This window comes from Bos taurus, chromosome 18 (genome assembly GCF_002263795.3).
Source record: "Bos taurus isolate L1 Dominette 01449 registration number 42190680 breed Hereford chromosome 18, ARS-UCD2.0, whole genome shotgun sequence".
Taxonomy (NCBI): Eukaryota; Metazoa; Chordata; class Mammalia; order Artiodactyla; family Bovidae; genus Bos; species Bos taurus.
Window position 1 is genome coordinate 51,797,434 of NC_037345.1, and position 60,948 is coordinate 51,858,381.

The following is a 60,948-nucleotide window of genomic DNA, read 5'->3' on the forward strand; positions in this document are numbered from 1 at the left end:
AGGTTCCTCTGTCCATGGAATTCTCCCAACAATGCTAGAATGGGTTGCCATTCCATTCTCCAGGGGATCTTCCAGACCTAGGGACAGAACCCAGGTCTCCCCCACTGCAGGCACATCCTTTCCCATCTGAGACAATGGAACAGTAGTCAGCTGTAAAAAGCAATGAAAGACTGATTCAAGTTTCAATGTGGAGGAACCCTGAAAACCCGATGCTAAGTGAAAGGAGCCAGACACAAAAGGCGGCATATTGCATGATCTTGAGTGAAGTCGCTCAGTCGTGTCCGACTCTTTGTGACCCCATGGACTGTAGCCTACCAGGCTTCTCCATCCGTGGGATTTTCCAGGCAAGGGTACTGGAGTGGGTTGCTATTTCCTTCTCCAGGGGATCTTCCCGACCCAGGAATCGAACCCGGGTCTCCTGCATTGCAGGCAGACGCTTTACCCTCTGAACCACCAGGGAAGCTCCTGTATGATCTTATTATATGAAATGTCCAGGACAGACAAATTCATAGAGAAGACAAAAAGGTACATCAGTGGTCCATACACACACTAGTATACAAAGTAGACAATCAAAAGGAACTGCTGTACAGCACAGGGAACTTGTTAGGGTCCACAAGGGCTCAGAGCGTCTTACTTACAAATGTCCCATCCTGGTGACCTGACAAACAAGGGAGGAAGTCACAGTGGCCACATTGTCCAGGTAGCATCCTGTTTTTTCCTTAAGGCGATATCCTGTTTTTCCCTGCTGGTGCCAGTTTCTCAAGACCACCTGACTACCTGACCATGAGACCCCTCCGACTACAGGATCACAAGACTCCAGTTGCAGGTAAAGATAAACTAAGACACGCCCCCACTTCAGGGCACAATTTCCCAACAATAGGATGTAAGAAATGTTGGCTGTAAAGGGAGAGCACTGGTTTCTCTCTAAAGCCAGTCGTTTCTCTCTTCCTATAATAAATCTTTCTCTTCCTGAATGCCCAGCTCACTCTCTTTTTCTCTGTGCTCACCTTACAAAGTATACTCAATATTTTGTACTCACCTGTTTGGGAAGAGAATCTGAAAAAGAATACATATAAACACATATAAGGTATACATAAACGAATCACTGCTGTACATTTGAAATGAACACAACACTGTTGAATCAACTCTACTCCAACATAAAATAAAAATTAAAGGGACCTCCCTGGCGGTCCAGCAGTTAAAACTCTGAGCTTCCACCGGGGTGGGCACAGGTTCGATCCCTGGTCGGGCAACTAAGATCCTACATGTCTTGCAGCGCAGCCAAAAAATTAAAACAATATAAAAAGGTTCCACATCCATGAAAGGCAATGATATGAATCATTTGAAAGAATAAGGTAGACCCTGATGCCATAACAATAGACCTCTAAGATAAGGTTACTTGGGAAAAAGCAAGGGAGAGGACCATGTACGTACAACGTACTTTCCAAAGTGGGGTAGGGGTGAATATATATGTTTCCCTGTGGACAGAGTGACTTGAGGAACCAGCTGAGAAGCTGCTCACGGTGATCGCCACTGTGAAGACCTGGGTCTCGGGGAAGGCAGGGGAAGGGCAGGAGGGGACTGAAGCAGATGGCCTGTGATGAGGACTTCCTGTTCAGTGTACGCCCTCCCTTTTGTGCCTTTCTGAGTTAAGCACTATATTCGCATAGCACCCATTTGAAAAGTAAATCTAATAAAACCACAGTACTTATCTCCGACAATGGACTCCTATGCAGAAATGAGAATGAACCCTCTGGAGCCACACCCAGCGAGGAAGAAGAACGAACAGAATGAACCTAATGCACAATGCTGGCAAAGAGCAGACCAGCCGGGGGCGAAAGTACTAGATGCCCACTAGAAACTGTGTGACTCTATTTACCTACAGGCAAAGGTAATCGGAGCTGTTAGAAATTGGGGTTGTGGTTCCCCTTGTGGGGGGCAGTGACAGGAAGGAGCCCAAGGAGACGTGGGTGGGGGAGGCGTGTTCCGTTCCTTGATCTGGTGCAGAGGACGTGGGCTGCGCGTGTGTTGATTCACTGGACTGTGCCTGCTGTACACACGTGTCATGTCAGAAGCAGGCAAGAAATTTCAAACACCACGATGGGAAAAAGGGTGATGAGAAAACACTGAAATACAGAAATGGAACATGTTCACTTGCTACTGAACAATTCCTCTAAGAATGTACCTCCAGCAGGAGACTAGAGCCACCCCTCTGGCCCAGGAGCAGTTAGCCAACAGGCTGGAACTGCCAGCCAGGGAGAAGGTGATGGGTTGGCGATAGAGACTCTTTTGGTCACTGCAAACCAAAAACCTGTGTGGGGCTTTCACGAGCTGAAACCCAAATGGTAATACACAGATGCTGCGAGATATTATTTGAGGCAAAAAATACAGAGTAGAAGGAAACCTATAGATCAGTCTATGTGTCCTGAATTTACCACTTATCACTTACTTGAAAAGAACCAAGACTAGATTCAATGAGTGTGGAGTCACCCTGTGTGCTGCTGCTGCTAAGTCGCTTCAGTCCTCTGGCTCCCTCACTCCCCACATTCTGTCTCTTCTTGCTCCCACTGCAGCTACAGTGCACAATTAAATGGGAAGTTCCTGGTCATAAAAGAGCCCAGCAGGATCATCCAGCAATACACATGTGAATCCCCCTCTTTACACAAACACTTTCGTGGTGACAGCGCACTATTGCAAACATTATGTCACCAGATTTTCACGATAACCCTGGGCTCAGATCACATTATTCCCAATGGACAGATGAGAAGACAGGTTCTGCAAGATGAATCCATTTGCCTGAGGTCACAGAGTGAGTAAGAGGGAGAGATGCGGACTTGAATCCAGGTATGAGAGATTAACTTGTCAGCCACCTGGATCTCTCTTGGTTTAAAATTCTGGCTCTAGGCAAATTGTATAGCCTCTCTGGGTCTAGTTTCTTCATCATGTAAGGGGATAATGAATAGAATTGAGGCTATGGGATTTTTATGAGAATTCAATGAATTAACCCATAGGAGGTGCTTAGAATGGTGACTGGCAGGTTTTTTTGTTAGTTGCAGTTTCCCACCTGGGCATTGAACCTGGGCCCTTGGAGAATAGAGTCCTAACCACTGGACAACGAGGGTATTCCCAGACAGTTGTAATGCTGAATAAATTATCTCTCATTATTCTTACTGGACCATGTTAGGGAACTATAGATATTTAAACACCTAAGGTCATTCAGTAAATCTTGTGGGCTTGTGTATTATTCCTGGTAGGAGAATTCTCAGCTTCTTCCTAATTCTCAAAATGGTCTATGAACCAAAACGTTTTCAGAACCACCAGGTAAGCAGACAATAATATACTTAGCCCAATTCCGTAAGCCTTGCATCCAGCGTCCCTCCCCAAACACCCAAACATTCAGAAGGGAGGAATGTGACCAAAATTGAGAAAGACAGGCCTTGTTTGGTAGTCCAGTGGTTCAGAATCCATGTTGCCAATTAGGGGGCTGGACGGTGGGGGGCAGTGGGTGCAGGAGGGAAGAGGGGCCCAGGATCACTTCCCGGACAAGGAATGAAGGTCCCAACACATCATGTGGTATGACAAAAAATTGTAAATAACTTTTTTTTTTTTAGACAGAGACTTCCCAGGTGGTCCAGTGGTTAAGACTCCATGCTCCCAATGAAAGGGGCCCCGGGATCCAATCCCTGGCTAGAGAACCAGGTCCCACCTGCCACAATTTAAGAGTCAACACAGCCAAATATAAATAAATATAAAAAGGAAAGAAAGTCAACATAGGAACACAACGAAGCAAGAAAAAGGTGGCTAGAGCACCCACACTGGGTTCAGCTCTCAGCACCGCCATGTATGAGGGGTGATAACAGCTCTACCACCACCCGACTCCCTGGAGAGCCAGATCATGCAGGGTGACACCCAGGCAGCCCCTGGGAACACGCTAGCTCGCTTCTCCCACCAGTTCCTTATGCCTGATGGGAAGAGCCTGTTGGGAAGTCTGTCACCATCCTGGGTCAAGCTCCCCTTTTCCCTTTGCTCCCTCCAACTTCACCAAGCTCGTACCAAAGCACTCTGCATTCCACAATGGTCACTAAGACTGGCCACTTCACTTTGGCCCTTCCCAGGCCTCAGTTTCCCCATCTTTAAAATGAGCTTGATTGGCTTAGATGATAAGGACCTTCCAGTACTAAGCCCAGGGACTTCAGAAAGCAGGATGCGTGCCAATGATTTACTCTGTTCCAACTGAGGATACTAAGGCCCTGAAAGGAGCAGCAACCTACACAGGCCACACACCGATTCATCCCTGGCCTAGCCTTGCATCACCTTTCTCCTCTGCTAAGGGTACAGAAGAAGGCTGAGCGCTGAAGAATTGATGCTTTTGAACTGTGGTGTTGGAGAAGACTCTTGAGAGTCCCTTGGACTGCAAGGAGATCCAACCAGTCCATTCTGAAGGAGATCAGCCCTGGGATTTCTTTGGAAGGAATGATGCTAAAGCTGAAACTCCAGTACTTTGGCCACCTCATGCGAAGAGTTGACTCATTGGAAAAGACTCTGATGCCGGGAGGGATTGGGGGCCGGAGGAGAAGGGGACGACAGAGGATGAGATGGCTGGATGGCATCACTGACTCGATGGACGTGAGTCTGGGTGAACTCCGGGAGTTGGTGATGGACAGGGAGGCCTGGCGTGCTGCGATTCATGGGGTCGCAAAGAGTCGGACACGACTGAGCGACTGAACTGAAGTGAACTGAAGGGTACAGGGACCACACTGCTCACTGAGTATGCTGAGGCCCGAAAGGGAAAACTGCCTCAGCTCACGTCCAGTTAACTCCAGAGCAGAGTCTGGACCCTGGACTTTCAGACTTCTATTAAGGAATGGGGGCAGGGAGACTGCTCTGGGCAGGTCCAGTGATTAAGACTCGGAGCTTCCACTGCTTGGGGTACGGGTGCCTACCTGGTCGGAGAACTAGCACCCTGCATGCCACATAGCAGGGAGGCCAAAAAAAAAAGATTGGGGGGGGGTGCGCAGAATCACCTGGAGCACCATAGAGACGGTCTTCTCGCCCGCCCTGGCTGCCCGCCATTTACAGTAAGTGCCTGCCTTCAGGTTTTCTACACAGAAGTCTGGAAAAAAGAGTGGGAAAGGGAATGTTAGGGTTCAGAGATGAGAGCTAGGTCCCCAGCTCTCAGATTAATCTGAGGGTGCTCTCAAACCCTCTGATATTCCCCAGGTTTAAGTTTCCCTATTAATCCCCACACACTCTGGGGTTTGAGGAAGAATGGATACTTGTATATATGTATACAATAGCTACGTTCCTTCGCTATTCATCAGAAATTACCACAGCATTGTTAATTGACTGTACCCAAACACAAAATGTTTTTAGTGTTAAAATAATAATTGGAGAAGGAAATGGCACCCCATTCCAGTATTCTTGCCTGGAAAATCCCATGAACAGAGGAGCCTGGTGGGCCCCAATCCATGGGGTCACAGAGAGTGGGACATGACTGAGTGACTGAACTGAACTGAGGGCCTACCGCAACAGGATCCCCTCTACCTATGGCTGGCTACCCTCCCCACAGCCACCCCCACCCCCCCACACACACATAAAATTACACCCCCAAAAATACACACACACACACGAAAAAATATACATACACACGTGAAAAAATACACACACCGACACAAAATCTCTGATCTCAAGATCATGTGCCTGAGGTAAAGGATCTCAATAAAACACAAAGTATGTTTCCAAACCAGACACACACCCAACCTTGAGTGCTTCCAACCGTGCCTCAGCTTTCCAATGCGGTTTCTGGGCATCTGGTACCGTGCCCATCCTGGCCCAAGGACAAGCACCCCTCTGTTCAGTCTCTGAGAGACCCAGAAATGCATCTTGGGGTGGGGTTGGAGCTGCAGACAGACCAAACACAGAAAAGGGGGTATTGAGCCAAGCATGCCACGGCAGAACAAGCCTGGACTTGCTGGGCGCTCCCCAGTAGGGCCTCAATCACACTGGGCACCTCCTTGGGAAGAGAGACAAGGGAGAGGGAATCTGAGTCCTAGCACTGTTATATCCTGCAGGAAACAAAATGACCTGATTTTGATCTTGGGCTTCAGGTAAGGAAAAAAAGGAGGGGCACAGGGGGATGAAGGGGGTGAGACCAGATGGAGAGAGGGTTGGAAGCCCAGACTCCTGGGGTCCCCATGGAGAAGGGGGCTGAGCACAAGATGCCCATGTTCCTTTTGGATTCTTGTTCCACCTCCCCCACTCAGAGCTACAGAGACCTACCCTCAGATCTTACATCATCTTTCTTAGCCAAGGAGTAAGGTAGATCCAGACCCGCCCCTTCTCACCTTCTTATAAGATGAGCTCAGGACCTGGGACTGCATCTTCACTCAACCAACCATCATGAAGCCTTACACAAAACCTGAGACTTTCCTGCTAGCCCCCATGCTGCTCTGCACCCTCCCGGGTCTGGGTAAGTGACTAGGGGTCTGGACTCCTGGAATCCTGAAATGAAGACTATGGGAGAGCATTTAGCCAGGTCCTTGAAGGTGAGGGGGAAAGAGGAGGTGTCCTGGGAATTCAGATTCATGGAAAAGGCAGAGGGTAAAAGAGAGAAAGCCTGGGTCCCCAAGGGAGGAAGAGTTCAAAAACATGTGGGTTTAAATCTCTGAGAAAGGAAGGGTTTGGATGGGCTCTGCTCCCCTCCCCTCCGACAGTGTCTCAAAATAAAATACCTGAATTCTAGGAATTCAGATAAGAGTATGATTAGAAAAAAGAAAAGTGAGGTGAGGGGGAGAGATTTCCTTTCTCCCAGGACTCTAAGGAGTTCAGGTCCCCAGTGTCTTCTTTCCTTAGATGCAATTCAGGCAACTCCACTTTCCCCAGGACCCAGTTCCCCTGTGTCTGGGCCCCAGTTGCCTCCTCTCTCAGGACCAAGGAGCCAGGCCCTTGTCCTCCTAGTCCTCGATCTTCCTTCTTGACCTGGGTTGCAGATCCCAGCCTCAGGTACCCCTGCCTGAGTGACTATGCTGTCTACCAGACTTAAATGTACCCGACAAGGAAAAGGGTCCCACTTCTGAGAATCAGCTGGACCTGGAGGTTCACAGAAGTCCATGAAGGACTTCCTCAGTGGTCCAGTGGTTGAGAATCTGCCTGCCAACGCAGGTGACATGGGTTCGATCCCTGGTCCAGGAATATTCCACATGCCTTGGGCAAACTAAGCCCTCGTGCCACAGCTACTGAGCCCATGCTCTAGAGCCTGTGCTCTGCAACAGGAGGAGCCACCACAAATGAGAAGCCCAAGCACCGCAATGAGAGAGTAGCCCCCACTCTCCACAACTGGAGAAACACCCACAAGAAGCAAGGACAACCCAAAATAGCCTAAAATAGAAAAAAGAAAATTAAAGGATTAAAAACAAACAAAACACGCATGGAAACCTTCAGCAGGACTCCTTACTATCCTTCCAGCTTTCTCAGAGGGCTCTAGTGTCCAAATTCCCCAACCCTGTAAGTAGGTAAACTTGCTCCTTGGTGGAGTTGCTGTCCACCCCTGGAAGCAGCCTTGCTGGCAGCAATATAGCGTATCTGATGGAACTTCAGATAGTTCCCTGTTCAGCGGCTCATGTCCCTCTTGTGAATAACCAGGGAGACACCTTTCCCTCTCCTTCAGACCCCCCGCCCCATCCCCTTCTGGACTCAGAAGTCATGGCCCAGAGACCACACCACTTGGACTAGAGCCTCTCTCTCCATACCTCAGGGTACCCACTAGGCTGTGAGGTGTGTATCAGGGATGGAGCCATATGCATTGGAGAAACGAAGACATGCGCCCAGGACGAGGACACCTGCATCGTCATCACGACTGAGACTAACGATAGTAAGAGGGTAGGGAATAGCGTCAGATCCTGGGGAGGTGGGGGTGCTTTCAGGGTAGCAGATACTACCATGCTCTGGGAGAAACCTTTGAGTGAAGAAGGGGCGAGAAAGAGGAAAGGAGGAAAGAGAATCCAGTGGGAATGACAGAAACCTCTGTTGCCAAGGATTTCTGAAAATGAGACTCCAAAGACATGATGGGGGAGGGGCAGATATAGAGAATTTCTTAGGCAAGAAGGGATTAGGAAAGGACACAGGGGAAGAGTGAAATCCCTGGTCGGGGGCGGGAATCTAATATGCAAAAGGTGTAGGGGTGGGTGTAAAGAAGACGGGTGAGTTGCAAAGAATGTGATTAGGTTGACTCTGTAATCAGGTATAGCCCACCAGGCTCCTCTGTCCGTGGGATTTTCCAGGCAAGAATACTGGAGTGGCTTGCCATTTCCTCCTCCAGGGGATCTTTCCAACCCAAGGATTGAACCAGTATTTTGTGTCTCCTACATTGGCAGTGGGGGTTTTTACCACCGCACCACCTGGGAAGCCCAAGTATTGAAACAGAGAGAGAGAGAGAGAGAGAGAGAGATAAGGACAGATAATCCAAGGACTCAGTCCATGAGTTTTCAAAGAGACAGACAGGACTGAGCATCCACCCACCCAAGCTCTTGGGGTACAGAGCAGAAACCCTAGGGCTGGAGGAGACCAACTTTGGTGGAAGGGGGAAGGCCAGGGAAACTGGAAGAGACCACTTCAGGCAAGACCTGAGAGTAGCCAAGGAGGGCAGCAAGAGATCATAGGCAGGAAGTCTGGGCCCTGGGAAATCTTAGACGAAGAAGGAGACGGGTGTTACAGGGTGGTGGCTGAGGGCTGCATCCTAGGATATGGTGGAAGGAATTCCAGGGGGTAGGGAAGGGCTGAAGGCTGGAAGAGACCATTTCACACAGGTCTGGGGGTAGTCATAGGTGGCCTACCTAGAAAAGACCTCTCCAGGTGTGACCTTTAGAGAATGGCAGTGAGGTGGCTGTGGAGCAGAAGGGACTACTCAGGAGACACCAACACAGCCGGGGGAGGAGGGAGGAAGGGTTGGGTTCAATATTCAACCCTCCAGGCCTTGCCCAAGACAGATCAGGGTATATGACTTTGGGGAGATGGAAGAGGCCTCTCTAGACAGCAGTGGGCTGGGGAAGCTGTAAGGTGATGGAAATACCCCGGGACCAGGGTCCAGACCAGGGCTCCTGAGTCCTCTGTCCACCCTCATGATGCAGAGGGCTCCGTGGACGTGACCAGCTACAAGGGGTGCTTGAAATCCAGCGAGTGTGACCCGGGATTCCTCTCCATCACTGTGGCTCCGGAGAACACATGGGGTCCAACACGCGCTGCTGCCAGAGCGATGGCTGCAACCACAATCCCCTGCCCGGTAAGCCCCAGCTGAGCCCCACGGCTGGAGTCCCTCCCTGCCCACCCCTCCGCCCACCAGAGCCAGCTGTGAGCACCTGTCACTGACCTGCGCTGTCACCGGGGCAAGCGTCTTCCTTGCGCTGAGCCTTGGGTTCTTCTCCTGTAAACTGCAGTGTCCAGGGACTTCCCAGGTGGTCCAGTGACTAAGACTCCATGCTCCTATGCAGGGGTTGGATCCCTGGTCAGGGAACTCAATTCCACAGGGCGCAACTAAGATCCAGTCAAATAAATATTATTTTCTAAAAACGCAGTGCCGGTTAGTGACTGGTGTCCCCGTGCTGGTTGTGAAGTTGGAAAGGACTTAATGTCCCTGTGCACCTTATCCTCCACCCTCCTCCCCAGCATTCAGGAGAAATCTGACAGAGAATGGCCTTCGGTGTCCTTCCTGCTCCACCTTCCTCAAGGAAACATGCATCCCAACTGAGGAAACGTTCTGTTTGGGTGAAGAAACCCGCTGTGTCACCATGACTGGCCTCATGCACCCTGGTGAGGGGCACCTGGATTTCAGGAGGAGGGCACAGGGTTCCCAGAGGGTCCCAGAACTGGAGCCTCATTATTCCAGATTCTTAGGGAGAAAGTGGCTCCAGAGAAATGGAGGAAGGTGGCTGGGGCATGACCCCTGGATTGGGAGCGGGGAGGCATTGGAGATCCTGATTCTAGTCTGAAATCCCCTCCAGCAGGTGTCAAATTTGCTTCCCAGGGATGTGCTATGGAGAACACCTGCCACATCAAGCCTGGGACCCTGGTGCCCTCAGGCTCTCATTTGCTGACCATCAAGAAGATCAGCTGTCTTCCAAGCCCCCAGGCTTCTGGCAAAGCTGAGTGAAGAACTGAGGCCCATGTGGTGTTTGGTCTCCATTCCTTCTCAGCTATAGCTTCCCACGTGTCTATAAATTAAACGAATCAACAGAACAAGGCTGTCTTTGTGCTGTGATGCATTTCAGGGAGATGGGATGCAAAAAGCAGGGGTCTCAACCCTGTCGAACCCCCTCTTTGGAATGAGGAGAGGGAAGATGCTACCTTTTGTTAAGGGATTACTTCCTGCTGGGTCCCTGTGCTAAGTGTTTTCCACGAGAGAGCTCATTTCATAATCACAACTCTGTGAGGGTGAAAGTATTGTCCCCATTTTACAGAGGAACAAACTGAGGCACGGATTGTGGTGTCACTTGCCTTTGGTCAAACAGTTGGGAGCGTCAGACTCCAGAGTGCATGATCACCTCTCCCGGTTAACCTCTTTTTGCCTCAGTTTCATGTTTGTAAGTGGTGGATATTAATATTTATAACCTCACAGAGCTATTTGAACTGTCAAATGAAAAAAAACTAAAAAAGGACTTAGTGCAGTGCCTAGCACCTTAAAGGGGGCTCTCCTGGTTGCTCAGATGGGAAAGAATCTGCCTAATAATGCAGAAGAGGCAGGTTCGATCCCTGGGTTGGGATGATCCCTGGAGGAGGGCATGGCAGCCCCAGCATTCTTGCCTGGAGAATCCCATGGACAGAGGAGCCTGGCAGGCTGCAGTCCACGGGGTCACAAAGAGTTGAACACAACTGAGTGACTGAGTGAGGCACTAGCACCTTTAAGACAGTGTTGGTTCTGGAGACAATGTGTCTGGCCAAATAGCTACTATCCTAATAGCTGCCACTTACTTACTTAATAGCTGAGTAGGCATTAGTTGCTAAGGTAACAAAGAATTATGCTAAGGTAACAAAGAAGTCCCCAAACTCAGTGGTTTAAAACAACAATGTTGTGTTATTGACAAAGGTCTATATAGTCAAAACTATGGTTTTTCTGGTAGCCGGGTATGGATGTGAGAGTTGGACCACAAAGAGTGGTGAGCGCCAAGGAACTGATCCTTTTGGAGTGTGCTATTGGAAGAAGCATAAGCTGGAATCAGGATTGCCGGGAGAAATATCACTAACCTCAGATATGCAGATGACACCACCCTTACGGCAGAAAGTGAAGAGGAACTCAAAAGCCTCTTGATGAAAGTGAAAGTGGAGAGTGAAAAAGTTGGCTTAAAGCTCAACATTCAGAAAATGAAGATCATGGCATCTGGTCCCATCACTTCATGGGAAATAGATGGGGAAACAGTGGAAACAGTGTCAGACTTTATTTTTCTGGGCTCCAAAATCACTACAGATGGTGACTGCAGCCATGAAATTAAAAGATGCTTACTCCATGGAAGGAAAGTTATGACCAACCTAGATAGCATATGCAAAAGCAGAGACATTACTTTGCCAACAAAGGTTCGTCTAGTCAATGCTATGGTTTTTCCTGTGGTCATGTATGGATGTGAGAGTTGGACTGTGAAGAAGGCTGAGCGCCGAAGAATTGATGCTTTTGAACTGTGGTGTTGGAGAAGACTCTTGAGAGTCCCTTGGACTGCAAGGAGATCCAACCAGTCCATTCTGAAGGAGATCAGCCCTGGGATTTCTTTGGAAGGAATGATGCTAAAGCTGAAACTCCAGTACTTTGGCCACCTCATGCGAAGAGTTGACTCATTGGAAAAGACTCTGATGCTGGGAGGGATTGGGGGCCGGAGGAGAAGGGGACGACAGAGGATGAGATGGCTGGATGGCATCACTGACTCGATGGACGTGAGTCTGGGTGAACTCTGGGAGTTGGTGATGGACAGGGAGGCCTGGCGTGCTGTGATTCATGGGGTCTCAAAGAGTCGGACATGACTGAGCGACTGATCTGATCTGATTGGAAAAATCTCTTCAGAGTCCCTTGACTGCAAGGAGATCAGACCGGTCAATCCTAAAGGTAATCAACCCTGAATATTCATTGGAAGGACTCATGCTGAAGTCTCAATACACTGGTCACCTGATGTGAAGAACTGACTCACTAGAAAAGACTCTGATGCAGGGAAAGATTGAAGGCATGAGGAGAAAGGGACAACAGGGGATGAGATGGTTTGATGGCATCAGTGACTCAATGGACATGAGTTGAGCAAGCTCCTGGAGATGGTGAAGGACAGGGATGCCTGGAGTGCTGCAGTCCACGATGATGCAAAGAGTTGGACACAACTGAGCGACTGAACAAGAACATTAGTCAATTAACGCTATGATAATGTTGTATAACAAACCATCCCCAAACTGAGACTTGTAACAAAATGCATTCTGCTTCCTCTGGTTTGTAGGTATCTGGGGCGGCTCTGTTTCAGGTTCTGAACTGGTGGGTTTCGCTCCAGTTTGGGAGAGGGACTCTAGTTCTCCTCCATGGGGTTTCAGTCTTCTGGGATCTGTGGCTCCCTGGCTAATATCTTTCTCATGGCAGATGACAGGGACAGAAAACCCAAGTGCACCAAAGGTCCCTGAGGAGGTTGGGGATGCTAACATTCCATGGAGTAAAGTAAATCATATGGTTTAAAGCCAACCTCAGTAGAGTAGGGAAGGATGCTCCTCCTTCCATGGCCCTAGTGAACCCCAGGGGGAGAGGCGGAAGAAGAGCAGTCTGGCCCCCTTTGGCCCCACCCCCACCCCTGCCAGACAAGTTTCGTAACCAACATGATCTCTTAGGGTCATGAACTGAAAATGATCCACTTTATCTTCACAACTACTCCTTGTGATAGGCACTATTATTCTCAACCCTGTTTTCAGAAAAACCTGAGGTTCTGAGAAGGAACATCACATTGGACATCACCATGCAGCTAAAAGGTGGCAGAGGTTAAGATTTTAATCACTGGGTCCTGTTGAGAGGGAGAAAGAGACCACATCTCAGAGAGGGGACACACCTGTATCAGTTATCCATCCTTTGCTATATAACAAGCCCCTCCAAACCTCACTTAGAGTAATTGCCTATATAAACATATTTATATAGTTTTATTTACTTGGTTGTATTGGGTCTTAGTTGCAGCTCACAAGGCCTCCATCGACTCTTGCAGGATCTTCATTGCAGAGCATGGACTCTGTAGCTGCAGCTCACAGGCTCAGTTGCTCTGCGCCATGTGGGATCTTAGTTCCCCAACTAGGGATTGAACTTGAATTCCCTGCATTGCAAGGCAGATTCTTTTTCTTTTTTTTTAAAGAAAACTTATTTATTTGGTTTACGTAAATTTAATTACTTTTTAAAGAAAATTTGTTTGGCTGTACCAGGTCTTCGTTCTGGCGTGTGGAGTCTTTAGTGATGGTATTTGAAACCTTTAGCTGTAGCATGTGAACTCTTAGTTGTGGTATGTAGGATCTAGTTCCTTGACCAGGGATCAAATCTGGGCCCCCTGCATGGGCAGCGCAGAGTCATGCAAGATCCCTTTTGTGGCACATGGACACTCTAGTTGTAGCTCCCAGGATCAGATGAACAGTGGCATCTGGGAACTTAAGTTACCCCCCAGGGATTGAACTTCAATCCTCTGCATTGCAAGGCAGATTCATAACCACTGGACCACCAGAGAAGCCTCTAGAATAATTGTCTTGTATTTACCTCATTCCATGGGTTGGCAATTTGGTCTAGGATCAGCTGGAGGATGGTTCAGCTGCCGGTCAGCTAGGCAGCTCTCTTTCAGAGGGCCAACACTAATTGGGGTGTCCTGGCTGACTCAGCCACATGTTATCTAATTGCCGTGCAGGTTAGCCTGCACTTCCCCATGTGGTCATGGTGGCAGGGGTCCCCAGGGCAGCAAGAGAGATCATCCCAATCCATGAGCACTTGCCAAGCTTCTGCTTGCATCACATTTGCTGTGAGTCCAGTAGTCAAGCAGATCCAAAGACCAGGTCTAAAGTCAGAAGGGTCTATCCAAGGCCATGGCTGCAGAAATGCTGAACAGACTGGGGGCATTAATGGGCCATGCTAGTTCTAGAGTTAAGAGGTTTACTATCACAGCCCCCAAGGTTAAACAATTATTAGGCCACCCCATCTCCTCCAGAGTGGTAAAACTCAAAGTCACTGGACTGCAGCCCAGGGAATTCTATCCTGCACACATCCCCACCATCCCTCCTCTCCAGGGACCCAGGAGGCCTCACCGTTGGACCCCTTCTCCATCAGACACAGGGGTCTAGGCTTCCAGTTGATAGTTAGAATCCCAAGCATCTTCCCCCTCCTCTCAAACCAGCAATGAACAGACACACAATGGAATTTCTACTTTTTTATTCACTCCTCCAAAAAGCACCACACACAGGTCAACCCACCCTTGAGTCTCCCGGCTTCATGGTTCCTCATCTCAATGACACAAGTCTATCATTATCCAGACAAGTAGGAAATTCATCTAAGTTGATGAGGCTCTGTTCCTCCTCTGCTTCTGGCAATGGCAACACCAAGATTCATCAAAGGTTTCCTAGAATTTCTGCCTTCAAGGGCCTTCCAGCCTGCAGATGCCATGTAGGCTCACCCTGAAGGCAGCCAGTTGTCCCTCCACAAGTGAGTCTTCAGTCTTTTCTGTTTGGATGCGCCCAGAGACCGATGCCTCGCTGGCAGCTTACTGCTTCCAGAGCCTAAAGTTCAATCCCTTTAGAAGTCATGATTTAAAAGGCAACCACTCCCAAAAGACAGTCGTTGACCCCCAAGGGTGCCAAAATACAACTACTTAAACACAATCAGCACACTCTACGAGGGACAGTGACACAAGAAAACAAAACTGGGTCTTGCTTTCTCAATCTTAGGCAGGAGTCCCCTTGGCGGGAGGGCAGAGAAGCATAGGGTAGAGATGTCAGACAGGTCCAAGTCAGAGATGGTGTCAGAGAGGTGGCACCCTGAGCAAAGGCACGGGGATGAGACTAATGTTTGAGGGCTTCCAGGAGGGGCTGCAAGCCTATTACTGTACACAAGAGAGAACAGGGTACAAACGTGTCTGCGTGGAATGCTCAGGACAACCCTGCGGGTAGATTCCACTTGCTGACTCACTTGCAAAAGGCCACCCTTATAGTCAAAGGGCTGTCTGGCCCTCGGGCAATGCAGACAGAATTCCTGGTGATACTAAGGTTGTTTTTTTTCTCCAGTGCTGTGTCTACTCACCATGTTTGTGGTGAACCAGGGGAAAAGTTTACCTGCAACTTACTTCTCATTAATTTAGAAAATGCTTCTCATCTTCATTATTGGAAAACTATTCAACATCACTGGGACAGCGTGGGTATAGGAAACGACTTCTTCAAATGTAAGTTTCATGAAATCTAAATAGAGGTCGAGTATTTCTGATGAAAATTCATCATGTGAATTGAGATGTGCTACAGAAATACACCCGAGATTTCAAAGACGTAGCATAAAAAAGTTCTTTCCTATATTGATTAATGTTGAAATATTTTGGATATATTGATGTGAGACGTTAGAATTGGTGTCATCTGTATCTGTTCCCTTTTCCTTTTTCAATGTGGCTACTAGAATACTTGAAGCTACTTGTGTGGCTCATGAGCTTCCCAGGTGGCTTAGGGGCCAAGAACCTACCTGCCAATGCATGAGATGCAGGTTCAATTCCTGGGTCCGGAAGATCCCCTGGAGAAGGAAACGGAGACCCACTCCAATATTCTTGTCTGGAAAATTCCACGGACAGAAGGGCCTGGTTGGCCGCAGTCCCTGGGGTTGCAGAGTCAGACACAACTGAGTGACGAAACATGTGGCTGATGTTCTGTTTCTACTGGACTAGCTGTTCTGTGTGTTCCTGTTTCTGCCCATGGCATGCAGGCTTGATGCAGAGGCTTGAACCACAGTTGAAGTGGGGAGACAGTGTTGTGCTGGGTATCATAGAGATGGATGAGGAACATTTTCCTAAGGCCGAAAGAGCTTTGAGGACAGTGCCTGGAGCCATTCAGTATAGTGCGAAGTGCTTCCCCCTATCTGGGCTACCTCAACTTCGATGGGACAAATTGTGCCAGTGGTGGGAATTCTAGTGAGACCTGGGGGTACCACCCCTTAGCTACCTGCCCCTCAGACTGGTTACGCTTATCTTCAGCTGTCAAAGGAAATAGGGTCTCGAAAGTGTTTATGCTCATTCTCCAGCCCTTTCATTTCACGGGTGGGAACACAAGGCACTGGCTCCGGTCACCCAGAATGACATGGCAAAGCCGTGCTGGCTGCCCGGGCCCCCTGACCTCCGACAGGTGTCTCCTCTCCTAGGAGATGCTTGTTCCTCCTCCATCTCCCACCTTTTCCCTGCCTCGGGGCAAGAGGCTGACGACCTAAATCCCAGCCCTAGTTCTGCCACTGATTAATGAATTAAATATTTACTAAGCACCTTCTGTATGTCAGGCACTATTTGAGGGGCTGAGGGTACCGCACAGGGATAACAGCCAATACACAGGTAAATAAATAATTTTCTAAAATCATAATTGCTGCAAGGAAAAGGAAAAAAAAAAAACTCAGTGGAGATGAAAATAAGGGTTGGGTGTGAGCTACTTCGGTTATAATGGTCAGGAAAGGTCCCTCTTGAGGGGACATTTGTGCTGAGATCTGATTGGCAAGTAGATCTGGGAGCAGAGCATTCTGGGCAGAAATAACGGAAACTATAAAGGTCCTGAGGCATGACCCCAGCTGACCCACTCAAGCATCAGAAGGAAGATGAGGATGAGAGGGGGCAGGAAATGAAAAGAGGCAGGGAGGAATCTTGCCGTGTGCTGTTGGGCCTAGAGCCTGCCCTCTCTGTGCTTTGCTTTCCCCATCTAACGTAACAGAGATTCTGCTGGATGGCCTCTCAGCTGCGCTCCATCCCCCAACCACCACCCCGCCCCGTTCTCTCTCTTTTTGGCATTAAAGAGTTTTGTGACTTGTCGCTTCTCCTCTACTGGTAGCTGGCAGCCTAGAACATCCCAGGCACTGTGGTTTCTGCCTTTGCCTCCCTGAGACACATTCCCATGGGCTGGAACACCTGCCCGGCTGTTCTGTGGGCCCCTGGCTCACTGAGGCCTTCTCTGTGTCTCTCTTGGGGACACCTGAGGTAGCCACACGGAAGTGTTTGGATTAGTCCAGCAGTACGGCTGTGTTTCCCAAAAGGCGGGTATACAAAATAGCAAGGCCAGAAACGGTTCAGGCTTAATGACAGAAGAAACCAAGACCAAGAACGATAGAAACCCCTAAGGGAGAGCGGGATAGAGTCCCCAGAGAGCCCCACAATTGCCCAGCACCTGAAAATGGGGTCAGTCACATCCCCTTCCAGTCAAACTCAGAGGAGGGGAGCCACCAGGATCTAAATCCATTAGGGATTCTGGGGAGTTCCCTCTGAGGGATGGGTTCCCGCCCTTCCACAGTCAGAAAGCCTCATTCCTGGTCTCTGGCTACTCCCCAGCCCAACCATGCCCAGAACACTCTTGCTTCCTCTCGTGTTTTGTGGTATCATCCTCCTCACAACAGCGGGGAAAGAAATCTGCGCCCCCAAGCTTCTGGAGGGGCAGATATTACACCCCTCCGTTTCCCAAGACCACAGGGTCTCCAGCTCTCTCACACAGCACCCGATTCCCTCCTCTACATGGATACCTTCCACCACCCATGAATTAGAAAGCAAAGACCTCAGCCCTCTGGGGAGCCAGGCATTCTGAGAGTCCAGAGAACCGTCCTTCCCCCACCCCCGGAAACCTAGATCTTATATACCTTTGTGGTTCAGAAGCCCAAGGATTTCAGCTCCCTGGGGAACCCAGACCACCCCTCCTCCATGTCAGAATCCCTAGTGTGAAGGAGACCGCCTTCATCAGCAATCAGGGCGTCCACCTCCTCCTCCGCAGGGGGACTAGACACCTATTAGATCTAGTTTCTACTCTTGAGAGACCAAGATAGCCCCCTTCCAGGAGTCCAAACCCTCAACTCCTTTGAGGAGTTCCATAGTTTGATGGTCCCCAGAGAAATTAGAGTCCCGTCCTCAGAACTCTGTTTCCCTTCAGGACCCAGGAATCCTGGTGACCAGACGTCACCCACTCCAACCCCTAGTCAGAGCCCTCATTCCCTTCAAGCACCCAGGATTCTGACTGGCGGACCCCTTGCTCTGCGATATCTCAGGGCCCAGACATCCCATGCTAGAGTCTGGACCCCGTGCCCTCTCCCTCTCACCGGGTCTTGAGTCCTCTGGCCCTGGCAGAGCCAGGCAGCTGGGGCCCAGGGCACACCAGGAAGCCCCAGCCCTCAGCCCAGCTTTCACTGCGCAGGCACCTGCGGCGCCAGCACTGCCTCGGCGTCCGCGCACATCTCGTCCAGCGCCTGCAGCAGGACGCCGTGCGCCGCGCGGTAGCCCAGGCCCCCGGTGGCCGCAGCGCCGCCCGCCGGCCACAGGAAAGAGAGTGCGCCCAGCGCCGCGCCCCCGGCGGTGCCCTCGCCTGCCCACGAGCCCAGCCTCGCCTCCACTTCGGCTCGCGTCACCGGGCCCGGGAAGCGCGTCCGCTTGGCCAACTCCCCGGGAGCCAGGCCCAGCGCGCGCTCGCGTCGGGCCAGCGCCGCGGGTTCGAGCCCCAGCGCCCGCCGCCACTCAGCTAGCTGACCCCGCAGGAGTGCCACGTCGCACGCCCAGCCCAACCCTGGGACTGGGGCCGCCGCCGCCGCCAGGCTAGCCAGCAGGGCCGGCCGCCAGGCCCCGGCCCGCAGCGCAGCAGCCTTGGTCCGGGCCGCGCGGGAAGATGCGGGCGGCAGCGCGAGCAGCAGCGCCCCCGCCTGGGCCGCGGGGAGCGCGCGCCGCAGCCACTCGCACAGCCCCGGGAGCCCGGCCGGCTGCAGCGGGAACACGGGCGGCGGCGCCTCCTCTAGCACCTCCCACGTTTCGTCCTCGGGGCTCAGGGCAGCCGCGCGCTCCGAGTCCCCGCTGCCGGATTTCTTCGTGCTGACGCCCACTGGCTGCAAACTCTCCGTGCCTGCTTCCTCTGAACCTTCCCCACTGCCTCCCTTTTGCAATCCGGGGCCGCGGTTCTCCTTTCCATCACTGCGGGCATTCTCAAACCCCTCTCCGTCTGCGTTCTCTAAGCTCTCGCTGCCAGACTTCTCTGCCTTTTCCTCTTCTTCCAGAGACTCTGGGTCCTCGCCCTCGCCGTCTGTTCGCACACAGACCAATGGTGTATCTGGTAGCACCAAGGGCCGGACCTGGGCCCAGTCCTTCTCAGTGGGTGCCCCAGGGGTGACGAGGATGAGAGCGTCGTAGTGGGTGGTCGGGTACGGGGCGACGGTGGTGTCCGCGGAGCTCAGAGGCACGCTCCAGAGCACCACGTTGGGGCGCTCTGGGGTCGGGTAGGGCGTGGGCCCTGCAGGTGCTGCAGCAGGCACTGCACCCGGATCTTCAGGATCTAACCCGAGAAGCACGTTCAACACAAGGCCCACGTCAGCCCTACCGGCCACGGCCAGGTCCAGGCGTGCGCTGCCCAGTCGCTCCAGGCCGGCCCGAACCCACGACAGGGCCGCCTCCAGGCCCCCAGTCTCAAAGGCCTCCCGCACAGCCTCCAACTCCGCAGCGCCCAACACCTCGAAGCCATCCTGAGCTGGTGGAAGGAGCCTGCGGGGACAGGGAGGGATAGGGTCAAGGGCAGAAGAGGAGCTCGAGGCTGGAGAGCTAGCCTAGGGGGTCCCACCAGGCTAAAATGACAAGGTGGAGTTTGAAGCAAGAAAGGGAGTAAAGTGGCTAAGTCGTGTCCGACTCCGCGATTCCATGGACTGTAGCCTACCAGGCTCCTTCGTCCATGGAGTTTTCCAGGCAAGAATACTGGAGTGGGTTGCCATTTCCTTCTCCAGGGGAATTTTCCAACCCAGGGACTGAACCCAGGTCTCCATCATTGCCTAAAGTAAGGGAGGGACTGCTGGGTTGAAATCTGGCTTCCAACAGAGCTGAAAATGGGGAACCGGCTAAGTCTTCCCCGGGGGGGTTACACTCTTTGGGAGCTGGGCTTTCCAAAGGACCTGCAGGATTAAGAAAAGGCCATGCTGAGTGGGGCAAAACTCACAGAGAGTGAGCCTTAGGGCAAAAGAATCCCGAATGGATTGAGGGACTAAATGAAAATCATGGACTAAATGCTCTAGGTGGGCAAGGTCACCAAGGGCGCTCTTTCTTGAGCAGAGGCATTGGCAGGAGTGTAAAGTCCAATGAGGGGAGAAGCCTCATTTAACAGTGGGGCCTTAGCAAGGGCGTGGGGCTAAGGAAAAAAGAAGGGTGGTGGGCTTGGAGCTGCTGCCCCTCCCTTTCAACCTCTTTCAACCTCTACAAAAGGAGACCAGGCCGCTTAGGGTGGGGCGGGGGTGGGGGGGGAGTGGAGAAAAGACAGGAGATAGCCAGCGGGTGGGTACAGAAAGAAAAGGGAGGGGATTAGAGAAACGAAATGGGGGAGGGGGAGGGCCCCTTAAACGACAAAGCTCACTGAGGGTGTGGCTCTCTGGAGACTTCGATCCCTTGAGAACCAAGCAGATGGTGAGGAGGAAAGTGAAGACTGGAGAGTGGAGTCTTCGGGTACAAATTTCACGGGGATCATGAGTTTGGATGCAGCCCCCCTTCACACCTTGGCTTGGGGGCAGTGTTTGGGCTTTAGGTCCGGGCCCCTCCTAGAATTCTGGCAGGGTAGCGGGACTTGTGAGCTCAGAGTGCTAGCAGGAGCAGGCTGGATGACAGGCTGGGACTTCCAGCTGATCCTTGGATGGGGGCTAGATGACAAAAGCACAGAGCGCTAGCTTGAGGTGGGGCCTCGTGGAGCTCATGACCTGCACTCAAGGGCAGGATCTGGAGCAGGGCTTTCAGCAGACATCGCTTTAAGGTTGGTCCCAAGCTGCGGGCTGACTTCAAAGAACATCTTAGGGTGGAGGCATAGAGTAAATAAAGCTCCAGCCTCTTCCACCCACCCAGAAGCTCCGCGCTTACCTCTGCAGCGCCTCGGCCTGGCTCCGCAGCGCCGCTCGCAGGCGCTCTAACTCCTCGCAGCCGTCGGTGCTGAGGCAGTCGGTCCGTGGCACGAAGAGAGCCGCGGCGCCCAACCCGGCGCTGTCCAGCAGGGCCGCGGTCTGATCCCGGGCCTGGGCTTCATTCTGTGACTCCTCGGGTCGGAGATTACGCACAGCCAGCAGCGGGGTCCCTCGGGCCAGGGCGGCCCGTGCTGCCTCCCCCAGCGCCGGGGCCAAGGGCTCCTCATTGCCCTCGGGGCCTGGCAGCACCAGTACCAGCACGTTGGCCTCCGCCGCCCAGGGTCCCGGCTCTGCGGGTGGGCAGCTCAGCTCGCCCAGGAAAAGGCCTGGGCCTGCAGCTCGCAGGCTGGGGAGCCCGGAATCCGGCCGTCCGTCGGGGATCTCGACCGTCTCCACATCTCTGTCGCACAGCGCTGCAATCAGCGCAGATTTTCCGGAGCCCGGAGGCCCCAGGAATAAGACGGTCACGTCACCTCTCGGTGGAGGCATAGCTGGGAAGCAAGGAGAGAGGAAGACCTGGGTCACGGAGCACCCAACCTTATTCTTTTCTAGCTTCCCTACTTCGGTCTCACATTTCAGCCGATTATTCCGTCCCTTTCTTTCGTTCTCGGGTACCACTCCCAGGCAGACAGAAATCTGGCGCCCAGCCTCTATTCCCCAGGGACCCGGGAGTCCCGTCCGCCCTCCTTCTGGATGGCTTTCCTTTTCCGCTTCAAAAACTCAGAAATTGGCCTCCAGCTCCCAACCCCCTCTGGGATACAGATGTTTTTAACCCCTCACTCCTCCCTTCCAAATCACCAACCGAGCCAACAGCCAGCACAAGGGACGGCGCAGTTGGTAGCAGCTGGTCTGCCCCTGAGAAGCCCCCGCTCTGGGGTCCGGGGACGGAGGCCTAAGAGGCTAGAGCGCCGGGATTCGGGGACGTCCAGACGCTTTCCTGGGGTTCTAACCTGACGTCATTCCCTTTAGGAGGAGGTGTGTCTTGAAAGCCTGACCTCGGGGAGACGGCCCTGTGCGGCGCCTGCGCAGAACGACCGATGGGCGCTCCCCGTCTACCAGCGGTCGCAGGTCCTAGAACAATGAGGGAGCCAACGCGCGTGCGCGCCAGAAGCGCCTAACACGCTTGCGCAGTAAGCACCGGTCTGTCAGGCGAGCGTTGCTTGCAACGTCATCATTACGCACCCCAGTGCAGGGAAGGACCCCTCGTGTTATTTTGAGGACCGAATTGGTGGGACTGCATCATTGCAGTCGGATGGCAGTCCAAGATCCGGGCTTCGAAAGGCTCATCAGGCGAAAGGCCGTGGAAAGCCTCGGGACTTTGAGACTCGGTGGGCCCTGCCCCGTTTCCCTTCGGGTGACGGCGCTGTGACGAGCAACTGACAGGCGCAACGAAAGGCAGCCCCTCTGCTGTCTTGGAGAAAAGCCGAGACCTGGGCTACTGGCCTCGGGAGGGAGCCGAGGGCAGTGCTTGGGGGCGGCGGGTCACAACGGCTGAAAGCGCGCGTGGGAAGCGGGGTCTCAGGATGGAATGAGTTTCGGGATGTCAGAGAAAGATGTCTCCCGGGAGGAGGCGGGCTAAAGAGTGGGTACCACTACCTGCCTCAAGACAGGTGAGAGAGAAAGGGATGAGGCTGGTGTCCAAAGATCAGGGGTCCCTGGCTCTGTGTTCCAGGAGTTAGTTTGATGTAGCAGGCATAGGTCAGAGGTCTCACGCAAGTGAGAAGGCGCTAAGAGAAGTCACACAGCTGAGGAGTTGAGTCTTCTGGAAGGTTGAAGTCTCTAGTGAGAGCTATCAGGTTAGAATTCAAAGAGATGTTATGTCACGGAAGTCAAAGACTGGCAAAGTAAGCCTGTCAAAGATCACAGGATTAGCGGGCCCTCTAAATTTGGCTATAGATTAGCGACTTCACTTGATTTACTATTCTGCCATGCGTGCTCCTCTCTTGACCAGAGGGGTCCCAGTCACCATGGAGGACCGGCACTCCAAACAGACCATGGAGCAGCAGGATTCGTCCAAGGAGAGAAGTTCCCGAAGTCCGGGAGGTGACATCTGTGAGTACCGCTGACCAGAGGAGGGTGGGTTGCAGGAGCTGTGATGCTAAAAGAATTTCTATAGCATCTCAGTGTTCAAAGCATTGTGGGGACTGACTCGTTAGGAAGGAACTGTTAATGGTCCCTGATCTGGCCTCTCAGGACCCCGACCCTTGTTACCCTCAGAGGTAACAAGGAGCAGAGCTCCCTGCTCTGTCCACAAAAATATGAAAGGGATGCACTTCAGAGGCAGAGTGGCATCCAGAGAGGCTTGGAGTAGGAGAAATGACTGGGAAGAGCAGTGAGCCCCAGTCCCAACCCTGCCCCAGACTTTCAGTGTGCCTTGGACCTCAGTTTCCCTGTCTGTCCAAAGGGGTAGCCACTCCTCACCTCACAGGGCTGGCTGGTATGAGGATTAATGGCAGAAAAGGGGAAAGCTTAATATTAATGAAGATAGCCAATTTGACAGAGAACAGCAACAGCTTCTACTGAATGTTTATTATGTTAGGTGCATTCTAAGATTTTAACACGTCTCAGTCCGTCCTCCTAACAGACTCTATGAAATTGATAATTATCACTTTCATATGAAGTGAGGGAACTGAGGCAAAGAGAGGTTAAGTATTTATAACAGTGAAAGCCAGCGTCAGCACTCCAGTTCCTGGAGACCACCAGGAACACACGTGGAGTTGAGCAAATCGGGCTTATTGCTCATTGTGCTGAGGAAGCACATACACTGGGGGCATCTCCTAAGAAAGGACTTATTATAGGATCTGGGCTTGTGGTAGGTGCATTGGGGAAGGGTTCAAGAAAGGGGTTTTGCTCTCGATAGAGGCTGCCAGGAAGCAGGGGTTCTTAGATGGCTGGCTCACTTAATAAATCTGACCTAGGAGGAGGGAGGAACAAGGGAACGCTCCAGCTCTGACTGGCCAAGCAGCAGCAGGCACTCACGTAAGCCAGGACAAGGGGCTGTCTGGCCATTTCTCGTGGCCCAGACAATGTTCACGTTTTGTCTGTGTTCAGAACGGCACCATGGCGTGGTCTTGATTCGCCCCAGTCACAGCACGGCCTTGTTTGACAGTGCTCTGTGGAATTGTTTATGCTCACCAGGAGAAGGCCAAGGCCTAGCTGTGCCAGGCCAGCCCCTGGCTGTGGGGTTTCTTCTTTCTCAACAATAATGATTGCAAACCATTGTGTAGCACCATTCTAAACACTATTTATAAGTTCATTCATTCATTCCTTCCAACAACCCTATGAGGTGGATACTAATATAGTGATTACCCCATTTTCCAGATGAAAACAGTTTTTACTTGCCAGGGGAGTCAGTTCCAGGCAGTCTGGCTCCAGAGGCTGTGCCCTAATCATACAGCTGTCAGAAGGGCAGACTGCCTGGGTTCCAGCCCTGACTCCACCATTTCACTTCCCAGCCTCATGACAGTCAGCAAGTTGCCCAACCTTTTGCAGCCCCGGTCTGCTCATTCACAAAACAGGTCCAGTAAGGCTGCCGTCCAGGCCTGGCATAGCACCTGGCACAGAGCGAGTCCTGCATGCTGGTTGTCGGCATGATTCTGGGGCTGGGAGAGGCCCTCGCCACACCTGCTGGCCTCTACCAACCTCTCCCCCACATCCTCAGGCCACCTGGGGGCCCTGCAGTGCACCCGCTGCCTCATCACCTTCGCCGATTCCAAGTTCCAGGAGCGCCACATGAAGCGGGAGCACCCAGCGGACTTCGTGGCCCAGAAGCTGCAGGGGGTCCTCTTCATCTGCTTCACCTGCGCCCGATCCTTCCCCTCCTCCAAGGCCCTGATCACCCACCAGCGCGGCCACGGTCCAGTGGCCAGGCCCTCCCAGCCGGCTGCACCCATCACCACACCGCCCACCTTCCCCTGTCCCGACTGTGGCAAGACCTTCGGGCAGGCTGCTTCTCTGAGGCGGCATCGCCAGGCACACGAGGCCCGCACCCTTCCTGGCCCCTTTGCCTGCACCGAGTGTGGTCAGGACTTTGCCCAGGAAGCAGGGCTGCATCAACACTACATCCGGCATGCGCGTGGGGAGCTCTGAGAGTAGCTTACACCCGCCCCAGGGCCATGGGAGCTCTGGCTGGTGGGATGCATGTCTGATATGGGATGGGAGCCTTGGACTTTCCTCCCTGGAAAGGCACAGGACTCCTGATAAACAGGACCCAGAAGATGCTCATTTGGAGCTTCAGTCTCTGGAGGACACAAAAGCCTTCAGGGAAACCAGTCAAATCAGACAATAATGAGATCTATTGTTTTAAAAAGAAATTAACAGGAAAGAGGGAAAACTGTTATTTGTATCTCCCTCATCCCCAATTAAATAGTTTGAAATTGCAACTAGCTGCAGATTGTGTAACCACCTTTAATTCATCTCAGATGGATGCTGTGGGGCTGTAGGAGCCGAGTGACTGGATTTGGGCCTGACTGAGGGCAGGGAAGGTAAGGCATTGCCCACCTGTAAGGCCACCACAGCACAGGTCCCACACATGGAGCGACTTGGGCCTTTGGGGATGGGACAGCAAAGTCAGTCTGTACTGAGTCATGTGGGGGTTGCAATCTGAGCTAGTGTCTCTTCCCACCCCCCTGCCAGTCTTTCCCACTCAAGGAGGGGCCACGGCATTGGACAGCTCTGACCCCCTTCTCTCCAGATGCTGCTGCTGCTGCTAAGTCACTTCAGTCGTGTCCAACTCTGTGTGACCCCATAGATGGCAGCCCACCAGGCGCCCCCGTCCCTGGGATTCTCCAGGCAAGAACACTGGAGTGGGTTGCCATTTCCTTCTCCAGTGCATGAAAATGAAAAGTGAAAATGAAGTCGCTCAGTCATGTCCAACTCTTAGCGACCCCATGGACTGCAGCCTACCAGGCTCCTCTGTCCATGGGATTTTCCAGGCAAGAGTACTGGAGTGGGGTGCCATTGCCTTCTCCGGATGACTTAACTATTTAAATAATTTTATGTACCATTCTGGTCATGGATTATTTTCTATATGTGTAGGTGACATGGCATGAATAAACTAACAGAAATAGTATCTAAAAACAAAAGATCCGTGGGACTTCCCTGGCGGCCCAGTGGTTAAGACTCTGCACTTTCAATGCAGGGGACATGGGTTTTCAATCCCTGGTTGGGGAATCAAGATCCCACATGCCTCACAATGTAGTCAAAAGATTAAAAAACAAAAGGTCCACATTAAACTGTCTAAGCACAGAACTCTGGCTTTCAAGCAGGAATTCCCAGAGAACAGAAGGGCACAGGGGGGTGGGGTGCTACAGCTGGCCCTGTAGGGGAACTGGTTTGGAGTCAAACAGAGATTCCTTCTGTTTCCTGTTGTATTTGGCCAGCACTGGGAGATATTCCATTAAGATCCTATTTTCAGCTCTGAAAAGGTCCCATTCTGGGCTGAGTTCCACTGGGCCAGTGTTACTCCCTCACATTACCTGCTCTGCCCCAGAAACAATGGTCAGTGCTTTGCACAAAATAATCACAGACTCTGTTTGAACTGAGGGATATTTTGAAAGCCCACAGAGACTGAGCCATCTCCCAGTTTTTAGCTAGGCATATGCTGGCTACAAAGACAGCATCTCCCACATTTCCTTGCAGCTAGATGTGGCCATATGATACAGTTCTGACTAAATTCTTGGGTAGAGTCTTCAAGCTTCAGAAAGGAACCTACTTTCCCTTCACCTTCCCACCTGGAATGTGGACATGGTCTCCAGCCATCTTGGACCAGGAGAGGGGACCCCATGCTGGCAGAGCAAGAAGCCAGGAGGCAGGTTCTCCTGTTATTCCTGCTCCCCCCACCCTCGCCTCCCCGTCTGTTTACTACAAACCACCCCTTGTGTATATGGAAATCAGCTTACATCACTCATTAAAAACCCTCCAATGGGGCACTTCCCTGGTGGTCCAGTGGCTAAGACTATGCTCCCAATGCAGGGAGCCTGGGTTTGATCCCTGAATGTGGAACTAGATCCCACATGCTGCAGCTAAGACCCAGCACAGCCAAATAAATAAATATTAAAAAAAAAAGAAAAAGACTTTCTGAGGTGCAGACCTGGGGTAAAGTGCCTGCATGCTCAGGTCTAAGAGTAGTAGTTTGGGAGGGGAAAAAAAAAGACTCACCCTCCAATGGCATCCTGTAAGTAACACTGAAAGACCTTAACCAGGACCACAACACCCAACAGTGCCAAGGCCCCAGCCCCCAAAGCAGTCCCAGCTCCAGGGATGGAGCTGTCATCTTCCCTACACTCCAGCCACACTGGCCAGGCTGACACCTGCCTCAGAGCCTCTGCACTCTCTGCTTCGTCTTACCCAGAACTTTGCCAGGCTGCCTCCTTGTTACTCAGGTCTCGATGCCTGCCACCTCAGAGAGGTCCTCCTTGGCTACAACAGCACCTCCAACCCTTGCCCTGATTCAGTTTCTTCCAGCACACTTCACCACTTGGAACTGTAACTCCTGTGTTTATATCATCACCTGTGTCCTTCCTCTGGAATCCGAGCTCCTGAGGGTGAGTGTTGCATCTTCCTCATGGCTTCATCCTCAGCACCTAGGATAGCGCTTACCATGGCAGCTCCATAAAGAACTCCTTGACTGCCTACTGGCTTACTTCGCTCTCAGCCTCAGCCCACCCTTCCACGCTGTTCTGTCAGCCTGGGCTTTTGGCAGCTGTACTTCCCAGACTCCCTGGAGAGCTGGCTTCCTTAACTTCATCCCATAAGACCTAAGGGCAGAAAGAAGGTCAAAGAGGGAAGAAGGGGTCCTGCTGGAGCCCCTCCAGCAGCAGTTCAAGCTCCAGTATCTCCTCACTCAGCCAGAGCGCTGTGCCCCACTTAGGGTTTAAGCAGGAGCTATGGGGTCACTGATCCCTGTACCAGCCACACATGTGGCTCCCACTGGCCATTGTACTTCTCTTTCTGCGTCGCAGTCCTAGATGTGGGAGCTTCCTGCAGACACTAATTTCTCAGTTACCATACTTTGAACCTAAGTTTGTGCTCTTAGCTTTCTAGTACCTGTGTGACCATCTCCCAGTACAGAATCCTCCGGAATTCCTCACTTGGCCTCTATTTCCTCTAGGCTCTGAAGAACTGAAGGACTCCACTGGCAGCAGACCAGTTCTCCTGATTCCCAGTCTCTCACGATCCTTAGGAACTTTTGCTGACGAAGGGGTAATTCTCTACTTCTGTGTTTAGAAAGCCCCGTCTTAAGGCAGAATAGGGCTGAGGCATACTGCCCCAGGAAATAAAATCCATCTGTTGTTTTAATGAGCTGCGAGTTTCTACTGAGTTGGCCAAAAAGGTCATTAGGATTTTTCCATAACATCTTGGCTCAGCTACTGAGATTCTGAAGTGGTTGTGTGGTGGTGGTTTAGTTGCTAAGTTGTGTCCGACTCTTTGGGGACCCCACAGGCTCCTCTGTCCATGAGATTTTCCAGGCAAGAATACTGGACTGGGTTGCCATTTCCTTCTCCAGAGGATCTTCCTGATCCAGGGATCGAACTCTTGTCTCCTGCACAGCAAGCAGATTCTTTAACACTGAGCCACCAGGAAAGCCCTCGTAACATCTTATGGAAAAACGTGAATGAACTCTTTGGCCAACCCAATGCTTTGATGATTCTGAGACTCATTGATGTTAAGCTAGAGTGGTTATGAAAGTCTCAGAGTGGATAAATGTCAGATGCGGAGCTTCCAGGATAACAGCATGGGGTTTTGAAAGATGCTTTGGTCATAATCCTGTAACAGACATCAAAACATAAATTATCTTTTGGGACCAAGCAGGTACCACAAATTGGTGACACAAGCAGGGTATGAGGGGTCCAGATGCCAGACGGTGGGGTCTGGGCATGCAGGAAGGAATGCCCCATTAATAGGAGGTGACCCCCACTCAGCTCTAGCAAACTGTCACCCCGTGGGATTGTGAGTGCAGCCATCAATCTCACAGGGATGCTGGAAACTTCCATTTCTGTTCCAGATCTGCCCAGTTTTTCAATGTTGTTGACCAACATGATTTTAAAAACCTCAGTAACTCTGGAGACCAAATGCACTCCTGCAAGTCAGATGATGGCTATGGACAGCCATTTCTGGTGTGTGGCTTAGTGGCTAAGAATGTGTGCCCTGCAGCCAGTTGTCTGAATTCAAACCTAGCTTCTGCTTCTTTCTAGCTATGTGACCTCTAGCAGATTACTCAACCTCTCTGTGCTCCAGCTGCAAAATGTCATGATCATGGCCCCTGTAGTTCTAAGGATTACGAAGACAGACATGGAGAGAAAGTCAAAGCCGGTATTACGCCCTATGTGACGTGGCCCTCCGCCCCTACGCTCCCACCAGTCTCCCCACTGCCTTCCTCAGCAACAGCCTCTCGCCCCAGGTGCCCTGCCATGAGCATCCCAAGCAGGGCCTTTGCACCTGCTGTCCCCACAGCCACAGGGCCCGCTCCTCCCCATCTAGGTCTCCTCTGATGTCACCTTCTTAGTGAAGCCTTCCCTGACTACCTCATTTGAAACTGCTTCACACACACAAAAGCCTCCCATTCCTCTTCTCTTTTTTCCTCCACAGCACTTATAACCTGCTAACATTCTATACCTTTTTTTGTTGTTGTTTGTTTTGGCCATACTCAGTCTTAGTTGTGGCTTTCGGGTTCTTTCCGTTGCAGCATGTAGGATCTAGTCCCCTGACCAGGGATTCAAACTGGGCCCCCTGCGTTGGGAGTGCAGTCTTAGCCACTCGACCATCAAGGAAATGCCTATTCTATACATTTTGCTTAAATATTCAAGTATCTGTTTTCACTGTTATAACCACCGCAAAGGCAGAAATTTTTATTCATTGTGTTTACCACTCTGTTCCCCGCTCCCCAAATAGTACCTGTATCACCTGCGTGCTCAATACATCAGTATTGAATGAATGGGCATAAATAACGGTCCCTACCTCATAAAGGATCCGATGTGATCATCCCTATAGAGTGCTTAGCTCAGGGTCTGGTCAGCCGTGAGCCATTATGGTAATTCAGATTCTATTCTTGAGGGTTCTTAGTTGCCAAGCTTCTGTGAGTTAACACATGTAAAGCGCCTTAGAACAGAGCTTGGCACACAGTAAATGGTAGCTATTATTATAATTAAGGTTCTATTTTCAAAGAAGCTTTGACGCCAAGCTTCTGGGAATTAGTATTTCCCGTCTCAGAGCGAGAGCTGGTGTTTCCACACGGCTGTCACGAGCTGGCCCTCTACTCCCAACTCTGACCTCATCCCTCCAGCCACTCTGGCCTCCTTGATGCCCCACACCCTCACCTAGAAGGCTCCTCCCACCGCAGCGCCAGGCTCCCTCCCTCCCCTTCTCTGGTCTCTCTTCACCTCACGGAGGTGACGTCACTATTTAAAACTGCTCTCTTCTCTGCTCTAGTCTCCTCCCCAGTGCTCAGCACCATCAAGCACGTTACGCCTTTCTCGTCCGTTTCTTGTTTACTATCTGTCCCCACCAGGGGCCCCTTCTCACTTCCAGGTAAGCTCCATGAACACAAGGATTTTATCTCATTCACTGGTGTGTTCTCAATGCTTAGCACACAGCCAAGAATTGAAAAGATATTTGTTAAGTGAATTAATGGCTCACAGTCCCTACCTTGCAGAGTTATTCTAAGGGCCTGATGATCTCATGCAAATAAAATGCAGCACTCTGTTAAGTGATGGGAAAACAGCAGCTGTAATTATAATTAAGGTTCTATTTTTGTGTGTTCCTAGATGCACAACTTTTCTGAGTCAATACACTGAATACATAAAGCTCTTGGACTGGCATTTGGCACTCAGGAAGCGCTCAGGAAGCAGAGCTATGATTATAATTAAAGTCCTCTTTGTGAAGGTTCTTGGATGAAGTGGCAGAGCGTGCTCGCCGTCTTCCACAAACGTTTTCTGCTTTCTGGGCACTTGGCGAGACCGCCTTTCCCACACTCCCTTGCAGCGAGCTGCGGTCACGTGATTCATCTCTCAGCCATAGAACGCTAAGTGGCAGCGGTACGTGCCCCTTCCAGACTGGGACTTCTCCGCAAGCATGTAAGCCTCTCCTCTTCCACCCATAGAGCCCCAGCCAGGGACATCCAGCCATGACCATGTGAATGACAAAAGGATGGCCTGGGCCTCCCCAAATCACCATATGCAGGTTACTCGCCAACCTTGGACTACCATGTGAGTGAGAAACAAAACCCTCTTGTGTCTGAGCCCGCACATCATAGGGTCTATGATTAAATACACAGAAACCACATTGAACTATGCACTTAGTAAACATTAATTACCATGGTAACAATGATCCTAAGGTTTCCCCAAGAAGGAGCCCGGGGATGGTGAGGTAAATGCCCAGGCTCACGCCTTACACACTTGAGCTTACACACACACACACACACACACACACACACACACACACCCCAAAGGCACACTGGACCGACACACAGAATTTGGCTTTTATTCTGGCCTTCACATGTCTACTGCTAAGACGACACAGATTGGAGGGACCCCATCCCCTTGACCACCCCAGTGTCCTCAGCCCCCTCCTCCCACCCCTCCCACCCCTCCCGCCCCGCCCTGCCCGCCCACCCCCGCCCACCCCTCTACCAGGCGCCCTGGGTGGGGCTCTGCCTACACCTCCCCGCGGGCGTGCAGCATGAAGTGCCCGTGCAGCTCGCCGAGGCTGTCGAAGGAATCCTCGCACTCAGTGCAGTGGTAGGTGCCCTCCTCCTCCTCCTCCTCCTCCTCGTCCTCCTCGTCCCTCCCGGTGGGTCGGCCCTCCCCAGCCCGAGGCGCGCCCCCCTCTTCCTCCCCAAGGGCCCGCGTTTCAGGGGCTGGTGCTTCCTGGGGGGCTACCGCAGGGCAGCAGAGCCGGCAAGGTGGGGTGCCCGGAGGGGCCTCCCCGAGGGGTGAGCGGCCACAGAGCTGGCAGGGCTGGGCTGGGGGGCCGGGAGGCTGGGCCGCACGGGGGGCCCGGCGGGATGGGCCGCCACGGCCCCCACCCAGGCGCTGCTTCACCTTGTAGCCGGGGTCATATTCAGGATCGTCAGTGGTCTCCTCCTCCTCCTCTTCTTCCTCGTCTTCCTCTTCGGAGTCTGGCTCTGAGAGAGTGTACTCGGAGTCAGAGGAATGCTCGGGGCCTGCAGGGGGTGGTGGGTAAGGAGACAGTGCGTCACAGGACAGAGGGCTGTGCCTGGCTGTCCCCTCCAGGAGACCCATGCAGACTCACTGCAGTACTGGGCCCAACCCTGCTCTGTGCACTGACGAACCCCCGGCGCACAGAACAGCCCGGCACGCAGGAGATGCTAGGAATCTGTGCGTCAAGGAAACGCACATTTTTTAAGAACTGCATCTTAGGGGGTTAAAAAGAACAAAGTAGAGAAATAGGAATAATAAAAGCAACAGTGATAGCGTCCACTGCTATTTTAAGAACTTTGGGGTTTTTGGCCATGCCGTGCAGCATGCCGGACCTTACTTCCTCAACCAGGGATCGAACCTATGCCCCCTGCGATGGAAGCACTGAGTCTTAACCACTGTACTACCAGGGTATTCCCAAGAACCTTATTTTTTATAAATACTAACTCAACTAATCTTTACAACCACCCTGAGAGAGTTACTATTATTATTCCTAAGTGACAAATGGGGAAACCGAGGCATGGAGATGCGGTGACTCACTGGCCTCCAGTCACACAGCTAAAAGGGAAAGCTAAATGTGGGTGATGGCCTAGCACCGCTCATTTAGGGAGGCAAACACTTGAGCAGATATTTCAGCAAATTAAAACACATATATATACATACTTTGAAATACATGGTTTTATACTAATATATATGCATGAGTGCATGCTCAGTCGCTTAAGTTGTGTCTGTCTCTTTGCAACCCTGTGGACTGTAGCCCGCCAGGCTCCTCTGTCCATAGGGCTCTCTAGGCAAGAATACTGGAGAAGGTTGCCATGCCCTCTCCAGGGGATCTTCCTGACCCAGGGATTGAATCAGATCTCCTGCACTGTAGGCAGATTCCTTACCACTGAGCCACTGGGAAGCCCAAGAATGCTGGAGAAGGCAGCCTATCCCTTTTCCAGGGGATCTTCCCTACCCAGGGATCAAACCCACGTCTCCTGCACTGCAGGCAGACTCTTTACCGCTGAGCCACCGGGAAGCCCTTTATAAAATATATACATATAAGCCTTTTATATACACATACATATATATATATATATATATATGTATACAAAAAACATCTAGTAAAGTGAGTTAAAATATTTGTAAGAATAGGTGTATTACTGTGATTTCATGGGTATGAAGGACATACCTAGGACAAATTTACGTTTAAATAAAGTAAAAAGTGTAAAGTGGATACACAGGGAAGGGCGACACCAACAGCTGTTACGGGGGCTGTGGACCCCAGCCCCAGTCAGAGGGAGCCCCTACTGTGGTAGCAATGGCAGTGTGGGAAATACTGGCTGCTTTAGGAATGGTGGCCTAAGCCTGCCAAGAACATCTCCTAAGACTGCGACAGCTCAGCCCTTTGTCCATGGCCCTCCGCCTTAGTCTCCCCCAGCAGCGTATGGGGACCCCGTTACAACTGGGCCAGCCACATTCCTCACATCCCTCAACACCCAGGCCAGACCCCACCTCAGGGACTTCGCCTCCCTTTCTGCAGATGGACCTAGGCTTGATCCCTCCCTTCCATCACACCTCTGCTCAGGCGTCATCTCGGTGAACACCTGGTCAGTAAGTCTGACTGGCAGTCCCTCCCGAGCACTCCCTACGCCCTTCACTCAGCTTTATCCGTTTCCTCAGTTTACTGTATGCAACTCCTGCTACGTGTTTACTGCCTGTCCCTGAGAGCAGGGGCTTTGTCTCATTCATGGCTGTGCCCCGAGCATCTAGAACACTTCCCTTGTGCCTGGCATTCAATTTGACAGCCTTTTCTGTGGCTTTCCATGTGCTGGGAATGTCTCCTGTTAGCCTTTAGGACCTTCCTCTTTGCTGAGGGCACCCCAGATCTCCTGACCCCAGGCAGCCAGTCACTTCTGCTCTCTGGCTGTCCTAGTCCTGAACCTTCAGGGAGGTGCCCATCTGAAGTTCTTCCCCACTGATCAGCGGACAGGCCTGGGCTGACTCACTGCTGGGTCCCCAGCATCACCCAGCTTGGAAGCCCAGGTTATAAATGTCTGTGCCTCTCTGTGGCTCCCTGTCTCTTACTTGTTCCTGCCTCTGTCCTGCTCTCTCTCTGTCACGTAAAGAGCCTTGGTGTGGGCTGGTCCCTGGGCCTGGAACGCTGTTCCCCACTCTGTCTGCCTGGCGACCTCCTACTCATCCTTCAGGACCCAGCACAGGCTCCGTCCTCCTTGAAGTTACCACCCCGATGACTTCAGGTCGGGGGTCTCTGCCCTCTTCCCTCCACCCTGGCTCCACCTCCCCGTCACTGTCCTAAGGGCTGAAGCCATCTGGGCCCCAGAATGTCTCCCCCATCAGGCTAGGAAGCCCTCGGGGCAGGGCTGACTCATCTGGGGTCCTCAGCAGGCCTCGTGGGTGGGATGAGCAGGGCCGCCCTGCTCCCTCCCCTCCAGGCCTTTGCCTCTGCTCCCCTCCTGCCTGGGACGACCCTTTCCTTCTTGACTAGCAAACTCCTGCTCCTCTTTAAGGCCCCAGCTCCATGTCACCTCCTCTGTGAGGTCCTCCCGGACTGCCCAGGTGGTCAGTGCCTCTCTTGTCTGGGTTCCCCCTACCCCCAACATACCCTGACCGCCTGGCCTGGGCAGTGAATGTCTGGGTACTGGAAACTCCTGGAGGGCAGGACCTGGGTCTCACCCCTCTCTGCATCCTCTCCTTATCCTGAGCATAAGGCAGCCTGAGGAGGCATATGCTGAAGGGCTGTGAAGCACACCTCCAGCTTTGGGCCCATCCCAAAGCCCAGCCCAAAGCTGGGGCCCCACCCCTCTTTCTCCTCCCACCTCTGACTTCACACAACCCCTCCAGGGTCTTCACTGCCCACTGTGACTTCATGAAGTTGGCTTGAGCAAGGCAATCAGGTAGTCACCTGTGGCTACCAGGCCTTTTGTGTCCACCGTGACTTCCAGGCCCACGAGCCCTTTCACAGCCACCATGCCTTCTCCACCTACAAGAGCCCCAAAGCCCAGCACATCTCCGGCACCCACTGGACCCCCGATGCCCACAGCATCTCCCAAGCCTCCCGCCTCCTTGAAGACCCCCAAATCGGCAGTGCCCAACAGCCCCTCGGCATCCACCAAACTGTCCACAGCCCCCACCTCAGTTACAAGCCCAAGCAGTTCCAAATCTCCCAAATGGGCGAAGACCAAGACAGCCCCTTCTAACCAGCCCAGCCACAAGTCGCGAGTCCACAGCCAGGCACGCACGCCCAGCAAAGCCAGCACCGACACCCGGGCCAGCACCGACACCAGGGTCAGCAAGGCCAGCAAGGCCAGCGGGGTAAGATGCCCCCAGCACCGAGGCACCCGCAGCCGGGGCAGAACTCCTGGCAGAAAGGGAAGCCGCAGCTCCAAGCGGTCAGCCAACAGGGCCAGCACGCCAAGCAGGATAAAAACTCAAGGTGCCAGACCAGGCATGCCCAGCAAGGTGAGAACTCCTACTTCCCAGCAAAAACAGGGTATGGGGAAGAGTTACAGCCGGCCTAGAACCAGCAACCAGGAAAGGAGTGAGAGCCAGCCTAGAAGTGTGAGCCGAAAGAAGAGCTACAGCTCCCCAGGAGCCTCTGATATGGGAAAGAGTTCCAGCCCAGCAGCAACCTCCAGCAGGGCAAAGAGTTACAGCCCCACTCGAACTCCCTTCGAGGAGACAGGTTACAGCCACTCTCCATCATCGTCGCGGAGGGTGAAGAGTTACAGTCAGATGATTACCCCCAGCAGGGAATGGAGTTACAGCCCGACTGAAGCGTTCAGCAAGGTCGAGAGTTACAACCAGGATAGTATGCCCAGCCGGCCCCAAAGTCACAGCCGGTCTAGCAGCCCCAGCCGGCCCCAAAGTCACAGCCGGTCGAGAACGCCCAGAAGGGCAAGAAGTCACAGTCAGGAGAGGGCCTACAGCAGGGTGAGAAGTCACAGTTGGAAGAGAAATCACAGCAGGGCAAGAAGTCGTACCCGGAAGGGAACTCCCAGTCAGATGGGAAGACAAAGTCAGTCAAGAATCCGCAGCAAGGGGACAAATTATAACCAATCTAGAACCCCCAGAAAGGAAAGAAGTCACAGCCAGTCTAGAAGCCACAGCAAGGAGAGCGGTTACAGGCGATCTAGAACTCACAGCAAGGAGAGAGGTCGCATATGGTCTAGAACCCCCAGCAAAGAAAGAGACCACAGCCGATCTAGGACCCCCAGTGAAGAGAGAGACCACAGTCGATCCAGAACCCCCAGCAAGGAGAGAGAATACAGCCAAACTAGAACCCTCAGCAAGGAAAGATATTACAGCCGATCTAGAACCCCCAGAAGAGAGAGAGATCACAGACGATCTCGAACCTCCAGCAAGGGGAGAGATCACAGCCAACCTAGAACCTCCAGAAAAGAGAGAGATCACAGACGATCTCGAACCTCCAGCAAGGGGAGAGATCACAGCCAATCTAGAACCCCCAGCAAGGGGAGAGATCACAGCCAACCTAGACCCTCCAGCAAGGAGAGAGATCACAGACGATCTCGAACCTCTAGCAAGGAGAGAGATCACAGCCAAACTAGAACCTCCAGAAAAGAGAGAGATCACAGACGATCTCGAACCTCCAGCAAGGGGAGAGATCACAGCCAATCTAGAACCCCCAGCAAGGAGAGAGATCACAGCCAAACTAGAACCTCCAGAAAAGAGAGAGATCACAGCCAATCTAGAACCCCCAGCAAGGAGAGAGATCACAGCCAAACTAGAACCTCCAGAAAAGAGAGAGATCACAGACGATCTCGAACCTCCAGCAAGGGGAGAGATCACGGCCGATCTAGAACTCCTGGAAAGAAGAGAGACCACAGCCGAACCAGAATGTCCAACCAAGAAAGTGACCCCAACAAGGAGAGCAATTCCAGCCAATCTACAACCCACAGCAGTCTCAGCAGGAAGGGATCCCCTAGCAGAGCACAGAGTCCTAATGGGAAGAGAACACCTAGCGAGACAAGGAACCACTCGCAGTCAAGATTTCTTAGCAGAGCCCCAGTCCCAAACCAGGATGATACACAAGCCGACACTACCGCCTCTAAGGCCGTCTCACCTGGAGAAAGGTCCTCATCATCTTCTTCCAAGCTGGCGTAGCCCCCCGTCTCAGCTGGCTCACGGGTCTCTGTCATGGCCGGGGGAGGGGACAGGAGACAGGAGCAGAGCAGAAGCTGGGCAGTGTCCCTCCCTGGCCAGCTTTCCACAGCCACACCTTGGCCACAGGTCTTCTAATGTGGATGTCGGCTTGTAGTGAGGGATGCTGGACAGGGGAAGGAAAGACCTGTGGCGACAATAAATTTTTACATAGCATCTGCCTCCCCAGGACTCAGTGTGCTCAGTGTGGGTAAGGCAGATGATCCCAGCTCTGTCCTGGCTGTCTACAGGGCCGTGACTGCAGGCTCTGTCCCTCTTGTGGGCTTTAATTTCCCCATCTGGTTCTCATTTAATGGGGTGTGAAAGGATAATATTCCAAATTATTTAACAAGGAGTACTAACATGAGCACCAATCAGGACTGAGAGTGGAATGTGGGCCTCTTGCTAGGCATTAATCCTTACTTGCTGGGCTCTGGGTAAACCTGGAGTTGGGAGAAGACTCCAAATTGGGAAGCAAGGGTAGGGATTACTTGGTATACTGGTGATACACCAACCAGTCTAGAAGTCATTCTGTATTTAAACAACTAGTAAGGCGATGGCACCCCACTCCAGTACTCTTGCCTGGAAAATCCCATGGATGGAGGAGCCTGGTGGGCTGCAGTCCATGGGATCACTAAGAGTTGGACACGACTGAGTGACTTCCCTTTCACTTTTCACTTTCGTGCATTGGAGAAGGAAATGACAACCCACTCCAGTGTTCTTGCCTGGAGAATCCCAGGGACGGGGGAGCCTGGTGGGCTGCCGTCTATGGGGTCGCACAGAGTTGGACACGACTGAAGTGGACTTAGCAGCAGCAGCAGTATGGCAGCACTTAATTTGTGACTGTCAGCCCTAATTCTTTATCAGTTTACACCCTAGCAAGAGGATATCTAGGTCTGAATCCTAAATCTGCCACATTCTAATTGTGCAGCTTCTAGCAAAGGGCCTACTTTCTCTAGTCTATTTCCTCCTAGGTACAAAAAAGTCTTCCAGAGCTTAATTTATGTATTTGTAACCATAGTGAGACAGATTATTATCTCTTTTGTACAGATGAGGAAACTGAAGCACAAAAAGGATTAACAAGTAGCCCAAGGTAATCGTGGGTGGGTGAACTAGGATTTAAAGCCATGTCATCCTACCTCTCAAAAAATGATCCTTCAGCTGAAAAGATTTTTTGAAAATTCAGTAGATTCATTCGTATCAAATGCTGGTATGTGGCAGGTACTCCATTAATGGTGGCTATTGGTGTCCCCACCCCCAACCCTCTATAAACCCCAGTCATTTCAGACTCTCACCTCTCCCTGTGAACACCAAGATTTTTCACAACTGTGCGCTTAGTCGTTCAGTTATGTCCAGCTCTTTATGACCCATGGACTGTAGCATGCCAGGCTCCTCTGTCCATGGGGGTTCTCCAGGCAAGAATACTGGAGTGGGTTGCCATGCCCTCCTCCAGGGGATCTTCCCAACCCAGGGATCGAACCCAGGTCTCCCGCATTGCGGGTGGATTCTTTACCAGCTGAGCTACCAGTGAAGCCCCTTCTTCACAACTGTGGGGCTTAGTAATCCTGCAATTGCTGTCTAGAATGGGCTCCTTCCTGACTCTCTGCTTGGAGAACTCTTAATCTCTCTCTGAACCCACCTCACATACAAGAACCTCTATACTTCTCCCCAGCCAGACACCACCTCTGCCTCTTTGAAGATGCCTTCCGACTCCTCTACTTTCTCTCCCTCTTCATCAACACTACACACGTACACATGGCACTTCTTTTGTCTCTCACTGTGCTTCTTGACAGCAGAGTGCCAGGCTGAGCAAATTATGAAGGGGCTGGCAGCCTCAGCTGCACCTCTTACATGCCAAGGCCCGTGCTGGGTATTGGGTAATATGGTGGAAAATACATGATCCTAAGCCTAAGGGGTCATGTTTAATGCTGGGGACTAAAGAGAAAAAGATTAAGATTGAGCCTGGAGGAGGCTGAGGCATGGCAAAGCTGGCATCAGTGGCAGGTGAGCTTTCTAAAGACACCTGGATTGGGCTTTAAGGACAGAAAGAATTCATAAATGGCAGAGAAGAGTTCTTATAATACTCTGTTGCCTATAGTGTTAGCCGCTCAGTCATGTCCTACTCTTTGCTACCCCATGGACTGTAGCCCACTATACTCCTCTGTCCATGGAATTCTCCAGGCAAGAATACTGGAGTGGATTGCCATTTCCTTCTCCAGGTGATCTTCCCAACCCAGGGATTGAACCTGGATCTCCTGCATTGCAGGCAGATTTTTTATTTACCATCTGAGCCACCAGGGAAGCCCATTGCCTATAGGGCCCCATTTAATTTGGGAATTCTACTTCATGCCAGGATAGGTTGCCAGATTTAGTAAATAAAAATATACAACACCCAGTTAAATTTCAATTTGCGATAAACAGATGGTCTTTTAGAAATGTACATCTCAAATATTGCATGGAACATAGGTATATTAATCAATTCTTTGTTGTTTATCTGAAATTCAAATCTAACCGGGTGGTCTATATTTTAACTGGCAACCATACACCAGGGACAATCAGAACTTCCTATGGGATTACCAGGAGACATTGCTCAGCAGTCCTGCCTACCCATCCCCAAGCCCACAGCATACTAAGCCCCTCCCAGAGTATTCCAGATGTCAGATGGAAACATTCCTCGGTGCTCAAGTCCCATTCCTACGTGAATATGGGGGCCAGACTGGCTTCCACGATCTTAGAGGGGAATAAATGAGACTCCCTCACTATTATAACACAGTGCCGGAGACCCCACAACGTCCAACTCCCAAGACGCCAAGCGCGAACATAATGGGCACCCGTTCCCACAATGCTAGGGAGAAGAAGCAAGAGCAAAATCTTAGGACTATAAGGACCAGTGCCCACAGTGCCCTGGTACTGCAATTTCTCCCAGGATGCCTTGGGCCTGTAACGACCACCTTCCAAGGCGCTCTTCGTCAAAGCACTCCAAGCTTCCAGGACGCTGAGCGGAAGGTGTGTGTGACAAAAGAGACGGTTCCCCGCAAGAAGCTAGGATAATCCCAGAATGCTCCAGACCCATTAACGACTAGTAGCCAGACTCCCACAATGCTTTAGGGCAGGGCGTCCGGTTTTCCCAGGATGCCCCCAGAGCGGCATAGAGCCGCGTTGTGGGAGAAAAGGGAGCCTGGGTCTCGCTTTCGAGTCATCACAGCCCAAGACCGCTGCCGACTCCTCGGTGACGGGAGCCGTCACTCCCATCATGCAGCGCTGCCGTAGTGCCCGCTTCCCAGCATGCCCCGCGCACCTCCATCCCGGACACTCACCGGCGCTGGCGGCCCCAGTTCTGGCTCGGCGGCAGCGGTTGCACGCCCAGGCTCTGCGCCTGCGCTGCAAGTAGGGTAGGAGGGAGTGCGAGGGGCGTGAAGAGCCTAGGGCGCTTGCGCGACGAGATAGACCATTCCTGTCGCGGAGTGGGAAAGGGGGCTCTCTGGGTCGGGCCATCGATGAGGCTCGCGCAGGGGGTTCCGGGCTTTGCCCCTCGCTGTCCGGTTTACTTGGTACAGTCCGCAACCGGACCGAACAAGAAACGGCAAGGCTCGCGCGTGCATGAGCGCTCGCATGAACGCGCCAACGGATAATAGGATGCTCCGAGAGTGGGGTGGGGGTGTCAGCTCGGCCCGGATCCCGGACCCGAGGCCTGCTCATTTGCATAATCTTAGCGCGGGACAATGGGAGGCCTAGGGCGCTGAAGGGGTTGATTTGCATATTCCCCTGAGGGGCCATACTCCTGAGCGCAGAGATTAGCATATGCGGGGCAAACTGGGGTGGGCATGGGGCGGGGAGTGGGGGTGGCGGTGGGGCGGAGGTGGGGGGCGGGGGGCGACTGACTAGCGCGTGCGCAGAGGGACTGCGGACTAGCGCGAAGCGGGCATCCTTGGTGTAATTGGGATCTGTTTGCATTTGGTGTCTGGGCACAAGGGACGAGACCCTCACCAACCCTCACAACCCTCCCTTCCCACAAGCAGGATAAACATTTATTGTTCACTTGTGCTAGAGGGCACTATGGTTTCCGCAGCGAGCATAGCCAGCATCATAGCTGCTGGCCTCCCAATCAAAGGAAGGAGATTCACTTATAATCAGGACCACAACTGAGTGTTTAGACTTGGGATGAGTAAAGCAGAGGAAGCTATGGGAGTCACAAGAGGCGCATGCCCCAGGGAGTCTTTGGCACACGGAAGAGCAAGGACAAAGGCCTAGAGGCAAATTTTTTAAAAAGTTGAATGGTTTGAGGAAGTGAAAGCAGTTTAGTATGCCTGGAACAAAGGGAGGGGAAGTTCCTCCAGGTGAAGTTAAGAGCTCAGACTTTAAGATGAGAGTATAGGAAGCTATTGCAGCATTCTTAGTCTTCCTGGAAATGACTCACTTTCCAATTGAAAACTCTCCAATGAGATCCCATTACACCTGGAAAGAAAATCAAAGGCTTTATCAGGTCCCTGGGGCTTCCCTAGTGGCTCAGACGGTAAAGAATCTGCATGCAATGCAGGAGACCTGGGTTCGATCCCAAGATCAGGAAGATCCCCTGGAGAAGGGAATGAAAACCCACTCCAGTATTCGTGCCTAGAGAATTCCATGGACAGAGGAGCCTTTTGGGCTTCAGTCCATAGCATCGCAAACAGTCGGACGGACTGAGCCACTAACACTTTGACTTCCCTGGTAGCTCAGCTGTTTAAGAATCCACCTACAATGCAGGAGACCCCGGTTCGATTCCTGGGTCGGGAAGATCCCCTGGAAAAGGGATAGGCAACCCACTCCAATATTCTTGGGCTTCCTTGGTGGCTCAGCTGATAAAGAATCTGCCTGCAATGTGGGAGACCTGGGTTCAATCCCTGGGTTGGGAAGAATCCCTGGAGTAGAAATGGCTGGAGAATTCCATGGAGTGGGGTCTTAAAGAGTCTGACAGAACTGAGCAGTTTTCACTTTTCAGGGGCTAAACACCTGGTCTAACCCACTCATCTCTGACTTCACCCCCATCCCCTCCTCTCTCCACTGGGGTGCTGTCTACCTGAGCCTTACCGTCTTAGGCACTTGCCATTGCTGTTCCCTTTGCCTGAAAATGCTTTCTTCTCTGATCTTCAAATAACTGTTTGCTCGTCATTCATATCCTGGCAGAGGTGTCAATCTGAGAGGTTTTCTCTGATGTTTCTGAGATAGCACCTCCAGATTGACTCTAGAGAAGTGAGTGGCTTATGAATAAAGCAGGATTGGCTCTCAGAGCCAGTGAGATGATTGTTGAAGCTGGGACTGACAGATTCACGGGGCTTTATTGTCCTTTTCCACTTTTGTATGTTTGATGTTTTCTATAGTAAGAAGTTAAAAGAAAATAGTACCCCATATCCCCTTACTCTGCCTTTTATCTTAATAGTACTTGTGTGTGTGTGCATGCGCTCAGCCATGTTCAACTCTTTGTCACCCACTTTGACTGTAACCCCACGAGGCTTCTCTGTCCATGGAATTTTCCAGGCAAGACTACTAGAGTGGGTTGCCATTTCCTACTCCAGGGGATCTTCCTGACCCAGAGATCTAACCCCCACCTCTTGGCATCTCCTGCAGGCAGATTCTTTACCATTGCGCCACCTAGGAAACCCAGCAGTACTTATGGCAATCTGAAATTGAGTTTTGTTTGTTTTGCTTCCTTGCTGTAATGTTTTCCTCATAAAAGGAAAGAAGGCAAGAATGGAGTCACTCTTTTCCACTTTGGATGCTCAGTGCCTAGAACAGGATCAAGTCTGCAGTCAGCACTAAGCTATCTGGAACACCTAGCTTTTGCCTGTTTTATTCACCGTGGCATCTCCAGCCCTTTGAGCAGCACCTTGTACAAAGTAAGGTTAATATATTTTTTACTTGAAAATAAAAATCACTTGTTTAAAATTTAGATGAATGAATGAGGGGCCAGGAATGCCAGGCTCAGGAGCTTTGACTTGGTCTAGAGGTAAACGGAGAGCTAGGGAAAGATTTTTGAGCTGGCAGGGACAGGTTTTGACAGTGCAAAATGTGAGTAATTGAAAGGTCTTCTGGAGATTGACGTCAGAGCTGGGGATAAGGCAGGGGAAGTGTCCAGGCTACTGGATGGGGATAGGGTAGCTCAGTGGCTACTGAAAGGACAAGACAGTGCTTTTTGGCTTAAAGACTGACCAGAAAAAACCCAGGTTTCTTGGGAGGGTGGAGGTGTCCTTAGAGATGTAAGGACCCTTTCCTGACCTATACAGTCCACCAGCAATTATCACCCTCCCTCCCCCTCCCAACATGGTGCAGGTCTGGGCAGAGGGACAGACACACAGCCACCCCAAAAACTTGTTCTCTCCTCAGTTTAATGGTGGTTAGTGGGATTGCCAAACCCCCTCCCCATTCCCCTCCCCGCCCCGTACAAAATGTGTTTTGTTTTGTTTTTTAAACAAGAAAAAGGGGGCAAAAGCCAGGAATGGGGGGGAGGGGGTGCAATCTGATATTTTCATACAGATTTTTTATTTTTTTAATATATTATATATAAAACCATAGAGAGCAATGCACCCTCCCCCCAGACTCCTTTCCCCCTCCCCGGGGGGCCTGGAGGAGAGATGGGGAAGGCCCCCCCAGGAGTGGGTGGACAGAGAGACAAAGATGGATGGGACAGATGTGGGGGGAGGGAGGAGGGGAGGAGAGCCCAGGAGCTGGGGAAAGGGGACTGGAGCAAAGTTGGGGCTGTCTCCCTCACCGCCCCCATCAAAGTTATGACACAAAGACACAGAATCCCTGTTTCCACGCCCTCCCCCCACCCTTACCCCCACCGTGCAAACATGGCTTTGCAAAGAGGTGCCCAGAGCTCTGTGGAACTCCTACAATGGCTGGCATGGGGTCTGGGACCCCCAAAGAAATCTCTGTTCCCCTTCCCTGCCCACCCCACCCTTCCCAGAATCTGACCCCTCCCCACAAGACCTGGGACTGCAGCCTAGGGGCCTTGGCCTTCCCCCAGTTATCTTACCCCAACCCAATCCCTACCGCCCTCCCTGGACTTAGGGGGTCTGGACCTTTGGCCCTTGCCCCCCCATCGGGGGACCCAGACCTCTGGGCCCTTGCTTCTGGCCCTTGTAGAGACCCAGGCAGCCAACACCCCCATCCCTGTCCAAGCGTCTGAGGTGTTAGTGGTGGGGGGAGAAGCCCACCATCCCAGACTCTGGTAAATGTCTTTGCAGCTGGCAGTGGGGTGGACCCCAGCCCAGGCCCAGGCCTGGGGTGGAGGTGGGGTCAGATGAAGAATTCTTCTTTCCTCTTGTGTCCATCGCTGCCATTGAGAAAGGCTTCTCTCGCTTCTCCCTGCTCATCCAGGCCACTGGCCTCATGGGTCAGATAGGAGCCTGAGGGGTGACAGACCCCCCCCCGGCAGAGGCCACAGATACGTGTGGACCCAGGAGTTGGACGGGGAGGCAGACAAAACACATCAGATGAAGAGGGAGAGATGGAACATACAGGGAGAGAGTCAAGTCCAGGGAAGAGCAAAACAGGGGCAGAGAAAGAGAGAAAAGCAGAATTAGGAGTACTTCACAAGTTCACTGAAAGATCAACCCTTATCCGTTCTCTAGGTAGTATCCCCTTGATCCGCTCCCAACGAATTCGCCAATTAGGAATTCAAACGTAAACGTCCTTTATTCAGCTCCAACCCTGAACCCCTTTTAGGATACTGGACCGAAAGACCCGCCCCTTTCGGGATCTGGGCCTCAAGTTTCCAATCCTGGATCTACGCCCGCCCTCTGTCAAATCGGGTTCTAGGCCCCACCCTCTTCTGGACGCCACAACCAACCACACCCGTCGCTGAATTTGACCCCGCCCCCACTCACCCTTCTGCCGTACCGAGCACCAGACCATGCCCACCAGCACACAGATGATCAGAAACACCAGTAGCGCCAGGATGCCGCCCACAATGGCGTAGGGCACAGACGTCTGAGCCTCTACCACCGCACCAGGGTCTGCCAGAGGGACAGGGCGCAGGCCCAGGTCATCAGAGGACGGTCCCAGCCCGGGCCCATAGCTGGCAATGTCTTAAACCATTCTGCAGCCACGTCCAACCGCGCCCCCTTAACGTTCCACGCCTCGCAAATTACCGCCACCTGGTGGGCCCTTCCCCTGGCGCCTCCCCCCCGCCCCCCCCCCCCCCCAATTAGCAATAATTGCGCCTTGGAAAAATCTCATTGGCTACGACACTGTCACTGAACAAAGCTCCTGGCGCCATTCTTGATGTTCCACTTCTTCAAGGAACGCTTGTTGGTTTGTACACTGCCTGACTTGGCCCCCAGTCATTTCGCTAATACTTACCTGCCTCCTCCCCCCACTTCATTCCCCAGAGAACAGAAATAGCACATCCTTTTTCTTTGACTTCAGACCTAAATCCCTTCCCATCTTGTTTAAAACGCTCCAGGTATTTAAACCGCTGATCTAGGGCCCAGCCACTCCAAAATTCCTGCCGCACCGTCATAGGAGCTAAACACATAACACTTCTTTGTGCTAGCGACCTCCAACTGCTTTCTATATTTAGCTCATAATTTTTACAACAACCCTATGAGGTAGGTGCTGTTGTTTATTTCCACTTTACCGATGAGGAAACTAAGGCACAAAGTTACCTGCAACAGGACGCTGCAGAACTGAATCTGAATCCAGACAATCAGTCTGGTCCCAGAACTGTAAGAACTCTGTGGGTTTTTGACCCCCCGGAATCATTCTTTGCATAGGTCGACGCCTCAAACACGTTCCAATCCTTCCTTCCTGTTTCCAAGGCCCAGTCCCACCCAGGACGGGGAGGACTGCCCCCAGGTCCTCACCGTAGACCACGAGCACATAGAGCGCCCTCGCGTGGCCGTGCTTGTTCGACGCCTCGCAGGTGTAGGTGCCATTATCCGCGGATACCAGGCCGGGCAGCGTAAGCGTTTCCCCGACTGCCTCCGCCCGCTCTGGCAAAGACTCATTACCCCGGTTCCAGCGGATCTGGTTTGGCCTGGGCGGGGATATAATGAGAGTTAGGGACGCAGGTGTCAGCACCCAATTCTGACGTCTCAGAAATCAAGATATGCGACATCTCCAAATAAGAGAATCCTTACTAGACCTTTCCTTCCTTGAAAACCAAGAGTCCCGGCCCAACTTCCACCCATCAGCAGGATCTCAGGAATCCTAGCCCCCACCTCCCTCAGCCCCTTCCTCAGAATCCAGGAGACTGGGGGACCCACAGCCTCCTTCCTCATCATCTAGCCCCAGATCCCTTCTTTCTCAGGATTCAGAAGGCTGGGTCTCAGCCCTCTCTGTTCTTCCAGCTTCAGGTTTCCGGATCACCTATTCTCCCCAGGACCCAGGAATCTAGGACCCTAAAGCTCACCTGGGGTTCCCCGTCACAGCACACGTCAGCACCAATGTGTCTCCCTCCCTCACCACAGCTTGGGAGGCATGGATCCGGGCCGTGGGGGAGTCTGTGGGCAGGAGTGAGATGGGAGAGTGGTTATCTGGGTTATGCAGGACTAGGAATTCTCCCGGGGGCAGGTGGCAGGCGCATTGGAACCCTCCTTCCCCGCCGGGCGCTGGCCTGCCAGGCACTTACACTGCACGTCCAGCACGTACTGCGTCTGCTTGCTGTGTCCGGAGGGTAGCGCCTGGTTCTGCGCCTCGCAGGTGACGATACCGCCATCGTCCTTGCGGTCTACACGAAACCGCACTGTGCTTGCCACGCTCCAGACCTTGCCATTTTCCTGGCCGCTGGTCACTCCTGCCAAGCCCCGCCCAGAAACTGTCAAGGCAGGGCTATGGCTCCGCCCACTGAAGGCACACCCTCCCATCTGGCCAATCCTAAAGCAGGCTATTTGCCAAGCTCCACCCCTTATCCACAGCCTCGCCTCTAGTCCTCCAAACCACGCCCCTATCCAAACCAGGCCCACGACCCCGTGTCTCTTCCCAAAGCTCCTCGATCTTTCACCCCACGTCCTCTCATCTAACAATATTCAATAAGTATATACTGAGTGGTGGTTTAGTCGCTAAGTCATGTCCGACTCTTGCGACCCCATGGACTGTTAACCCGCCAGACTCCTCTGTCCATGGGATTTTCCAGGCAAGAATAATGGAGTAGGTTGCCATTTCCTTCTCCAGGAGATCTTCCCAACCCAGGGACTGAACCTGGGTCTCCTGAGCTGTAGATTGTCTCCTGTGTTGCAGGCAAATTCTTTACCGACTGAGCCACCAGGGAAGCCCAATATATTGAGTAGTAGTGTCCGCCAAACCCATGCACTCTTCCTCAAGCTCCATCCATATATAAAGCAGCCTTTCCCAAGCCACATCTCCTGGAACCCCGTCTCTTAAGTCTCGCCCTTTACAGGCACCTCTCCAGCCCACTCCCATCCCCGTCCCCAGGTTATACCTTTCAGTTCCTTTCGGTCCCGGTACCAGCGCAGGACGGCAGCCGGGCGGGACCGTGGAACAAGACAGCTGAGCTCCACCTCGCCGCCCTCCACCGCCTGTTCCCGGACCTCCACTATAGGATTCTCCGGGGCCACTGCCACAGGGAGAAGGGGACAAGAGGGAGGTCAAGAGACAGACCAAGGTGGGCTCAGAGTAACCAAACTGCAGGATTCCAGGGAACCGGGGGAACAAAGGGTCAAACACAGAGGCAAGAGGTCAGGGAAACCGGCCATATTTACTGGGAGCAGATGTCCAGGAGGTTAAAAACAGCCAGGGTCAAGTCTCAGGATAAGGGATGAGCAAAGGAGAAAGGAGACAGGATAGATCTGAGGAGGGGGAGGCTGTTACCCAGTACAGTGAGCGTGGCAATCTGGTGGTGGGTGTCCTCTGTGTAGAGCTGGCAGAAGTAGCCCCCCTCGTCCTCCAGGCGAGCATCTGAGAGCCGGATCCGTACCCGGCGCGGGGAGAACTCCTCAAGCTGGAAACGCTCATCCTTCAGGGCTAGAGAGTGAAAAGGCGGGAGTGAACTTGGGGAATCCGTAGCTCAGAAGTCCCACCTTTCTTCCAGAAGCTTAGAGTTCGGCCCTCTCTTTTCTCCAACCACACCCAGGTGTCTAAGGTGTCCACCTAGTCACTCTCCTGGGTACCCAGAATGTTTCAGGGCCTCTCACACGACCAGGAGTCCAGGCCCCAGCCCCCTCCTCCCTCAGATGCAGGAGACCAGAGCCTCAGCTCTGTCTTCGGTCAGTCCCCGGCCCTCTCCTCTTCCAAGACTCAGGCTCTGGACCCCCCAGCACGCACCACGGGTACCATTGAAGAAGAGGGTCTGCCGGGCGGGGTTCTGAATGACAACTATGGATCCATCATACTGGTGCAGTCGGCAGGTTATTTCGGCCACCCCACCCTCAGCCACTGTCACATTCTCCGTCTGTACTTCCTGTCCTGCCCCTGGACCAGTAGACAGAGAAACAGGATAAGAGACTCATTGAGGGGTACAGTTCAGTCTTTGCTCTCTCCCTCGGGTCCTCACCCATCCAAACTTCCAATACCTCTCCTTCCCCTTTCATGCAGTTCAGTACACCCAACATTTCCTGTGGGCTGGAATCCAGGAGATGGATAAAACCTGACCCCTGCTCTAGAGGAGCTGCAATCAAGATCCAGTGGATCTAAGGAGTGGGTGGGTGGGGCAGCACAGGTCACACTGGGAGCCCAGAGGAAGCGGAGACTAAGACCACCCAGGGAGATGAGTGGTCAGAGAAGATTCTAGAAGAAAGCTCCATTGGATCCATATTTTAAAGAGTGAGCAATCCACGGGCTATGGGAAACTGTTGTGTGTTCACCAAACCCCATCTTTCACACCTGAGCACATGTTTTAACTTGTCTGCAGAGATGGGCGAGATATTCTTCTCATCCCTGTAGAGTTAAGTTTGCTGCTTTTCCTGTTTTGGGTGTTGTTGGGTTTTTTTAAGGCTGTATAGCACAGCTTGTGGGATCTTAGTTCCCTAAACAGGGACTGAACCCCTACCCCCTGCAGTAGAATTGCAGAGTCTTAACCACAACCATTGAACCACCAGGGAAATTCCTGCTGCTCTTCCCATTAATGGAGCACTCTGACCCTGTGAACCTGGGGAGGGCTTGTGACTTGCTTTGATCAACAGAATTTGCTAGAAGTGATATTGAATGAGTTCTGGAGCCTGGATCTCAAGAGACCTCACAGCTTCCACTCATGCCCTTTTGATGCTCTGACACTGTTGAGTGAAGATGCCCAGGCCAGCCTCCTTGAGGATGAGAGACCACACAGAGGGAGAGAAGCCCAGCCAAAAGCCAGCACCAAATGCCAGCCACGGGAATCAGACCATTCTGGACTATCCAGCCCCCGTGGCACCACCAGGTGACTGCAGCCACATGAGTGACCCCAGTTGAGACCAAGAGAAGTGCCCGATTGATCCTGTCCAAACTGCTGACTCCCAGAGTCATGAGCAAAAAACATAATTGCTGTTCAAAGCCACAATGTTTTGGAGGGTGTCTTAACACGGCTAAAGTTAATTGGTACAACACACTGAAGTGAAAGTCACTCAGTCATGTCCAACTCTTTGCGACCCCATGGACTGTACAGAATTGAATTCTCCAGGCCAGAATACTGCAGTGGGTAGCCGTACCCACTCACTCCAGGGGATCTTCCCAACCCAGGGATCAAACTCAGGTCTCCCGCATTGCAGGCAGATTCTTTACCAGCTAAGCCACCAGGGAAGCCCTCAAGGGACAACACACTATTAGGCTACATTTCCGAGGATCCCTTGTGCTTACATGGGGCCCCATGACTGATTTCTGGCCAATGGGCTGTGGGCAGAAGAGAGAAACACCTCCTCCAGCCTGGTTCATCTCACCCGCAATCCTTCATGCTGGCAGAATGGAGAGGACTCCTAGGAGCCCAGAGGAGAACAGGATTATGAAGGAGTCTGGAGCCCTAACTTTCTGCCCCGGGTTAACCTGCCTGCACAGGACTGTAGCATGAGTGAGAAATACATTTTTTGGTTAAGCCATTGAGATTTCAGGGCTGTTGTTACAGCAGTTAACTTACCCTGATTAATCCATCAGAGGAATGAAGTAAGAGATTAGTAAGGGGGCGTTTCCAGCCAAGTAAACAGTGCAGAGTAAAGCTCAAAGCTGAGATTAATCATCATCAGCATCATCAATGTCACTGTCATCTTCAAAATAACAATAACCATCATAGCTACTGTTTATTAGGCAATTTCTGTTCTAGGCTTTGTGCTAAGGGCATTACCCATATAATTTCCATTTAATCATCACAATACCTGAATAAGGGAGGCACTATTATCAATTCCCAGTTTTCTTTTTCCAGTTCTCATGTTTTAGATGAGAAAATTTGTTCCACAGCAAGAAAATGACTTGGCCAAGGTCACAGCCTGAGAGCGGCAGAGGCAGGATCTGCCTCGAGGTCTCCCAGTTCTGTATCCTGCACCCACATCCACTCCTGGTTGTCTGGGTGAAAGGTGTCCAGCATTGGTGAGGACTGTGACATGTGCTTGTGAAGGGTCTCAGCCAAGCTACAAGATCAGCTTTTATCCTGAAGGCCAGGAACTGAAGCAGGAAAGAGCTATCATCAGATTTGATTATTCACTTTTTTTTTTTTTTTTGGCCATGCCATGTAGCACATGGGATCTTAGTTCCTTGACCAGGCATCAAACTCATACCCCCTGCATTGGAAGCAGGGAATCTTAATCACCAGACCACCAGGGAAGTCCCTGGTTATTCACCTTTAAATTCTGGATAACGATTTTTTCATATCTCTTACATTCTGTCTCATTCATTCATTTGTGCTGCAGGGAGGTTTTCAGGGGCTGGGTGCCCAGGAATGAGTCAGATGAGGTCCCTGTCCTGGAAGGCCTTCAAGATTTATGGGGAGGTAGACATAAATCATTGTAAAATCCCATGAGAAGTGTTTCAGTCCCTCTAAGAGGGATAGGTAACCTGATTTGGGGGCTGAAGGCTGGAAAAGATTAATTCTGAAGAGGGCGGGGGAAGCAGAGACAGTTAGCTTCCTACTCAGTATACACTCTTTAGTGTATACTTTTCTCTTTAGTAAAAGAATCCTGATTGTACTTTGTGGTTGCCCTGTGATGTGCTCATCAGCTAAGTCATGTTCGACTTCTTGCGGCCCCACACCATGGACTGTCCAGCCCACCAGGCTCCTCAGTCCATGGGATTTTCCAGACTAGAAATACTGGAGTGGGTTGCCATTTCCTCCTCCAGGTGATATTCCCGACCCAGGGATTGAACCCACATCTCCTGTGTCTCCTGCATTGGCCGGTGGATTCTTTACCACTGAGCCACCCGGGTAGCCCTTACGGTTGCCCTACATTCAGCAGAAAGAGAAATTTCCCAGACTCCCTTGCAGCTAAGTGAGGCCACGTGATAAAGTTTTGTCCGACTAGATATCAGGAAAAGTGTCATGTGACTGTCGAGGGGACTTCTTTTTTTAAATTTTGCTATGCCAAGTCTTAGTTGCAGCATGTCAACTCTTAGTTGTGGCATGTGGGATCTAGCTCCCTGACCAGGGATCAAACCCAGGCTCCCTGCATCAGGAGCACAGAGTCCTAGCCACTGGATCACCATGGAAGTCGAAGGGGACTTCTTAAAGAAAGGGGACAAGTCCTTTTTCCACCTGGTCACCTTTGTGCTGCCTGAAACTAGCATGTGATGGAGTTCGGGAACTGAGACCTGGAAGATGCCTGGGTCTCTGGTGATGATGTGGAATTGTCATAAAAGCCTTCGATACTAACTTCCGGCTTCTTTTATCTTTGAATATAATGTTTTGTGAATTTAAGCCCCTCTTAGGGGTTTATCTCGAGAAGGGGACGACAGAGGATGAGATGGCTGGATGGCATCACCGACTCGATGGACATGAGTTTGGGTGAACTCCGGGAGTTGGTGATGGACAGGGAGGCCTGGTGTGCTGCGATTCACGGGGTCACACAAAGTCGGACACAACTGAGTGACTGAACTGAACTGAACTAGGGGTTTATCTAGCACTTTCCTGAATAGCAATCTTAATATGTCCAATCCTGGCACCAAACATTTTCCTTCCCATGTTTTCTCAGTCTCAGTAAATGTCACAACCTGGTTGCTCAGGCCAAAACACCTAAAAATCATCCACGTTTTCACCCTTTCCCTCACCTCTAACAGCCACTCCATCAGCAAGATCTATCCATTCTGCTTCTAAAATATATCCCAAACCTGTTCACCTTTGTCACATCATCCAGTGACACTGTCTCTGACCTGGTCCTTCAAGAGCTACTCGTGAGTCTCCCTACTTCCACACCTGCCTCCCCACAAGACCAGTCTTAACACATCAGCTGGACAGTTGCAGTGCGTGGGCTTTTCCTGTGGTGGAGCACAGGCTCTAGAGTGCGCAGGCTCAGTAGTCACAGCTCATGGGTCACAGCACATGCCCCGAGGCATGTGGGACCTTCACTTAGACCAGGGATCAGACCCAGACCTCCTGCATTGGGAGCGTGGACCACCGTTAGCCACTGGACCACCAGGGAAGTCCCCAGAACTCTTTCTAGTTCATCACCACTCTTTTATTTCCTGTATGGAACTTTCACTGAAATTATTTTATTCATTTGCACACTTGTCGGTTGTCCGTCCCCCGTTACTCATGAAGGCAGGATTGCAATCTCTCGGGTTTGTTGCTGCACCCTAGTGTGTGGATGTGTGCTTGACCCTTGATAAATGTCTGGGGAGACAGATGCCTGAATCTCAAGTGCTAGGCATTTCAGCCTCACGACAACTTTGTGACATGGCATTATTCTCATCTTAAACACTTGGGTTGATCCCAGCTGGACCACTTGCCATCTGTGTGACCTGGGACAGATGGCTTAACCTTCCTGAGCCTCAGATGCCCCGTCTGTAAAGTGGGGATGATGCCAGGGCCTGATTCACAAAAATCAGAACCTGAGGCTCAGGGAGCCCCCTGCGCTGCTGTTATTACAACCTCCAGAAACATGCTTATTCCTGTGAAAACTGAACTGGCCTGTTTGCACATCGGGCACTTTTTAAAAAAACATCTTGAAGGCTATCCGTGGATCCTGGTCCTCGACAAGCCCAAGGGCTAGCCCCCCATTTTACAGATGCGGAGAATGAGGCTCAGGGGTCCCAGGCCAGTCAGTGGCAGAAACTCAACATCTCTTGGGTGCCCTCAGGACCTCTGGGTCTGCACCGCCCCCAAACATATCCCCTGCTCTCTGCTTGAGGGAGCACATGGGGTAAGGGTGGGGGGCTTTTGTTTTATTCCCTCCCCCTCCTGAGGAGTCAGTAACCAACAGTGTCTGTGCCTGGAATATTAATGTCCCAGGAGCTTTTGTTTCGGGGTTGGGGGGTGGTGAGGCAGGACTTTTCTGGTCAGCGAGGGGTTGAGCTTTGGTGACTGGGGCACTGGCCCTTTAAACTGCCTGGAAAAAAAAGGGACTAGGGAGGGTTTGGGAAAGAGTGGCTGAGCAGGTGATGTGTGGAGACCCAGAATCCAACACTCTCCTCCTTTAGACCCAGGAATCCAGCCCCCCGAACTGCCTCCTCTCCCAGGATCCAGGAGCTTCCTTCTCCATCAGGATCAGGAATCTGGGTTCTCAGCATCTTCTCTCAAATCCAGAAGTCGCAAGCCCCCAGACTTCTCCCTCCTCAAATCCAGGATTCTGGGCCCTCACCCCCCTCTTCCTTCAGGAACCAGGGGTCCAGACTACACAGCTGGTGGATGTTTCCACGGAGACTAAAGGGAGTGGGGGGAGCACTTCCTGGGTCCTGAGTCAGCGAATACCCAAGGGAGTCTCAAGGTCACAGTTCCGGGAAGGTCACAGCCGCCCCCTCCATATCTTCTCTCCAGGGGACTCATGGCATCCTGCCTCCTCCCCCCCATCCTCCCCTAGGGAGGTGGTACATCCCTGCATCCTGACCGAACCCCCCCCCTCACAGCCCCCCATCAATGGCGGAGTCCGAACATCCTCACACAAAGCATCAATTCTTCCCCAGCTCAGCCTTGTGAAGGCGCCTGTATTCGCAGGACCTAGGGTCCCAGCGAATCAGGGTCCCAGCCCCTCCTCCCTCAGAAACCTGGAGTGGGACCCCCGCCCAGGACTTCCTCTCTCAGGACTCTGCACCTGCACCCCACCCTCCGTCAAGACCCAGGAGTCTGGGATCCCAGTGCCCTTCTCCTTCTGGACCCAGGAGTTCAAGCCCCCCAGCCCCTCCTCCCTCAGACCCAGAGTCCAAGACCCCAGCCCCTCCTCGCCCTAACATGGAACCCCCTAGACTTCTGCTCCCTCAGACCCAGGACTCTAGGCCCCCGGCTCCAGGACCTCCCGGGAACTTTTGGCTCCAGGGCCACAGCCATCAGCCCCCCAGAACCACAGCCCCGTCTCCCCAGCCCTCCTGTCCCCCTCCCGTCTGTGAGCCAAGCATCAGGTGGGGGCGTCGGGGTGAGTCAGCAGCCTCGCATACAAAGTTCCCCCTGTGGCCCCCACGTTCCTGGGATATTCAAAACTCCCTGGATTCCGGGCCTTGAGCCCAGTCAGGGGGTGGGGGAGTCCTCCGGAGGTTCCCCCTGGGTGTGGGGTCAGGGAAAGAATTCCTGCTCCGGGAAGGGTGCACTGAGCCCTTGCTGTCTTCTCTTCCACCCCCAGCGTCCTCTATATTCACCCCCTTCCAGAAGAACCCGGGCTCTGCAGCCGCCCTCTTGCCCCACTGGGTGTCTGCTGAGGCGCCTCCGTGCCTGGTTCCTAGAGGACCTAGGGGCCTGGGGTCTGCACAGGCGGGAACCAGTGGGTGCTCGGGTCGTGGTGCCACAGGCCACTGGGCGCTGGCGAGTCCAGGCCCCCCACCCCCACCCCACCCAGAGAGAGAAAGCTGCCTTTGTGTTCCCCAAGATGGGGACAGGCCAGGCTCGCACGACATTAACCCACCCCAGGCCCCAGCCCTGCTGCGTCTAAGGTCTTGGAATCCCTTGGGGAACCTGACCCCCTGCTCTGGGGACGCAGGCATCCGGCTCATGGGTGGGTGAGGGCCAGAGGCAGAACCCTGCTTCTCAGAGTGGCCAGCCTAAACTCTAGGAGGCAGGAAGAGTCAGTCCCTGGGGAGGGAAACATTATTCCGGATTAACAAACTCTCCCTCCATCAGGGCCCCCCAGCCCCACTCTTAATAGCCTCTTCATCCTTTCTTTGGATCTGGAGGTCTGTTTCCCGTGCTCCCTTCTGGGCCATCCAGTGCCTGGCCTGTGGGTCTGTTTCTGCCTGCCTGCATCTCTGGGCAGGCAACCTATCCCTCTCTAAATCCCTTTCGCCCGCCCACCCTGGACCCTTCTTTCTGTTGGCATACATCTCATCATCCTTTTCTGATATTCCTGGTGTAAATGAACCCCAGCTCCTGTCCCCACTCCTGCTGGCTGGGCAAGGTGAGACGGGAAGGGGAGTGACAAAGAGTGGAAGGTGGGGGCCCTGGACACCTCCAAGAATCCGGTGGCCAAAGCCATTCAGAAATAGCCAATGAAAAGGAAAGCAGGGTGGGCCCCCTGGGATCAGATACTTCAGCTGCCTAGCCCATACCTTACAGAAGGGGAAGTGAGGCTCAGAGGGGGATGGGGAAGGGGCGGACCCAGAACTACACCTGAGAGCCCCGGTTCCAGAGTGCTTCCCATGACACCTAGCTCTCTCCCAACTGGTAAAGTCCCCCGTCATTTCATCTAGAGAAAGTTTACAGAGGGAATTAGGGCACCAGGGAGCAGAGACTTTAAAACCGCAGGAGGGACAAGCCTGGAGAGCTCCTTCCCAGAAGTGCTGGCGAAAAGATTCTCAAACTGGGGAGTTGGTCCTCCTAGGCAGTATTCTGATTCTGAGAATCCAAACTCCCACGATTCTAGACCTCAGAGGTGTCAAGATTCAGGATCTCGAAGAGGTAAAGGTTTCAGAATTTTGAAGGTGTCCGGAGGCTAGAATGCAAACGCCAGGGAGGTTCTAGAATTTTAAAGGTGTCAAGAGTCTAAAGACTTAGGGCTTCCGGAAGCCAGTGGTTCTAAAACACCCTCAGGTTCTCTGATCACTGGATTGATTGGTTCTAGGAGTCTATGAGCTGGCCTAACAAAGAGAAACAAAAGTGGATGGAGATGTAGCTTAAGTACTAAAGCGCTCATCTGGGAAATTGTGGCTTGTCTGCCACAAAGAAAGGACGCAATGGTGAAAGTTCTGAAGCGATGACAGAAGACTATAGACTAAAGCAAGGTGGAGGGTGACAGGCCCACTCTCAGCCTGTCACTTTGCCCTGAGGAGACGGGAAGCACACTTTGCCTCAGCTCTGGAGTGGGGAAGGTGTCACTGCACCCAGCTAGCCAGAAACCCCTTCGGGCGTCCAAGCTGGAGTACCTTTCCTTTCAGGTCACTGAGTTCAACACCCTCACTTTACAGAAAGGGAAACTGAGGCCCCGAGAGAGAAGGGTGCTTGCCATTGGCTACACTGGCAAATGGCACGAGCCAAAATTTAAACCCAGGCAGGCCCCCAACCCTGTGCCATCTGGTCACAGCTCCCAAATTTCTACAGGACATCCGGCCCTACCACTCCGGCTCAGCTACCTCCCTGTTATCTGTTCCCCCCTGACCCCGAGTGGCTTTCCCCGCTGGGGAGGGGGTGACTGGTGGCAGGTACCAGGCACACACAGTGTGAGAGTGTGAGTGTGGGGGTGACATTTCCTGACCTTGTCCTGGGTCTCAGGGTCACCCTGTCTTCGAGGACTCCAGCTTTTCACAGTGTGTGATAAGGGAACGTGGAGGGCTCCCTGGATGTCCTGGAGGGGGCTTCTCTGTAGATAGTGGCCTGGGTGTGTGAATGGGTGGGGAGGGGCAGCATTTGGAAGGCATCTGTTGGATCCACGTGTGTGCCCACATGCCAAGGTTCCCCACACACTTCACACACACACACACACACACACATGCACACATTTCCCTCCAGGGCCCTTCAGGATGCCCTGCCCGACTCAGTTCCTCTCCAGGGGCACAGAGGGACAGAGAGATGCAGAAATGAAGGATGGTGATGAGGAAGCCCAGGATGGAGGATGTGACAGTAGATAGGGGAGGCAAAGAGACGGGGGACAGGGACACAGTGGGACATACAGACAGGAGAGAGTGGGGAATGGGGGAGACAGATGACAGGGAGGGCTAGAGAACCAGGAATGACAGAAAGAGAGGGGACAAGGGAATGGGACAGGTGGGGGACAGAGAAACAGAGGTGACAGAGAGACGGGGAAGAAATACAGGGGCACAGAGAAGGGAATGGAGAGCATGCTGGGGGGCGGGCAGAGTGACCCAGTGAAAAGGGACAGAGACCAAGGGACAGAGATGGGGGACAAAGACAGGCTAGAGAGCCGGGGGACAGGGAGGCAAGGAGAAAGGGGGACAGGCAGAGAGACGGGCAGTCTTGGAGACAGAGGGACAGAGGACAAGGGTAGGGGGACAAGGAGAGAGACTGAGGGACTCAGAGGCGGGCGCACAGAGGGGCGCAGGGACCGGACAGGACAGAGGGGCCGCCTCGAGAAGGCCGGCTTGGGGCTGGAGCGGGGTCTCAGGCCCTTTGTCCCTGCCGCGATCAGGGCCTGTGCGGGGCTGGGGGGGCTGCGGCACGGTGGCCGGGCCTGCGCCCCCTCCCCCGCTCGCGGCTCCCGGCTCGCGGCTCCCGGCCCGCGCTGCGCTTTGTCCCGGGGAGGGGGGCCCGGCCCGGCCCCGCGCGCATTGTTCGGCCTCTGCGGCCCCGCGACCGCCCGGCTGTCACCGCGGCGCGCCCCCCGCCCCGTCCCGGCCAGCCGGCCGACCTCGGCCCCCGACCCTACCTGGCCCCGCCGCGGCCGCCCACAGCAGCAGCAGCGGCCACTGGAAGCGCCGGGCCCGGCCCATGGTGCCGCCGCCGCCGCCGCCGCTCGCTCCCGGCCCGGCACCTGCACCGCCCGCGCCGCCCGCCCCGCCCCCCGCGCCCCGCCCCCTGCCCGCCCGGGGGGCGGGGCACCGAGGCCGGGGCGGGGCCGGCGCGGGGGCGGGGGCGGGGAGAAGCGGGGAGGCCCCGGGCAACGCGGGAGAGGGCACCTCTAGAGGATGCGGGGAATCGGAGGAGGGGATGTGCCCGAGAGCTCGGGGGCCCGGGGGTGGGGGCGAGCAGGGGGCGTGTGCCGGGGGGACCCGCGGCCAGAGAGTGCGGGCGCTGGGTGAGGGCAGAAGTGGTGGGCTATGATGCGGAGGGGAGCGCGGGCAGGTGCTGTGAGGGGCAGCGTGTCGTAGGAAAGGCGAGGGTGCTGTTGCAAGGATGCGCCAAGGTGCGGGTGGGTGCGGAGGGGAGGGAGTTGAGTGAGGATGTGTGTGAGGCTGTGAGCGTCCAGGGAGGGGGAGTTTGGTGGGAAAGTGAGTGGGTGAAGTGTTCCCCGGACAGGTGGAGGTATTCCGTGGGTGAAGGTGAAGGGGGGTGCACATATTCCAGAGGGGAAGTGAACGTATTCTAGAGGGGGAGTGAAGGTGAAGGTGTGAGCATGGAGTGGGGTATAGGAAAGGTGACAGTGAGAGGTAATCTGTGGACAGGTGAGTGTGAGGTTGAGAGTGTCATGTGACAGGCTGTGAGCTGAGCCACTTTGAGAGGGAAGGCAACAGCCTGATATCTGGGCAGGTTCAGGACCTCCCAGGGCAGGGCTAGGCTGGGCTGGGGTCAGGTCTCACCCTTCCCCCGGTCCTCACCCGGAAACTCCGTGTTTCTGCATCATTCCTGGGGTGGGAGAGGCCCTGGTGGACGCCCAAGCGTCTAGCCTCCCCACCCTGCGTCCCTACTCTTCCGGCCCCAGCCTCTCTTTTCGTCCCTGACTGTCTATGAGCTCTCCCCACTTCTCTCCCATCGTTGGTGCTGACTCACTCCTCCAGACTTGGGTCCCTTTTCCCTCCTGGGAGGTGAGTCTCCCCGAGCCCCCTTCTGTGGGACTTTGTAGACCTGGTGCAGGGTTATCACCCTTATGAGCCAGGAAGAGTGAGAAACCATGGAAGGTAGGAGACTTCAACCTCTTCTATCATCATTTGACAATCAGGGAAACTGGGATATGCCAACTATGAAAATCCTTTATCTCCATCACTACCCAAAACTCCTCCATTCAGGTTCTCCACTGGACTTCAGCTCCTGGTACCCTTTCTGTTCTCAGTTCCCAGCATCCTCTCTGTCCTTGGGATCCAAGCTCCCATCAGTCTCTATGTGCCCAGGACCACAGCTCCAAGAGACTTCTTCCCTTTTCAATTCTCAGTTTATCTTTCTGTAAACTGGAGAGAGGTGTGGGGTTGGATAATATCCAGTCCTCCTAGAGCTCATAGTCTGTGTATTGAGATAGGTGGGAGAGAGGTGTCCAACCTGGATTTGGGATACTGGATTAGGGGGTAGCTAAGGATTGTCTTTCCTCTCAAAAATCTATAGGTCCCCCACTCATGGCTTTAACCAGTGTCTCCTGCTCCAGCTCCAGGGCACCCTGGAGGATGTTGGTTTGGCTCTCATCTGTCTTGGGCCCCACCTTTTCTTCCACATGAGGTTGTCCTGTCCCAGTCCTACTACAAGTTACTGTATCCATTGGGATTTTCATGCAAGTGACGGAAAATCCAACCCAACTGGCTTAAGAAAAAGAGGATTGTTTCACATATAAAAAAGTCTTGGGTATGACTGACTCCAGCATTATCTGTCCTAAGGATAAATGGTCCCCTTACGTAGTAGTATGACTGGTCAATAGCCCTGAGACCACATATCTGGGGCTTCATATTTGCAGAGGCGTAGAGAGAGAACAGGGCTTCCCATGTGGCAGTAGTGCCTGCCAATGCAAGAGACGCATGTTTGATCCCTGGGTCAAGAAGATCCCCTGGAGGAGGGCATGGCAACCCACTCCAGTATTTATGCCTGGAGAATCTCATGGACCTCTGAGCCTGGCAGGCTACAGTCCATGGGGTTGCAGAGTCAGACACGAATGAAACCACTTAACATACACTCACATAGGTATATATCTGAGCTTCCTGGGTGGTGCTGGTGGTAAATAATCTGCCTGCCAATGCAGGACATGCAAGAGATGTGGGTTCAATCCCTGGGTTGTGAAGATCTCCTGGAGTAGGAAATAAAAGTATTCTTCAGTATTCTTGCCTGGAGAATCCCGTGGACAGAGGAGCCTGGCAGGCTATGGGTCATAGGGTTGCAAAGAGTTGGACATGACTGAAGCGACTTAGCATAGCACACAGCACAGAGAGAGAAAAAGACAGACAGACTGAGAAAGCCAGGCTGTGGGAGCCTGAGCAGAGATAAGAGACTTGAAGAAGCTCCTTCAGCAGAATGAGGAAATACTTTTTTTTCCTTAGAACCCTCCTTGAAATTGGTCCAGATAATGCCACCTGCCTATCACTGAACCAACATCAATGGCCAGGAGATGAGACGAAACTGATTAAATTAGATATGAGCCACAGACTCCCTCTACCCCCAGGTCAGAGGTGAAATTAGATTTCTCAAACAGAAGTAGA

The 60,948-nt window shown here is 52.8% G+C and overlaps 5 protein-coding genes across 10 annotated transcripts; 2 read left to right on the forward strand and 3 right to left on the reverse strand.

Moving 5' to 3' along the window:
• Positions 1-14,384: 14,384 nt before the first annotated feature.
• Positions 14,385-22,175, reverse strand: IRGQ (immunity related GTPase Q). Of its 4 annotated transcripts, none has more exons than XM_005219349.3 (3): positions 22,090-22,175; positions 21,054-21,585; positions 14,385-19,703 (listed from the first exon to the last, which is right to left on the reverse strand). In XM_005219349.3, the coding sequence occupies exons 2-3, from the start codon at positions 21,581-21,583 to the stop codon at positions 18,365-18,367; spliced, it is 1,869 nt and encodes a 622-aa protein (XP_005219406.2). In that variant the 5' UTR covers positions 21,584-21,585; positions 22,090-22,175; the 3' UTR covers positions 14,385-18,364.
• An 89-nt stretch (positions 22,176-22,264) lies between these two features.
• On the forward strand, positions 22,265-25,479 carry ZNF576 (zinc finger protein 576). 2 transcript variants are annotated; one of them, XM_005219345.3, is made up of 3 exons: positions 22,265-22,704; positions 23,046-23,146; positions 24,756-25,479. In XM_005219345.3, the coding sequence occupies exons 2-3, from the start codon at positions 23,062-23,064 to the stop codon at positions 25,181-25,183; spliced, it is 513 nt and encodes a 170-aa protein (XP_005219402.1). In that variant the 5' UTR covers positions 22,265-22,704; positions 23,046-23,061; the 3' UTR covers positions 25,184-25,479. The 2 variants fall into 2 exon arrangements, with proteins under 2 accessions (XP_005219402.1, NP_001069901.1); NM_001076433.1 differs by lacking the exon at positions 22,265-22,704 and having other exon boundaries at positions 22,966-23,146; positions 24,756-25,476.
• A 6,267-nt stretch (positions 25,480-31,746) lies between these two features.
• Positions 31,747-40,797, reverse strand: ZNF428 (zinc finger protein 428). Its single transcript, NM_001192364.1, has 3 exons — positions 40,731-40,797; positions 37,337-37,561; positions 31,747-32,255 (listed from the first exon to the last, which is right to left on the reverse strand). Exons 2-3 carry the CDS (start codon positions 37,410-37,412, stop codon positions 31,747-31,749), a joined length of 585 nt encoding a protein of 194 aa, NP_001179293.1. The 5' UTR covers positions 37,413-37,561; positions 40,731-40,797.
• On the forward strand, positions 32,255-37,595 carry SRRM5 (serine/arginine repetitive matrix 5). Its single transcript, XM_010815259.4, has one exon. The coding sequence runs from the start codon at positions 35,224-35,226 to the stop codon at positions 37,375-37,377; it is 2,154 nt and encodes a 717-aa protein (XP_010813561.2). The 5' UTR covers positions 32,255-35,223; the 3' UTR covers positions 37,378-37,595.
• A 2,960-nt stretch (positions 40,798-43,757) lies between the features above and the next one.
• On the reverse strand, positions 43,758-58,393 carry CADM4 (cell adhesion molecule 4). Of its 2 annotated transcripts, XM_024979142.2 has the most exons (9): positions 58,263-58,393; positions 48,676-48,822; positions 48,223-48,375; positions 47,834-47,968; positions 47,024-47,188; positions 46,805-46,895; positions 46,257-46,429; positions 45,279-45,407; positions 43,758-44,798 (listed from the first exon to the last, which is right to left on the reverse strand). In XM_024979142.2, the coding sequence occupies exons 1-9, from the start codon at positions 58,324-58,326 to the stop codon at positions 44,689-44,691; spliced, it is 1,167 nt and encodes a 388-aa protein (XP_024834910.1). In that variant the 5' UTR covers positions 58,327-58,393; the 3' UTR covers positions 43,758-44,688. The 2 variants fall into 2 exon arrangements, with proteins under 2 accessions (XP_024834910.1, XP_024834911.1); XM_024979143.2 differs by lacking the exon at positions 48,676-48,822 and having other exon boundaries at positions 58,263-58,364.
• Between the last annotated feature and the right edge of the window lie 2,555 nt (positions 58,394-60,948).

Bases quoted from the DNA above. Each gene is read 5' to 3' on its own strand.
- ZNF576 (XM_005219345.3), top strand. From the start codon at position 23,062: ATGGAGGACCGGCACTCCAAACAGACCATGGAGCAGCAGGATTCGTCC. The intron at 23,147-24,755 runs GTGAGTACCGCT...CCACATCCTCAG, and splicing joins AAGTCCGGGAGGTGACATCT to GCCACCTGGGGGCCCTGCAG.
- IRGQ (XM_005219347.5), bottom strand. The intron at 19,704-21,053 runs GTAAGCGCGGAG...CTGTCCCCGCAG, and splicing joins CAGGCCGAGGCGCTGCAGAG to GCTCCTTCCACCAGCTCAGG.
- ZNF428 (NM_001192364.1), bottom strand. From the start codon at position 37,412: ATGACAGAGACCCGTGAGCCAGCTGAGACGGGGGGCTACGCCAGCTTG. The intron at 32,256-37,336 runs GTGAGACGGCCT...CACCCCCTGCAG, and splicing joins TGATGAGGACCTTTCTCCAG to GCCCCGAGCATTCCTCTGAC.
- CADM4 (XM_024979142.2), bottom strand. From the start codon at position 58,326: ATGGGCCGGGCCCGGCGCTTCCAGTGGCCGCTGCTGCTGCTGTGGGCG. The intron at 47,969-48,222 runs GTAACAGCCTCC...TCCCTGTGGCAG, and splicing joins TGCCACGCTCACTGTACTGG to TGGCCCCGGAGAATCCTATA. The intron at 45,408-46,256 runs GTGAGGACCTGG...TCCCTCTGGCAG, and splicing joins CTATGTGCTCGTGGTCTACG to ACCCTGGTGCGGTGGTAGAG.
- SRRM5 (XM_010815259.4), top strand. From the start codon at position 35,224: ATGCCTTCTCCACCTACAAGAGCCCCAAAGCCCAGCACATCTCCGGCA.